The sequence below is a fragment of the Humulus lupulus genome, chromosome 1, assembly GCF_963169125.1.
Source record: "Humulus lupulus chromosome 1, drHumLupu1.1, whole genome shotgun sequence".
NCBI classification, from domain to species: Eukaryota; Viridiplantae; Streptophyta; class Magnoliopsida; order Rosales; family Cannabaceae; genus Humulus; species Humulus lupulus.
Genome location: NC_084793.1, coordinates 15331706 through 15403794, shown reverse-complemented (window position 1 = coordinate 15403794; position 72089 = coordinate 15331706). Strand labels below are relative to the sequence as shown.

General features: G+C 39.3%; 2 protein-coding genes across 2 annotated transcripts; both read right to left on the bottom strand.

The window, feature by feature from the left end:
- Positions 1-50981: 50981 nt before the first annotated feature.
- On the bottom strand, positions 50982-52375 carry LOC133786461 (probable glycosyltransferase At5g20260). The gene has a single exon (XM_062225480.1). It carries the CDS (start codon positions 52240-52242, stop codon positions 51193-51195), a length of 1050 nt encoding a protein of 349 aa, XP_062081464.1. The 5' UTR covers positions 52243-52375; the 3' UTR covers positions 50982-51192.
- Positions 52376-53770: 1395 nt separating this feature from the next.
- On the bottom strand, positions 53771-57565 carry LOC133786445 (ankyrin repeat domain-containing protein 2A). The gene is made up of 9 exons (XM_062225479.1): positions 57360-57565; positions 57148-57189; positions 56316-56467; positions 55957-56169; positions 55708-55856; positions 55438-55612; positions 54797-54889; positions 54385-54524; positions 53771-54276 (listed from the first exon to the last, which is right to left on the bottom strand). Exons 2-9 carry the CDS (start codon positions 57179-57181, stop codon positions 54177-54179), a joined length of 1056 nt encoding a protein of 351 aa, XP_062081463.1. The 5' UTR covers positions 57182-57189; positions 57360-57565; the 3' UTR covers positions 53771-54176.
- Positions 57566-72089: the final 14524 nt, after the last annotated feature.

Here is a 72089-nt window from a genome sequence, read left to right as displayed (position 1 = left end):
ATAGGAGCTTCTTCATCAACTCCTCCATCTGAGTTAGGCGCTCTAGGGTTTTGTCCTGAGATCCTGGGTTATTCCGGGGCTGTTCAACAGCTCCAGACCCGTTGTACATATTAGGCGGGTTGTTGCCCCTCCTATCTTGAGATAGGTCATTTGGGGCATTTCCATCGTTACGTACTTCGGATCGGACCCCTACTGAGCGGGCCTGGCTACCATCCCCAACTCGACCCTCTCTGTGAGAATTAAGTCGATCTCGAAGGTCGCCTCCCTGGGTAGTATGGTGACTTTGTGCTGAACTTAGTCGCTGGCGCAGATATCCTCCTGAGAGATCACTCCGTGCACTGCCGGTCCAGTGACTCCTGCTGGACAGACTCGGAGTGCGTCTTTGGCGGCCGTGACTTGATCCTTCCTCCGGCACCCTGCCGTGCCAGGAGGGTCCAGCTGACGGCGGGCCCCTCCTGCTATTCCCGTAGGTTGGGATGTCTCGGATGGGCTGAGGAGACAGATATCTGATGGGAGAAGGAGGATGCCTGACCGGAGAGGCGATCCTAGTGCCGTCCGGACGGACTAAATTTGGTGGGGGCCTCTCGGCCCTGCCAGCTTGCTGGTCCCGCGCTGGGCGAGCTGGACGAGGAACTGGATGTCCTTCGGGGACGAGCTGACGTCTCTAGCTCTCCTCGGCCCTTCTCCGGGAATTTCCTCAATCTCTTCTGGGCGCCCTCGAGGAAGGCTGAGAACTAGGGGTTGACGTCCTAACCGAGCGGCTGTACTGCTGCTGTCTGGCCCGAGGCATTTCCCTGAGGCTTGCCTCCTGATGGTGTGATGAAGGGGTGGAGTTGGCTGCAGGAAGTCTACCCGAACGGCTATGCCTGGATCGATTACTCCGGCGAGACTTAGGAGCCTCGCCTTGCCTCTCTCCAACGTTACCGTTGGTTGTGAGAGGGGGTAGTCGGCTCAGAATATCCTGGATTTGCTGACCAGCTGCTGCTAACTAGCTCCTCAGCTGAGCATTCTCCATCTCCACCGCAGTGTAATAACATGGATTCGGATTAGGCGGCCGGGGCGCTGAACTACCAGTGTCGTCTTGGCCCGCCGGCTGCTTCCCTGGCCTCTGCTGGACTTCAGGATCTTGCTCATCAGGGAGGGCAACCTGGTGGGCCTCCTGCCCATCATGCTGCTCTGTCTCGTTGCCATGCCTGGATCGAGTGGTCACCATAGTTGGATGTTTGTGGTAGTACTAATCGGACTTGCTCTCAATGAAAGCACCAAACTGTTGACGCAGTTCTTCGACAACAGATAATTAAGAGAAGAAGAGAAAGAGATTAGTACTAAAAGTAGAACCGTCACAGATATGAAATCTTTTGGAAAGAACTAGGTGACTCAAGACACGTTTTTAAGTGGTTCGAAGGTTAAAATCCCTCTACTCCACTAGTCAATATTATTGATCTTTTCTGGGTATTTGGTTTACAAAGTATATAGTTCTTCAAAGACTATTTTTTCCAACCCCTATCAACTCCCAGGGTCTCCCTATTTATAGGAGAAGGCCCCTGGAAGTTGGTAGGGAGGTCATCCCGTGACCTTACCATTTGTCATATCAAATCTATGACATTCATGATTAATTCCTAAACCTGACACACAAGTGTGGTCTAATCAGTATGGAAGGAGATAATGGGCCGCACGGCCCAACCCGTCCGTGGGTGTCTGAATACGCACGTTCCTGCTGTGTGTCCGAGAAGTCAGGGGGATATCGGACACGTGATGGCAGGAATATGCACGTTTATCTTGCGTGTTGACTTCCCATAGGGTCGGAGCTTCCTGAGAAGCTCGTGACCGGAGCAGTTCATAACCCGAGCTGCTCCGTCCGTGGCCTTCGGATGTCATTCTCAGCTCCTGGGCAACAACTGCGAGCTGGAAAAAGGACCCCCTCGAGCTGACAAGGGCCCGTCCTGGAAATAGAGCCTCCGGCCTGCGGGAGCCTCGGACTAAATCAGGTTTAGTCCGAGGCTCGCCCTGCTAAACAGCCCGTGGGAAAACCAGGGCGTACACATGCATATTCAATCATTTTAAGATCTGATCAATGTATGTCGTCTGAGACAAACGAAGAATTCCATTAGCCCTATCCTGAAGAATCTGAATCTCAAGCACATAGGAGGCCTCACCAAGATCCTCCATATCAAAGTGGCTAAACAAAAGTTATTTTGTCTCAGACAACAGGTAAGAATTATTAGATGCAAGGAAGATGATGTCAACTGTTTAACGCCCAAAATGTGACAACCACTAAGCGGTGGTTGTAGTATAATCGGGCGGTCGATCCACAAGGAGGCAACCTAAAATCAAAAGATTAGTATAAAATAACACAAAAAGTTAGTAACAAGAAATAAATAAAATTGTAAATGGAAAGAGGTTTGAGATTTTAGTATTGTATTTTTTTGATGAAATGATAAAGTGAGATAAATGTAAGATGTAATCAAGAGTTTGAGAAATGGAAAGGTTTCAAGAATCATCCATATGCTTGCTTAGTTACTTAGTTACTTGATTTACAAAAATACACAAGTAAATAGTTCACATCCCAACATTTACTTGGAAAATCTAACATTAAAGTCCATATTCTTTTCTAACAAAAGTCCATTTGAGTTATAAAGTTCTTTACTTTAAAAGCACAAAGTTAATCTTATGAAAAATCTAAAAATGACAAAATACCCAAGGGCAATAATGCAATAGAAGATTAGACATAAAATTATGTATCAATATTACTTTTACTAATTAGAAGCACATAGAAAGAGCGTGACTAATTCTATATACTATTAGCATAAGTAAATAAAGATAACAAAATAAAGATAGAGATGAAAGAACATAAATAACTCAAATATATTACATTAAGAACATAGTAAATCAAAGTAGCAAAATAACATCACTTGCATATGGAATCATCCCTAACCTTCCTAGGAAGATTAGGCCATTATGCTCATGATTCTCACAAAATTCTAAGAAGAAAATATGAGAAGAAAGTGAGTGGAAATTTTGCTATAGTTTCTCTACTCTAAAAATTACATACCAAATGTGAAGAAAGTGTCCCTATTTATAGATGGAGAGAAGGACTAAAAAGAGATTAAATAACAATTTGGGGTTTACAAAATAAATCTGAAATATTAATAATAAAATATGATTTTGAAAAATCAAATCTTATTATTAATATTAACCTAGCTATTTTGGTGTATGGTCAAAATGTTCTTTTTCAAAAACACCAAATATTATGAGCTTTGAAGCTCAAAGTGGTAATTTTGCAAGGCCCAAAGTGCTTAAAAGTTGGGCTGGGAGTACAATGGCAGCTGGGAAAAAAAATGGATCGGAGCTGGTTAAGGGAGTGAGCTGCTGCACGCGGCCCGAGGCGCACACCCACAGCTGCTGCAAGCGGCTGATAGGCGTCAGGTGGCAGGTGGCAGGCGGCAGGCGGCTAGCAGGCGCAGATGTCAGGGTGGCAGGCGGCTCGGCTGGCGGCTGGCTCGGCTTGGCTGTGGCTTGGCTGTGGGCTTGGAACCGTGGGCCTCCATTGGGCTTCAAATGAAACAAAAAAAAAGAAGTTAACTACAATAATATCATTTTTCAGCTCTCATTTTTCAAGTTTAATTCTTTTCTTTTCTTTTTTATATTTTTTTCTTTTAATTAGGCTCAAATGCATTATAATTTATATAAAATATTTTTAAATTAAATTAAAACTAATATTTTCCATTTAAAGAATATATCATAATAAATTCAAGAAAATATTATTCAAAACTTAATTTAATTTGAACTTAAACTTGATAAAATGACATCTTTTGAGCACTAATCATCAACATACAATACTAGAAAAATAAAGCTGCTCCCACTGACCTTCATATATATACATTGATCTACTACATTCTCCTTGAAGCCATTTGCAGTGACAATCATATCAAACTTGAGATACATCTGCCTTGATGCTTTTTTAAGCCCATAAATAGACTTCTTGAGCTTGCAAACCATGTGTTCTTTGCCAGACATCTCAAAACCAACAGGTTGAGTCATGTAAACATCTTCAGAAAAATCTCCATTCAAGAAGGCGGTCCTCACATCCATTTGATTGAGTTCTAGATCAAAATGAGCCACTATAGCCATAATGATTCGCAATAAATCTTTGGTAGAAATAGGTGAAAAGGTTTCTTTGAAATCAACACCTTCTCTCTGGCTATATCCTTTAGCCACAAGCCTAGCTTTATACCTTTCCACTTGTCCATTTGAGTCACGTTTTATCTTATACACCCATTTGCATCCAATAGTTCTGCAACCTTTGGGTAGTCCAACCAACTCCCAAACTTCATTTTGTGACATAGAACTCAATTATTCTTTCATTGCATCCATCCACAACACAGATTTAGGACTACTCATGGCTTCTTGATAAGTGACTGGCTCAGAAGTGTCTCCCACATCAAACTCATGTTTCTGCAAATAGATAAAGTAGTCATCAAGAATAGCAGGCCTGCGGTTTCTCTGTGATCTTATCGCCATAACTTCATCATCCCCAACATCAAGATTTTCACCTTGTTCTTGATTCTGAGGTTCATCATGAGTTTCTACTAGAATATGTTCAATCATAGGGTCATCAATAGGAGCAGAAGCGACAGGTACAGGGATAAAAATGCGTTCTTCCCTGAAAACAATTTCTCTTGACCCTTGACTTGAACCAAATTCATCTTCAAAATAGACAATTCTATCTGATTCTATAACTCTGGTGGTGTGGGATGGGCAATAAAATATAGAACCCCTTGATCCAATGGTGTAGCCTACAAAATAGCCACTAATGGTCTTCGGATCAAGTTTCTTAGATTGTGGATTGTAGGGCCTCACTTCTGCTTTGCAACCCCAAACATGAATCTGCTGCAGTCTTTATGGCATTGTAGGGCCTCAAACATGATTGTAGGGCCTCACTTGATTCAAGATATAAGTTGCAGTCTTTAATGCCTCACCCCATAAAAACTCTGGCAAACTAGAATGAATCAACATACATCTCACCATGTCAAGAAGAGTGTGATTTCTCCTTTCATCAATTCCATTATGTTGGGGTGTTCCTGGCATTTATATCTTGCATCAATGCCACATTCCTGTAAGTACCTAGCGAAAGGCCCAGGGTTCCTTCCATTTTCATCATAACGCCCATAATACTCTCCACCTCTATCGAAATTTACTGCCTTGATCTTCTTCCCCTTTTGAAGCTCAACCTTTGTCTTAAAAATCTTAAACACATCCAAAGATTCAGATTTTTCACAAATAAGCTCTACATGGCCATACCAGGAAAAATCATCAATAAAAGTGATGAAGTATCTATAACCATCCATGGCAGGTGGAATAAATGGTCCACATATATCAGTGTGAATCAACTCCAACAATCCAGTGCACCTGTCTGTTTTACTCTTTCTAACCTTAGCAGTTAACTTTCCTTTAATACAATCAACATAGGTAGTGAAATCTAAAAAATCCAGATCTTAAAGTACCCCATCTTTGACCAACCTTTCCATTATGTCTCTAGAGATATGGCATAAATGTTTGTGTCACAACATAGAAGATTTCAAATCTAATCTTGCACATTTAGAACCAACAACAGTATTAAGACAAGAAGTATAAGAAACAGAAGCAACATCATGCAAATCAAGTTTATATTAAAAACTCAGAGGAAAAAATATGATGATTATTTTGATAGAATTAGAGCCTTTAAATAGGCAAATACATGGTATATGACTGTTGATGACACAAACTCACCAACGAAATATGGATGGAAGACTCAAAGACTTAATCAATGACTTATGAACTCAGAAGAACTTGTAGAAATTTGAAGGGAAATTGCAAGTGAACAATAGAAGAAAACTTGTATATTGCTCTTAGAATAGTCTGGTGTTACATCCGTTCCCACCCCCCCCCCCCCCCTTAGCTTGAGGGGTGGAGGTCTATTTATAGCCTGGCTCTAATGGCCTCTAATACAAGGTGGTCCCAGGGGACAAGAAGGTACTTGGGTACACTGTTAGGGTAGTAGCACAGGTGGTAGTGAAGTTGGAAGAGTGGTGGTCAGCTCTAGTACGTGTCAGGGGTCTTCAAAAGTACTCCTGCCTTGGTACCATATTATGCCTCCACTACTTGTCGGGTACGAACCTCATAGGCGTGCTAGGGGAGTACTTGCTATGAACCATTCTTGTACTGCCACTACTTGTCTGGCGTGGACATCGTGTCCGTACTCTATCTCCTCTTGGTTTGCAGGTGCATTTCATACTTGTACGAGCTCCTCGAGCCATAGGTTTTCACCCTCGCAAGGTACCTTATTCCCAAGGTCTTCAAGTGTTGAAATCCTTATATGTTATTCCAAGATGCTTGGCAATCAAGGACTTTGCGAGATGGCCCTATGAAAATGAATCGAGAGGTGTCTCATGAGGCCTTCATCGTGACACCCCCAACGCCCCTTATGATGGGTGACTTTGCGACATCCTCGGCGCGAGACCCTCAGGACACTCCTGGTGCGACACCCTCGGATGGGATGCTCACGATGCCCTCGGTGCCCCTTGTGATGGGTGGGCGTGCGAGACGCTGGCGTAGGCAAGGTGAGGCATGCCTCACTGTGCGAGGTGCTGGTGCGCGAGTCCATGGTGCGGTGTGCCTTGCTGCGCGAAACGCTGGCGTGAGGCTGGGTCGCGAAACGCAGGCGCGGGCGAGGCGAGGTGCGCCTCGCTGTGCGAGGCGCTGGTGCGCGAGACCGTGGTTTGGCATGCCTTGCTACGCGAGACACTGGTACGAGGCGCTGGTGTGCGGGACCGTGGTGCGGCGTGCCTTGCTGCGCGAGACGCTGTGGCTGGGCGCGAGACACAGGCATGGGTGAGGCGAGGCGCTGGTGCATGAGATTGTGGTGCGACATGTCTTGCTACGCGAGACGCTAGCGTGAGGCTAGGTCGTGAGATGCAGATGTGGGCGAGGCGAGGTGTGCCTCGTTGTGCGGGGTGCTGGTGTGCTAGACCGTGGTGCGGCGTGCCTTGCCTCGCGAGATGCTCTGGTGTTCAGCGGGGAATAAGGGTGTGTGGCACCTGGGCGCTAAGCGATTTGGTCTTCACGAGGCGGAGGCCTCGTGAGCCGCATGGGAGCAAGACTCCTAAGAGCTTGGCACTCAGGTCTTCAACCAGGCAAGGGTCTCGCGAGGCACATGGACGCCCGACACACGGGCGCGAGGCGGAGGCCTCGCAAGGCCTAGGGGCGCGAGACACACAAGGATGTCGTGAACCTTCGAATCTTCAGAGACCTGTAGGGCACTTAGGGATGTTGTCTAGAACGTGGTTTTGTGAGACCTTTGGGCCTGAGCCCGATAGCAGGACTAAGTGATCCTTAACAACGTATTTCAACCACGGACCAGGGACTTTTTCCTTGGTGGATTTTTGGCATCCACACTTGCCCCCCAGTCTATAAGGAGGTCTATAGGCGTCCTTGTAGACTCGTTATAATGCTACACTTACTATGCTCTGGTGGTACTGCTGTGTGATTTCTTGTAAACCAGGTTGTTGACAGTGCGAATTCGTCAACGAAGTTTGTGATGCTAGTGACAATGGTGGCACATTCTGGGTTGTCAGGGACTTTTTCCTTGGTGGATTTTTGGCATCCACAATGACATCTATCAATATTCTAGACTATTCTAATCCCTAAGAATGAGGAACAAAATTATCTAAACTAGGAAACAAATATATTTGCTGATAATTACAAATAATAAAGAAAATATATTACAAATAATTTATATAATTCCAAATCTTTGCTCATTTGGTTATGATTTTCAACACTCTCCCTCAAGCTGGATAGAAAATATATTTCTTGGACAACTTGCCAATTAAGTATTCGAACTGCTTGGTTGGTAACCCTTTAGTGAGAATGTCTGCAATCTGATCTGTAGTGGGAACATAAGGCATACAAATGAGTCTGTTCTCTAATTCTCTTTTATAAAATGTTTGTCAATTTCCACATGTTTAGTTCGATCATGAAGAACTGGATTGTGAGCTATTAAGATAGTTGATTTGTTATCACAGTAAACCTTCATTGGTGATTGAATTCCCATCTTTAGTTCTTCAAGAAGTTTTTTAATCCATAATATCTTACAAATGTACTCTAAATTCAGCTTCAGCGCTACTTCGTGGCACCACGCTTTGTTTCTTACTACACCAAGTAACTAAGTTTCCTCCCACAAAGGTGCAGTAGCCCAAGGTTGATCTTTTGTCAGTGACGCTTCCTGCCCAATCAGCATTTGTGTAAACTTCTACTCCAAGAGTATCATTCTTTCTAAACAAAAACCTTTTTCCTGGAGTGCCTTTTAAGTGCCTTAGTACCCTCTTGATTGCATCAAAATGTTCTACTCCAGGAGAATGCATGAGTTGACGTACAACACTTACTGCAAAGGCAATATTTGGTCAGGTGTGAGACAAGTATATGAGTTTTCCCACTAATCGTTGATACTGCTCTTTATCCACATGTGCATCTGAACTTTTAGGGTGAAGCTTTATATTGTATTCCATAGGTGTTTCAGCAAGTTTACATCCAAGTAGACTTGTTTCTTTTAACATATCCAGAACATACTTGCGTTGTGAGAAAACAACCCCTTCTTTAGACCTTGCAAACTCCATACCAAGAAAATATTTTAGGTTTCCAAGATCTTTGACTTCAAAATCTTTTGACAACAATTTTTTAATCTCTGCAAGTTCTGTGTAGTCATCCCCTGTCAAAACGATATCATCAACATAGACGATAAGCACCGCTATTTTTCCACTTCTCGAGTGTTTGTAGAACATGCTGTCATTAGCCTGACTTTGGTTATAGCCATGCCTTTTTACAGCCTTCCCAAAACGTTCAAACCAAGCCCGCGGTGACTGCTTAAGGCCATACAAAGATTTTTTTAGTTTACATACCTTTCCATTTTCAAAATTTCCTTCAAATCCTGGAGGTAACTCCATGAACACCTCCTCCTCTAGTTCACCATTTAGAAATGCATTTTTAATGTCTAGTTGAAATAAGGGCCAGTTATGATGAACTGCTAGAGAAAGTAAGATGCGGACTGAGTTTAACTTAGCAACAGGAGAAAAGGTGTAATGCCCTGAATTCTCTGATGTGGTTTAATGGCGGGATTAGTAGGCCGGGAGGGCCATACTTGCTTAATTATGCCATTAATTGATAGAATGCATGTATATGTGAATTATATTATAATATGATGTTAAATGCATGCATGTGGTCCACATTTTAATTACAGGGGTGTGATGGTAATTTAGCCCGTTGAGGGTATAATTGTATATTTGTATGCATGTCGGTGACATATTGTTGAGACCGCATTATAATGTGGGTTAGTTCGAGCTATTCAGCATGAGACGATCTTGGAATATTGATTAGCGGTCTAGTCATAATAAGTTTAAGTTCGGGGCTCGGGATGAGTCTCGGGGCGATTTTAATGATTAGAGCTGTTATACCCAAAAAATGGAGATCAAGGACGTGGCAATAAATGTGACAAATGGCAGTGCATGGTCAGTAAAAGACACGTTAATAGTCAATAAATACATTGACTCCTCAGAGTTGTGAGAAAGTGACCCGGTAGACTGACGAAGAATTTGGACTGCTTGAAAGATGTCATAGCCAAGCTAAGTGCACCTTGATCCTAGGAGGCTAAAGTGGATGCATTCTAGGAAAGCTAAGGGGAGTGCATCCTAGGAGAGCTAAGGGGGGTGTATCGAGGAGAACTCAAGAAAGTGGTCTTAGGAGACCCCAAGGAGAAAGTGGTCCTAGGAGACCCCAAGGAGGATGTGGTCCTAGGAGACCCCAAGGGTGTGTCCGAGGTAAGCCTCTCAAGGTTTCCTAAGTGTTGGCTCGAACATGTCCAAGGTAAGTAGCTAAGGAGAAGGAGTCCCATGCAAACCAAGAATTGAGACTTAGATTTTGACAAGGGGAGTGCCTCGGGCTTGTACAAGGTGAGATGCCAAGAAGGATGCCTCGGACCACCTTGGTTCGAGGAGAAGGCAAGAGAAGGTGCCTCGGATCACCTTGGTTCGAGGAGAAGGCCATCATGTCCGATCAGACATGTCATGGAGGAGGTTGCCTCAAAGTTGCCCGAGGTGAGGTGCCAAGGGAGTTGGCTCGGACCACCTTGGTCCGAGGAGAGAAAAGCTTGTATCACCTTGGTCCAAGGAAAGCTTTAAGGAGTAATCAACATGCATGTAAGACTACGTCAAAATCCCCGGAACGACTTCAGCAAGAGTTGGTCTAAGCATCCGGGAATCTCTCATTCCTCACTCAAATTGAGGAATCAGTTGTATTTTAAATATTTCTTGTAATATAAATATAAGATGAATAATAAAATATCCCTATCTAAAGGGGATATCAGTTGAGTATCCCAGGCCTATAAATAGAGGGCTTATGGATGAGAGAGGGGGGCTTCTTCTGCTTCTTCTTTCTAGAGAGAGAAATTTGGGTCTGAGTATTCTAGAGAGAGAAAGTGCTGAAATAAGAGAGAATTCTTGTATTTTTGCAATTTGTACTGAAGAAACTCAGTTGGCTTAGTCCATCTGATCTTGAGTACGGATCTATAAATCACAACTCTAAGTGGATTAGGCTATTACCGACAATCGGGGCCGAACCACTATAAAAATCTCCTGTGTTATTTACCTTTCTTGTTTAAACCGTCTGTGTCGTTTTTATTTCTCTTGAAGGCTTGTCGTATTTGACGTTCTCACGTCGTTGGCTAAAAACGCAGTCAACAAGAGTGTTACCGGGAATTAAAGGGTAACGTGATATGAATTATTGGTGTTTGTGAAATTTGAGAATAGCGGGAATTGGAGAGTGTTAATTATGATTAACGAGATAGGTGGAAAATACCAATTTTGCCCTTGGGAGCCTTTAGAAACCTTAAATTGACCTAGGGGTATAATGGTCATTTCACCCCTAGGATAGATATAACCATTTTTGGCTGTGAAAGAAGAGAGAAAAACAGAGTAGGTTCTTGAAGCTTTCCCGTATCTTCTTTCTTCAGTTTTTCTTTGGGATTTTTGAACCATTCTTGAGGATTCAAGCTTGGGAAGTAAGCCTTGGGAGTTTGGGAGTGTGTTTCTCCATTGAAGAGCATCATAAGCTAAGCTTTGGGTATGTTTCTAACCATTGAAATCCCTGGTTTGCCCTGTTTTAGTTCTGTTTTTCAGTTATGATTTCTAGGTTGAATACTTGGTTTTGTTGGGAGTTTTGGCTAGGGTTCTTATGGTTGTGATGTTTGGGGTATGTTAGGATGGTTTTTGGGTTCATTTGGCATAAAAAAATGGGATTTGGAAGCCTTGGAATCAGGTTAGAATCGAATGAGATGAAGAAGGAGGTTTCAGGGGGTTTCTGGTCTGGAGGTAGCGCTATAGCGCCCACCTTAGGGCGCTACAGCGCTACTCAGGGGGCATTTGGGCTTGTTGGGGGTTCTGAGAATAGCGCTGGGGCGCTAGGGGTCAGCGCTGTAGCGCTCCTCTGTTCCTTCAAAGTCCCGTTTTGAGTATCTTTAAGGGTTTTTGACTTTGGGTTTTAATCCTTAAGGCCCGAGATCGAATCTACTCACCGTGTGGGCATGTTTCGAGGTCCCGAGAGTGGTGCTTAGGGTAAGACCCTATCCATGTTGATTTTCATTAATGGAGGTTATAATTGGTTGTGATTAGGTAACCGCTAAGGAATCAAAGGTCCATCGTTCTCAGGAGTCGTTCTTATTATTATTTCTCGCTCGAACCAGAGGTAAGAAAACTGCACCCCATATGTGACATGCATGGTTATTCTTGAGGCATGTTGATTGTGTAAATGTGGGCATGGATTGATTATTGACTGCTTAGCAAATCTTGCTCACTTGTGCATGGTATTGACTCATTAGTCAGATTTGGCAAAGGTGTCAGTATCAACTATGAAGCTGTGACTCATTAGTCAGGTTCGGCAGTGGTACTGGGCACTGGTCACATAGAGCTGACTCATTAGTCAGGACAGCTTTAGAATGTTCAATGCAAGACAATAAAGATTAGATCTAATCGACATCTGCATTGGATGACTCAAAGAACATTAATGCCGGACTGACCTCAAGTTCGATGAAATAAGCGCTTGTGTGGCTTACCCATCAGTCACTCATCTGTTAAGTTAGAGACTTATCTATCAGTCTCTCATCTATTTAAGGGTAGTGGCTTACCTAGCAACCACTCTTCTATTGAAATTAGTGACTTGCTTGTCAATCACTCAGTATGGTTTTCTAGAACCTCAAGTGATATTCACTCATCTGATTAAGAGCTATAAGCTCTTTGTGATTATAATGATAATCATTTGATAATGTTTATATACAATACTGTGTTTTCTTGCTGGGCTTTGGCTCATGGGTGCTATGTGGTCCAGGTAAAGGGAAAGAAAAGCTCACCCAGCCTTGAGTGGAGAGCTTAGGTGGTGATGTGTACATATGCGGCCGCTTGACCACCACGGCCAAGGAGTTCTCAGAGGAACTAGGGGGTTTACCCTATTATTGCCGCTTAGGTTGGCGGGTTTGTAATTTTGAAACAGTAATGACCCTTTTGAGTTGTAAATAACTTATAAATGTTCTTGTGGGCCCATGACCAGTTTTATGTATTAAATAAAGCATATCCTTTCTTTTTGTTGGTTTTTCACCTTAGCATGTTAATAGCACTTAAAACACGTTTTTAACCAAAGGACTCGGGTAGCGGGTCAAATTTTCGGTTCACCGATCACCGTAATGGTTCTGGGGTAACCAGGGCGTTACAACTTGGTATCAGAGCCAGGTTAAGGTTAAGGTTCCTGTAGACTGGCTGGGCATGTACACACATCACTGAAGCCAAGCTCGACTCATGGTTTGGTAACTATTTATGTAGTTATATGTATAATTGCTTAAATATAGTACATGTGCTTTACCTGTATGCATGAGACACCTTGTTAAACCTGTGCCCTGAAATATTATATCCTTAGCAACTGTGTGCTAATTAGTACTGAAATTACTGGAACATACTCATCAGTATTGTTGATTATGAATTATTATGTGATACATGTTGAGTGCTAAATGCTATAAACATGTATCTGCCTGTATGATTGTATGACTGTGGAATGTGATAATTGTCTGCTTGTTCTTAGACCGTAAGGCGGCAAGAGGTTTAGTTATTACTACCTAACTGGCCGTATTGACCATTATTTCAGCAAGGTTCAGATAAGAATGAATCCAGGGCAGACAGATACTTCAGCTGGCCAAAGTGATCAGGGCCAGAATAATAATAACAGTCAGGGTCAAGAAAATGACTAATCTCATATTCCACAGCCAGCTCCTACAAACTGACAGATTCCACTGCCAGCTCCTGAAAATATCCAAATATGCAACATATTTGGTGTTACAAATTCAATCACAAATTTGTAACTTCCAAATATTACCCATTATTGTGTAGATTTGGTGTTACACTATTGAGAAGAATTTCTTAAAGCCATGTGTGAAATGGCTGATATAGATGTGATTTTAACTCCTATAATGTGTATGAAAGTTACAAAATCAAGTGGGAATGAATTTGGAACATTTTGGCAAATTTGGAAAATTGGTTGCTGAAAAAACATCTTGGACCGCGGCCTGAGTTTTTCAGGCTATGGCCCAAGAGGCAAAAAAACACATCGTGGGCCACGACCCATGTTTTTCAGGCCGCGGCCCAAGTGGCTGACAACATTTTCCAAACTTCGGTTTTATCCAATTTTGAATGTTTCCAACAGCCAAATAACTCCCAAATCTCTATTTTAATTCCATAAATATCCAATTAATCATTGGTAACAGCCATGGGGGTTGGTAGAATTTGAAATTCAAAGGGTGTCTCAAAACTCTATAAATAGGAGCCTATTGCTCACTTGAAAGACACAACTTTTCTATCCACTAGAGCACTTGGCTAGAAACACCTTGAGGCTTGATTATTCCAGAAAGCATTTCCAAAATCTGTAAGAGATCCCTTAGTGCTTGAGTTAGGGGGAAATAAGCTTTTGGACAAAGGTTTCAAACCTTGTTTAAGTTGGTGATCCCCAACACTCTTCACTTTCGTTGTGTGAGTGAGAGTTTATTGTTTTTGTTCTTATTTTCTACTATTTCTTTTCTTCATTTTCTTCTTGTTCTATTTACTTGTACTTTTTTTTAAGAGTTTTAATCATTTTATTTCCTTTGTTCAAACACTTCTAGTTTATTTGTATCTTTTTGTAATAGTTGTACTTTCTATTTCTATCATCTTCCATCTCATTCTCTTATTTATTTGTATTTTCAGTTATAGAGTTGTAACACTTTATTTAATCAATCCTTGTCTATTGTATTTTTGCATAGAGTTGTAAATTTCTTACCATTTCCATTGAGGCAAATATATATTTTCCTAACAAGCCTCTCCTGACCTGCGTGTTGACCCGCATCCGCACCCGACGACCCACGCCTCTCCCAACCTTCCCAGCAGGCCCAACTCCCCAGCAGCCCAACACAGACCCAACCTTCCCAGTAGGCCCAACACCCCAGCAGCCTTATCCGACCCTTCTCATCTCCCAGCCAGCGCCTACATGGCGCCTCCCCATTGGCTGGGAATGGGTCAAAACCCACTTCTGCCACCAACCACCTTCAACCCATGTTTTGTGGGTATTGGGCCTTGCAAATTGCTATTTTGAGCTTTAAAGTTCATACTTTGTCGTATTTTAGAAAAAGAGCATATTGACCATATACCAAAATAACTAGGTTAATATTTATAATAAGATTGGATTTTTCAAAATCATATTTTATTATTAATATTTCAAATTTATTTTGTAAACCCCATTTTGTTGTTTAATTTCTTTTTAGTCCATTTCTCCCTCTATAAATAGGGACTCTCATTTCACATTTTGAATGTAATTTTTAGGTAGCAAAACTCTACTAAATTTTAGTCTCATTTCTCATATTTTCTCTCTAGAATTGCATGAGAATGTCTAGCATAATAGGCTAACCTTCTTAGGAAGGTTAGGATGATCCTATATGCACTATGACTTTGTTTGGTATTTTTGATTCACCATGTGCTTAAAGTTTATATATTTGAGTGATTTATTTTCTTTCATCTCTATTTCTTCATCTTGTTATCTATATTTATGTTTACTAATAGTATATAAATTTTGTCAAGCACTTTCTATGTATTATCAAATTAGTGAAAATAATATAGATAATATCTTTATCATTTTCTCCATCTCATTCATATATATTTACTTTTGCTAAAATCTATATAGAATTAGTCATGCTCTTTCTATGTATTTTATAAATAGTAAAAGTAATATTTGTGTTAGGTTTTAATGCCCAATCTTTTATTGCATTATTGCCAATGGTATAATGTCATTTTTAGATTTCTCATAAGATTTATCTCATCTTTCCATGGTAAAGAATAATAATCACTTGAATACATTTTTGTAAAACATATTTTTGATTCAATGTTAAATCTTCCAAATGAATAGTTGGGATGTGAACTTCTCATTTGTGTAATTTTTATGAATCAAAGATCCAAATAAATAAGTATGCATATTGGTGACTCTTGATCCTTCCTACTTGCTACCATTGTTACATCACACTTTAGTCTATCTTTATTTCTAATCTATAAATCTCAAAAACAACAAAAATATCACTTGTTCTATTTTCCTCATATTATTTATCTCTTAACTTTATTTCTTTGCCTCCTTGTGGAATCAACCGCCCGATCTATACTACAACCACCGCTTAATGGATGCACATTTTGGGCGTTAAACAAGTATGATCACCAATGAAAGTGACAAACCATTTTTTTCTAGACATAGTTGTAACCTTTGAAGGTCCCCAAACATCAATGTGAATTAGATAAAAAAGACGAGACATGCGATATCCAATAGGTTTATAAGAATTACGATGACTTTTAGGTAAATAGCAATGTTCACAATAAATAGACTTTAAATCCACACCTTTAAACAAACTAGGAAATAGATGTTTCAAATAGAGAAAACTAGGGTGCCCTAACCGTTGATGCCAAAGCATTATTGTTTCATAAGTAGAACTAGTACTACCACTTAGACCTTGAACTTGTCCTGTAACACCCTGGATAACCAAGGCCGTTACACTGTGTGATTATAAATGTGCAAGACTTGCTAATCAAGTCAGATAGTTGAAAATGTGATTCTACAGTCATAATTAGGTTAGGTTTAAAATATTTTGGTCTTAAACGGGAAATTTCTCATTTAAATAAACTTTTAATACATGGGATCTCAAAAACAGGGTTTTAAAGGATAGTTTACAAAATTACAAAAGTTATGTACAACCACAAGCCACTCTAATGGCAAAATAAGCTTTTTAGGTTTTCTTGTCCCTGTACCACCCCTCGGATGTGGTGGACGAGCAGCTGAATATGTACATTCTGCCCCAGAGCTCTCCAACCCAAGATTAGTCCACCTTGCCCTTGCCTTTACCTGCACCATGTAGCACCCGTGAGCCAAGGCCCAGCAAGAAAACCAAAATGCAGATTATAAACAATACAGTTAACAAACAATCCATAAAGTTGTGAACCAAGTATTTAACATGCCATAATAGTCACCTAATCAGAGAGGTCAATTCACTATTCATAAGTCATTCATCTCAGTATTAGACAGATTATAAACAACAATGATAACATTTTAATAATCATCATACAATACTCAAGGTCGACGCCCTTAGGCCGCACCCTCTATTTAACCCACTGTCTCCGGCTCACTTAGGTCGAGCACAATGTTTAACCCATTGACTCCGGCCCGCTTAAGTCGAGCTCAGTGATTATTTAGCTATCCTCAGCTACCATTGACTGAGCCATGTCCTGTGCGCAAATATCAGTTCCGGCACTCTTAGGCCGTTTATTTCATGCTCACATGGCATACTATGATCACACAACATATGCATTAAATTACAGGGAATCTCAGTCCCACACAATCACATAAGGGTGTAGTTTTCTTACCTTTGATTCCGAGTGCTTTGGTTAATAAGACGACCCCCAAGCACGATCCTGTTCCGAGTCCTAGCGTACACCTAGTCACAATCCTTAAAATGGTACTTCGATAAGTTTGAATTCCAAAGGTCAACCCCGGGACCAAACTCACGCTCTCGGGACCTCTAATTCCACGAAACGAGGTGGTGAAACCGTCCCCCGAGCCCTCAAGCAAAACCCTAAAAAGTACACAAAAAACCAAGTGTTGGAGGCAAGGTAGCGCTACAGCGCTACCATAGAGGCACTACAACACCATAGTCAGAAACCCAGCCCCCCCAAGAACACAGCCCAGCGCTGTAGCGCTCCCAACCTAGCGCTACAACGCTGCAACCCGAACATGCAATTCTCTGGGTTTCTTCATTGCCTCCCCTGAGCCAAAACTCCAAACATCTTCCCCAAACCTCAACCAAACTCAAAATTAAACCTATAACTCACTATATCTCATCCAAAACCACCTAACAACATCAAAAACTTAGTTAAAAGCATCATCAAACACAGAAACCAAACTTGAGCTCTGAAGCTCAAGAACACCATCTAAAATCAGAAAATCCAAACAATTATGGTCAGAAATTATTACCTCAGATGGTTGAATCCGACCCTAGGTTGCTTCAATGTCATTCCAAGCTTTAATTCTCATATTCTCAAGCTTAGGTTCCTCACAACTTCATCCCAAACCCAGATTTCAAAAATCAAAATCCAAACTCTCAAGAACATCAAGCAATATTCAAAACCAAAAATTGAAGTTCTTACCTTTTCTTGATTTCAAAATTCCTAAGGATTGATAGCTGTAAATCCTCCTCCAAAGTTTAATTCTACTCCTAATTCCTCAAGAAATTCAGCTACTTAACTTCAGCTCCTCTTTTCCCTTTGAAACCTTGAACCAAATGACCAAAAATCCTTTAGAAAAGCCTAAAACGTAAAGGCTAATTTCAGCAGTGTTTTACCTCATATAATGCCTAAATGACCCTTCTACCCCTCCTTCTAACACCCTTCCTTTCTAAACCTCAAGGGCAATCTAGTCCTTTCACTTTTTGTGAAAATACCACTTTTACTTATTATTTCAGTAACAACACTAATTCTCAGGTTACTAATAGTTACCAACTTCACAACTAAATACCAATTTGGAAACCCCTTGCTAACACCACAAAACATGATCTCCTCATGCCAGAAGCACCGCACATAACTCAAAATTTTACCCTCAACGGGTTCAAATTACAAATATGCCCTTCTAAACTAATCAGGGCCCACATGCATATTCAATATTTATTAACATGCATTTAATCATTTATGCACATATAATCATGCATTTAATCATTTAAATCACACATAAACCAATTATGCCCTCCCAGCACGCTAATCAAGGTCTTTAAGCCTTATTAGTGATTTTTGGGTTGTTACATGTCCGCACTCACTACAATCATCAAAATAATAGAGGCCATTGATCATTTTAGCACTGCCAATCGTCTTCTCTGAAATCTGGTCCTGAAACTCACAGTAAGAATCAGAGAACACAACACGACAGTTAGAGTCTTTTGATAGCTGGCTAACAAAAAGAAGGTTGCAAGACAATTTAGGGACATGAAGAACAGATTTTAATTCAATATTATTGGATATTTTAACAGATCCTTTTTCCTGGGATTGGTGAAAAACTACTGTTTACCCAAAAAAGATTCACTTGATGATGTGGCAAGATTAGTACGCACGTGAGATGCGCGTGACTATTTAAGTGGTTATGTTCTGGTCAACCATTGACCAGATGAGAATTCACACGACATAGAGGATATTTCATAGGCGACCAGGGCTGGTCGCAGTATGTCATATGTTTTCTTGATTATATTTGATCTTGTATTTATGTAAAAAGTGTAATTTCCATTATTATTCAGATATGTTTGTATTAAATGTAATTGTTGACGTGGTTCTTCGCCAACAGGTAATTAAGAAAATAAGAGGAAGGGATTAGTACTTATGTTGAACCGAAATAGATGAATGATCTATTTTATGGAATGGTGACACAAATACGTTTTTTAGGTGGTTCAAAGGTTAAAATCCTTCTACTCCACCAGTCAATATTATTGCTATATGCTGGGTATTCTTTTACAGGGTATTTTTTACATAATCGAATCCAACCCCTTGTAACTCCCAGGGTCTCCATATTTATAAGAGAAGGCACCTGGGAGTTGGTAAGAAGGTCATCCCGTGACCTTCTTACCCATCATGTCAACTCTGTGACATTCATGATTAATTCATAAACCTGACACATAAGTGTGGTCAAATCAATAGGTAAGGGGATAATGGGCCGCACGGCCCAACCCAGTCGTGGGTGTCTGAATACGCACGTTCATGCTGCATGTCCGAGAAGTCAGGGATATATCAGACACGTGATGTCTGATATATGCACGTTTACCTTGCGTGGTTGACTTTATAAAGGGTCATAGCCTCCAACTCTAGCTCGTACCACGAGTTGGATGCTTCCCTCGACCTGTGGTCTTCAGAGTCCAAACTCAGTATTCTTGGCGAACCCTTAGGTTATCTCGAGCTGAGGAGGTAGGGCCTTTCTATGGCAGCTCCGGTCTTGGGAATGTCCACGTGGTAGACATGATTAGACCGAATCTCATGATTAGGCCGTGTCTCAGCTTGCTAACAGCCCGTGGGAAAACCAGGGCGTGCAGTAATCAAGGCCCATCAGCCCATAGGTAGATCCTTGAGCCTATAAATAAGACTTAAAAGGCTCAAATGAGAGGGTTTTTTTTTAGGGGGGGAAGAGAGAGGAAATAATTTTTCTTACACAATTCTTTGCATCTATTGTTGAGCTTGTGAAACTTGGTAAGCCCTTGTTTACTGATCGTAGGTTCCCTTTACATTAATAAGAACGCTAAGTGGACGTAGGTCATTACCATCACTTGGGGTCGAACCACTATAAATCCTTGTGTCATTTATCTTCTTGACTTGAATTCATCTAATTTCTATCGTTTTATTTAACTCCATGTCATTGACCAAATCAAGGGTCAACATTTTGGTGCTTTCATTGAGAGCTAAACTCAAGACCTCGAAGAAGATCAAATGACGAAAACAACTAGGAAAACTGGGCAAACCTCAGGGAGTGTGCCAAATCAACCTCCTCCACAAGGTGTAGCTGAGGATGAGCCACAGGTGGAATTGGAAGAGGAGGAGATGGATTATGAGACTTTGCGGACGACATTGGTTGTGTTGCAAGAGGAATTAGCTAATTAGAGAGCTAATCAAGAAAATGTGGCTGAAACAATGGCACTGCAGCAAAGGGAGATTGACAGGCAATGCCAAGAACTGAATGAGAGCCAAGCTAACGTCGACCGCCGACAAAGGGATGCCACTACATCCTTGGAGGCAGCCATTCAATTGGCACAAGGATAGCCCGCACCTTCCTCCCAACCGGACTAGCCACCTAGTACTCACCTGCAACAAAATCCACATTCAGAACATCCTCAGCATTACCACAATCTGCCTCAACCAATGCATCCTCATAGGCCAGAGAAATCCCCTGCTGCTCAACAAGATAGGCCTTTCTAGGATCCTGAGTAAAAACCACTCTCTCGCGCTGGTTGAGAAAACACCTAGTAGCCAAGGCAGAATAAGGTCGGACAAAATCCTAGAAGCCCTAGACGCTAGACGACTGAGGAACAAAACCCCCTGAGTAGAGGACAACATCCTTCGAGGGGTAGAAGGCAGGTGGAGTAAGGCTCTGCGGTCAGGGGTCCCCCACGACATAATAATGCTAGGGGACATACCGACCAACGCAAGCCTCCACCTATCTATCGGGACGTTCCAGCAGGGAGAGAGGGGAATAGTGCGAACAACAAGTCGCATTGTCATAGATCACAATTTAGAGATGCCCATGATTATAATGAGATGGATTCTGGCAAGAGGAATGCTAGTCGATGACAAGAGGAGAGGGGTGAAGGACAGAACCCCCCGCCAATGGAGAACTGACCAATAAGCCAGAATGCTGGGGGGCAACCTAAACAACCCAATGTCTTTGACCGACTAGGTGTGAGCGAGCAAAGGCGTTGTCATGAAAATCAGAGGGATGTTCTCAATGATCAAAGGGAAAGGCACGACGAGTATTTCCCCCCAGCACCGGTCGCTCCAGTAGTACTAGATGATGTATAGGCCCAGTTAGATGCCTTAAATCAGGTCGTCCAGTAGCTGGTTGGGAACCGGACATCCCATATAGAATTTGACCAGAGAAAGGGCACCCCATTTGTGCATAGAATCACTGTGGCGGAGACTCCAAGCAAATTTAAAATGTTGGTCTTTCCCAACTTCATGGGATTGGAGGATCCTGTATCTCACATTAACAAATTCGAGATATAGATGGGCATCCAAAAGGTGTCAGACGATGCTCGGTGCAGAATTTTTTCGGCCACCTTATCCGAAACTGCCCAGGAGTGGTATTTCAAATTCCCTCCAGCTAGTATAGTTTCTTGGGAAATGTTCGTAAATGAGTTTTATGGATAGTTCTATGTTGGTCGAGTACATCCGACCGAGGCCAACCAGCTGGTCGAAATATGCCAGAAGGAAGGAGAGACCCTGAAGGGGTATATTCAATGATTCATGCGAGCAGCTGCTGGGGTCAAGAAGGTTGGGGATGAGGGAAAGATGATGGCTCTCACTACTAGGGTACGACGCCACTCATCCCTCTGGAGTAGTTTACAAAAGAATGGGGTCAAGAGCACTCAGGAATTTCTAGATTGAGTAGACAGGTATATCAAGCTCGAGGAGGCCATCGCAAATGAAGGAAAGTCTCCCACAAACGACCAGGGCCAGAAAGAAGATCCCACCAAAGCCGCCAATGGATCAGGGAAAACCAATGGCAACAACAAAAATAATGGGAAGAATGGGGGAAAAATGGCAAACCACGAGCCGACAACATCTGATAACAAGTGCTTGAAACAGAATAGATACTAGTTGAGGTTCACCAATTACACAGTCCTAGTCGATAGCAGAGCAAAGGTGTACCAGGCCAGTCACACTACTGTTTCTTTAGGCCCCGATTAGGAAAGATATATCCAAGAGAGACACTACCAAGTTTTGTCGTTCTCATAACGACTATGGCCACGACACCAACGAGTGCAACCAGCTCAAGGATGAGATTGAGTTCCTTATCAGACAAGGACATCTGAGGAGGTATGTGCGAGTGACTGGAGGTTCTCAGCAAGGGGCTCAAGGAGGCAACGAGCAGGCACCTGTACGCCAACGCTCGCCTCCTTTACATCCAACTCTAGTTGCTGGCACATTATTGACCATCTGCGGAGGACCACACATAGCAGATGACAATGGGAAGGCAATAGAAAGGTATGACAGAACCTTACGTCATGATCAGGATATTGAAATGCTGAACGTCGAGGAGCGAACTCCCAGAAAAGCTCGAATAAAGGAAGAATCAATAACTTTCTCCGAGCTAGATGCTCAACATGTTTGATTTCCCCATTCAGATCCTTTGGTTGTGGATGTTCAGATCGCCAACACGATGGTCAAGCGAGTGTTTGTGGATACAGGAAGCTCGGTCAACATTTTGTATAAATCTTCACTGGAAAGGATTAAATTATCAGTGCAAGATTTTGAACCATGCAACCAAACCAATTATGGTTTTTTCGGTGAAGGACTTGCACTAACTGGGTCAATCAGGCTTCCAGTCACACCCGGGGCTGCACCTATGAATAAGACATTACTCTCTACTTTCATAGTAGTTGATTGTCCTTTCGCATATAATGCTGTGATTGGAAGACCCATTCTCGTTGATCTGCGGGCAGTGACCTCAGTATGGCATCTGCCCATGAAGTTTCTGACCGACGCGGGAATTAGATGCGTGTTAGGAAACCAACGAGAAGCACAGGAATATTATAACTCCTCGATCACAAAAGCAAAAAGAGGTGGATTGGGAGAAAAATCCAAGAAAAGGTTGCTAGTGACAAATGAAATACAAGCCCAATCAGGTGAACAAGTCACCAAATAGGGTGTTTCCCAAAGTGAGGATAGGGATTTAGATCCTCACTTTGGGGATTTTGAAGAGAACATTGGACCCGTGGAAGACCTCGAGGAGGTCCAATTAGAAGAGGCAGATCCGACTAGGGTTGTGAAAGTCGGTAAAAACTTAGAGACAACAACAAAAAACAAACTGGTGGAATTTTTGAAAGAGCACCGGGAGGTGTTTTCCTGGTCGCATAAAGATATGATTGGGATAGACCCAGCGGTGATCAGCCATGTCTTCAATATAGACAAAAACTTTCCACCTGTGCAACAAAAAAGAAGGCTGCTCGACAAAGACAGATCGAAAACCCCAAAAGAAGAAGTCGAGAAGCTGAAAGAGAATGGATTCATCAGGGTAGTGTTTTATCCATCTTGGGTCTCTAATCCTGTACTAGTTCCCAAGCCGAATGACAAGTGGAGGCCGTGCGTGGATTTCATAGACCTTAATAAAACCTGCCCAAAGGATTGTTTCCCACTTCCAAGAATTGACCAGTTGGTCAATGCTACATTAGGGCATGAAATTTTATCGTTTATGGATGCATACTCTAGATACAATCAAATTAGTATGTATCCACTTTAGAAGATCACACTAGCTTTCGAAAAGATACGGGACTTTACTGTTATAAAGTAATGCCCTTCGGTTTGAAAAATGCTGGTGCGACTGGTCAACCATATGTTCAAAGAGTTGATCGGTGTTAACATGGAAGTATATGTCGATGACTGGTTGATTAAGTCAAAGAAGGCTGAAGAACACATCAAGGACCTGCATGAATTCTTAAACATCTTAAACAAATATCAGATGAAGCTGAACCCTCTCAAGTGTTCCTTTGGTGTTGGATCAGGAAATTTTTTAGGATTCATAGTAAATTCACGAGGAATCAAAGCTAATCTCGAAAAAATTCAAGCACTAGTCGAGATGCACTCTCCTGCCAAGATTAAAGATGTTCAAAGCCTAACTGGAAGAATTTCCACCCTGAGTAGATTCATATCCAAATCAACAGACAAGTGTGTTCCATTTTTTAATCTACTCAGGGGCAACAAAAAGTTTGAATGGACAGAAAAATGCGAGCAGGCCTTCCAAGCGCTAAAATCCCACATATCGCAACCACCAATTTTGTCCAAATCGATCGAAGAAGAAACTTTGTTCATCTACTTGGAAATCACAGAGTATGTTGCTAGTGTTGTTTAAATTAGAGAAGAAGACAACATTAAGAAAGAGGTATACTATGTAAGCAAAAGGCTAGTGGGGGCAGAATTACGGTATCCACCCATAGAAAAGTTGATCTATTGCTTGATTCTGGCCTATAGAAAGCTGCGACCCTACTTTCAAGCTCACCCCATCGTGGTACTCACTAACCACCCATTACGGAAGGTCTTGCAAAAACCAGAAGCCGCTGGTCGGTTATTAAAATAGGCAGTTGAACTAGGGCACTTCAAAATTTCTTATTCTCCACGAGCAGCTGTGAAAGGACAAGCTCTAGCAGATTTCGTCGCAGAATTCACCGGAATCCCTATTAGCGAACCGATAGTAAAAACAAAAAGTCAAAATCAATCTCCTGCCTGGAAGTTGTTTGTAGACGACTCTTCATTTTAGCACAATGTAGGAGCAGGTTTGATTTTGATCACGCCCAAAGGACATCGGTTCCATTGTGCCATTAGATTTAACTTCACAGCGTCCAACAATGAAGTTGAGTATGAAGCTCTGCTCGCAAGATTAAGACTAGCTAAGGATATGAGTATAAAATCACTAGAAATATATAGCGATTCCCAGCTAGTAGTTAATCAAATTATGGGAGAGTACCAAGCTAAGGGTGTCAGGATGGTTGCTTATTTGAATAAAGCGAGGGACTTGTTGGCACAATTTGAAAAGTATACTCTCCAACAAGTGCCTCGCAATCAGAATTCAAATGCTGATGCCTTGGCCAAGTTAGCAAGTGAAAAAGGTGCTGACGCCTTGAGCATAGTACCAGTTGAACATTTGTTGGCACCAAGCATTCAAATACAAGAATCCTCACTAGTGATTCAAGCGACAGACACTTGGATGATGCCCATCATTGAATATCTCGAACAGGGATTGCTGCCAGCAGAAAGGAACAAAGCAAGGATGCTTCAAAGACAATTGGCTCGATTTATTATGGTCGATGAAATTTTGTATAGAATAGGATACTCAATGCATTTGTTACGGTGTGTTTCTAAGGAGAAAGCCAAAGGACTGATCCAAGAGGTCCACGAAGGTTTCTGTGGAGATCACGTTGGGGGGCAGAGTTTGTCGAAAAAGATTCTAAGGCAAGGGTATTTATGGCCTACCATGAATGAGGACTCAATGGATTTCGTTAGAAAATGTGACAAGTGCCAGAGATTCTCCAATATACTGTGAGCAGCCCCAAATGAGCTCAAATAGATGCAAAGCCCGTGGCCATTCGCGGTATGGGGAATTGATCTAATCGGGTCTTTACCTGCAGGAAAAGGGAATGTCAAGTATGCAATAGTTATTGTTAACTACTTTACATAGTGGGCCGAAGTTGAGCCACTAGCAACAATAACGACCAAGAAAGTGTTGGACTTTGTTGTCAAGAACATCATATGTCGGTATGGGTTGCTAAGGAAAATTGTCTCAGATAATAGCACACAATTTGATAGTGATCTTTTCACTGATTTATGCGAAAGGCATGGAATTATAAAAAAAAATTCATCAGTAGCTCATCCATAGGCAAATGGACAAGTCAAGGCTGTGAACAAGACTCTGAAGGACACAATGAAGAAAAGGCTCGAAGAAGCAAAAGGGGCGTGGACAGAACAATTACCAAAAGTACTCTGGTCGTATAGAACATCCCATCGGACAACAACAGGCCATACACCATTTTCCTTGGCCCAGGGGTATGAAACCATGTTGCCTGTTGAGCTAAATCCACCATCACATAGAAGGCTAACATACGACCAGAGCACTAATGACCAATTATTGATGGAGTCTTTGGACCTAGTCGATGAAAGGCGCGAGCAAGCTCACCTTGAGTAGCAGCTTACCAACAAAAGGTTGCTCGATATTTTAACTCTAAAGTACATGAAAGAAAGTTTAACGTAGGAGATTTGGTACTTAGAAGAGTTTTTCTCAACACTCGCGATTAGGTTGCCGAAGTGCTCGGACCAAGCTAGGAAGGTCTGTATCAGATTGAAGAAATCCTTCAATCAGGCACATATAAATTTGCTCGCTTAAATGGAGATCTCATTCCTCGCTATTGGAATGGAGAACACATGCGCAAGTATTATCAATGAACAATTATTTTTAAAGAATTGGCTTGTATTAATTTTACTTTTTACAAGTTTATGAATAAGGGTTAGTCAATTATATGACTGTTTGCTTACAAGTGTAAAATCAATCTTTGATCACTCGTAAAGACACGATTTTTTTCCATTTATTACGAGAAATAAAAGGAATTGTGCGCAACCAGTTATTCTTGTCAATTATTGTATTTATTACAAGTATCTGCTCATTACGTGTGTTGTTTTGCTATATTATCGTTTTAATTATAAGTACGCGAGCAGTAATGTTCGAACAGGACTAGGTCATGGCAAGTGACCGAGGACCTTAAGCTCCTCGATCACTTGGGGGGCATATAAGATACTAAGCAAGCAAAGCATATCAACAAGCATATGTAAACACACGAGCAAAATAAGGGAAAGCATACTACGACACTTAGAGTATTTTTTAAAAAAAATTGGTTTAATTTTGTAAAATAAAAATAAAGTGCTATGATAAGTTCAGTCATATGCATAGATGTTATAATAATAGATATATTATGATATCATAATGAATTGTCTTTACACTGCGAGTGTACGCCCTGATTTTCCAATGGGCTATTAGCGAGCAGAGATATGGCCTAATTATATCAGCCACGTGGATACCCCATGACCAGAGCTGCCGTCGTCAGGTCCTACCTCTTTAGCTCGAGGTAACCAAAGGTTCATCAAGATTACTCAAGGGCCGAGTCAGGACTATGAAGGCCGCAGGTCGAGAAGGCATCCAGCTCGGGGTACGAACTGGAGTTGGAAGCCATGACCTTATATAAAGTCAACCACGCAATGTAAACGTGCATATATCAGACATCACGTGTCTGATATATCCCTGAATTCTCGGACACGCAGCATGAACGTGCATATTCAGGCACCCACGACTGGGTTGGGCCGTGTGGCCCATTATCCCCCTTACCTGTTGATTAGACCACACTTCATTTGTCAGGGTTTAGGAATTAATCGTGAATGTCACAGAAGTGACATGATGGGTAAGAAGGTCACGGGATGACCCCCCTTACCAACTTCCAGGTGCCCTCTCCTATAAATATGGAGACCCTGGGAGTTGCAAAGGGTTGGATTCTATTATATAACAAAGTATCATGTAAAGAATACCATAAATATAGCAATAATATTGGCTGGTGGAGTAGAAGGATTTTAACCTTTGAACCACCTAAAAACGTAGTTGTGTCATCAGTCCATTAAAAGATCATTTATCTATTTCGGTTCATTATTAAGCACTAATCTCTTTCTCTTATTTTCTTAATTACCTGTTGGCGATGAACCGCGTAAACAGCGACCAATTGCTGCTCGGATGAAATTAAAAATTAAAAGAAAAGTTGCCTTACGCAGCAAAATTGTCTCAACATTACGAACCATTGTTCGTATATTTTAGTTACAAATTAAAAAAAATTATAAATCATTGTGTAGCTGGAGGAGAATTTGGCTGAGATTGCTGGTCGACTGTTGTCCTCGCATCTTCTTCGGCATCATCAATGTCTGTCGCCAAGGAAATTTCAAGAGATTCCTTCATCCTAAACCCTCCAAAAACATACCTAAACACTTCCAAATCATAAAATCAAAGTTCCCAAGCTTCCCAATTATCCAAAACCATCAAATCCCAAGGCTCGAACGAACCAAAAACTCAATGATTCACAAAAGCCAATTCTAAGCTTAGAAACTCTAAAAACCCAAAACTTAAAACTTAGATTACCTTTGATTGGGTTGTTTCTCGTCAAATCCTTCGGTCAAGAAGCTTCTAATCTTTCCTAGGATTGCTATGCCTCGATCCTCGCTTGATTCCGACTCCTAGAACTTGAGATTTCTTCAAAAATGCCTCGAACGGTAAAATGAACTAACGGGAAGAGAAAGAGAGATTTTCTAACGTACGGTTCTATCTGACAAGCTACTTCAAGCTTAGGTAACCTCAAATAAAACCTAATATTGAAATTAATGAATTCAAGCATGCACCATTCAAATAGTGTGTCAATTAATTCCAAACTTTTCAGATTTGAACATTAACCCAACTTCTTACTAAAGGTGATCAATCATTAGCAAGTATTAATCATGTAAATATTTGAATGAATAAACCTAAGTTGCATTAGCATCAAACTCAAAATATCACAAGTCACATATTAGGGTTCAAATTATCCTAGCTATTTAGAGTTTATCTCATGAATACAATCTCAAAAATACCCATGTTGACTGCGTTTTTAGCCAACGTCGTGAGAACGTCAATAACGACAAGCCTTCAAGAGAAATAAAAACGACAACAGACGGTATAAACAAAGAAAATAAAGAACACAGGAGATTTTTATAGTGGTTCATCCCCGATTGTCGGTAATAGCCTAATCCACTTAGAGTTGTGATTTATAAATCTATACTCAAGATCAGATGGACTGTGCCAACTGAGTTTCTTCGGTACAGATTGTGAAAATACAAGAATTCTCTCTAATTTCAGCACTTTCTCTCTCTAGAATAGACAGTCCCAACTTTCTCTCTCTAGAAAGAAGAAGTCGAAGAAGAAGAATCCCTTCTCTCATCCCACAAGCTCTCTATTTATAGGCCTGGGATCCTCCACTGATATCCCCTTATAATAGGGATATTTTATTATATTTATTACATTTATATTACAAATAAACATTCAAATTTCAAAATGTAACAAACTCCCCATTTGTGGGAAGAATGAGAGATTCCCGCGTATGTTGTTGAAGTTGTGTCTGACTTAGTCTCCTCTAGCTAGTTGGTCCACCTCCTACTCACTACCCATGCAAGTGCTGGTTGAACATGCATGGTGGTAGGATATGCATGGTGGTAGGACATGTTTTTGGTGGGTTGAACGTGCATGGTGGTAGGAGATGCACTTCTCTCCTCTAACATGCACTCTCCTCTAGCATGCCATGTTCCTCCTTGAACCAATCTCCTTGGCTTCTCCTCGGACCAAGGTGGTCCGAGGCAACCTCCTTGGCACCTCACCTTGGACAACATTGAGGCAACCTCACCTTGAACAACATTGAGGCAACCTCACCTTGGACAACATTGAGGCAACCTCACCTTGGACAACATTGAGGCAACCTCACCTTGGACAACATTGAGGCAACCTCACCATGATATTCAACACTCACCTTGGACAAGATTGAGGCAACCTCCTTTAGCATCCCCAATCATGTCCGATCGAACATTGTTTAGGCTCTCCTTATCAAAATCTAAGTCTCATTCCTCTTGCATGAGACTCCTCCTCCTTAGCTACTTACCTTGGACACGTTCGAGCCAACACTTAAGAAACTTTGGGAGGCTTGCCTCCTACACACCTTTGGGGTCTCTTAGGACCACATCCTCCTTGGGGTCTCCTAAGACCATTTTCTCCTTGGGGTCTCCTAAGACCACTCCCTTGGGGTCTCCTAGGACCACATCCTCCTTGAGGTCTCCTAGGACCACTCCCCTTAACTCTCCTAGAATGCATTCTCCTTAGCCTCCTAGGATGCATTCTCCAATTTTTGGGTATAACAACCCAAATAATAACAATTTATTATCAGAAATTTAAAAGATAAATTAAAGAAAAACTAAGAGTAGAGTAAGAATGGCAAACCAATTGGATGTCTCCAAGTTGTCTTTTTCTTCTAGCTTTTTCTCTTTACTTTTCTTCTTCTCCTTCGCGTTTCAAAGCTCTTCCCCATATATATGTATATGTTATCCCCAAAATTTGAAAACGATGACGTGGCAATAGAAGTGACAAATGGCAAGGAATGGCTGGGTAATCTGGCTTAGGAGTGACCTGGTAGACCAGTCAATGCCCTTGGTCGACCAATCATGTCCTTGGCCGGCCGGACAGGTGAATGTCTGCCCAGTCATGACCTTGGCCGACCAGTCATGTCCTTGGACGACCGGACAGGTGCATGTCCGCCCAGTCAGGTGCATGTCCGCCTAGTCAGATGCTTGTCCGCCCAGTCAGGTGCTTGTTCGCCTAGTGAGGAATTTTGGCCCTTCAGTTCTCCTCCTGAGTGTGATGTGGACCGACTAAACAGAGCAGGGCTACGCAAAAGATCCCAGTAATGGCTTCAACAAGAATCGGCCATACCTGCGCGGGAATCTCTCAGATTATCCCACAAAAATAGTGTTTTGTTGTATTTTGAATATTATTATTAATTGAATAAAGTGAGAATAACAAAATATCCCGATTATGGGGGACATCATCTGTACGATCCTGAGCCTATAAATACAAAGGCTCATGGCATCATAAAGGGGGTCAGATTTCAATTTTCCAGAGAGAGAGTAATTGTATCTTGAGAGAACTCTTGTATTCTTTTAATCTGCACTGAAGAAACTCAGTTGACTCAGGTTCATCTGATCTTGAGTGTAGATCTATAATCATAACTCTAAGTGGATTAGGCTATTACCAACACATTGGGACTGAACCACTATAAAAATTGTCTATGTCGTATATTTCTCTTGAAGGTTTTTGTCGTTTTGACGTCTACACATCGTTGGCCGAAAACGCGGTCAACATTTTGGTGCTTTCATTGAGAACCTAAAGAGAAAAACAGACAATCCTTGTAGCATTATGGTGCCTAAGAACACCAATGCGGCTTCCAAGAAGCCAGGTTCCTCTAGAGAGCCTGCTAGATCAGAAGGTCCTGGTCCTCAAGACCATGAGACTGAGCCTAGAGTCATGCTCGAGGACGTGACTCTAGAAGTTGAACAACTCCAGGAAGCCATGGGGGCTTTCCAGGAGGAAATGGCACAATTCAATGCCAGACAAGAAGCGTTCGCTGAAGAAATGGCTAGGCAAAAGGCTGCATTTGAGCAGCAAAGAAGGGAGATGGACACTAGGAGCGAGGAGATCCGGCGACAACAGGAGGAGGCTGATAGGCGACATCGCGAGGCTGCACTCGCTCTGGAGGCAGCTACGCAGCTGGCCCAAGCCAATGCCCAAGCTGCAGCACGAGGAGCAGCCAACCCAGGAGTAAGGACCACAGAGGCTGGTCGTAAAAACACTAACAGACCCAATTCTCGAGGGCCAAACAGGAGTGGTAGCAACCCACCTGGTCGGGAAGAAGATAGGGTTCGATCGGGCACTGCCTCAACCCAAAGGGGGAACTCCATAACCCCTTCAAGGAGCCACCGATCAGAGACTTCCAGGTCCGGAAGTCACAAGTCAGGCAGTAAGAAAAGTCCACCTCAGCATGAGCAAAATAAGGCTCCTCGAGGGAAAGAAACTTCACACTTCAAAGACGGGCATGGTCATGATGAAGCTGATAGTCATCACACTAATCAGTCGAAGGAGAAGAATGACAACAACCATCAAGGAAGAAAAGGCCGCCCGGTGCAGATAGGAAGGCCACCACAGCATCCCAACCAGCAGCACAATGGCAAGGAGCATGTCCCGCACGGCAAGCCTTCCGAAAAACTCGGAGTACGGTGTTCGACCGGTTAGGGAGGCATACCTCTCAGAAGGATCTAAGAGATGTCATTGCTAACAGGAGAAGGACCGTCTCGGTCGAAGGGCGAGATCCGAACTGACCTACCAGTCAAGTAGAAATACTTGATGATGGTGTGCCGGATAGGAGCACCCGACTAGGCGGTCCTAGGCAGTGGCCCCAGGCATCCAAGCCCATCTTTATGCTTTGCCAGCAGCAATTCAGGGTCTGTCGAAACGACCCTCTGCAATCGATCCAGTAGACCACAGGAGTGGCAGCCCGTTCTGTGCTCGAATTAGAGCAGCCCAGCCATCATCGAAGTACAAAGCACCGGTAATGCCAGTTTATACATAAAAGGCAGATCCGATAAGGCATGTGGGGAAATTCGAAGACCAAATGGAGCTGCTCGGAGTAAGTGATGACTATCGGTGCAGAGTTTTCCCCACTACATTGTCCGACACTGCCCAGGAGTGGTATTGGAAATTTAAGGCAAATTCCATCACTTCTTGGGAAAGTTTCAGGAAAGAGTTTTGAAGGCAGTTCAGTGCTGCTCGGACCCCTCCGGTTTATGCCAATCACTTGGTGGATATTAAACAAAGGAAGGAAGAATCTCTCAAGAACTACATACAAAGGTTCATGAGAGAAGCTAACCGAGCTACCGCGGTTGGAGATGAGGGGAAGATGGTGGCCATTTCTTTTGGCATAATCTATCGGAGTCCTTTATGGGACAGTATTCATCGCAACCCAATTTCAACGTTGCAAAAATTTCTTGACTGGGCAGACAAGTATATGAAATTGGATGACGCGATTGAGAAGGGAGAGAAGGGCCTGAACAATCTGAGCGAATCGACTGATCCTCTCAAGAATGATGGAAATGATCAAAGTGGTGGTAAGAAATGTGGGAATAATGGGTCTGACCGCCACAATGAAAAGAAGGCTAAGTCGGGATCAAACGACAAGCCAACTAAGTATGAACTGTTAGGAAAAATAATATTGCCTCAATGGAAATGGTAAGATAATATTACAACTCTAGACAATATATTATAAATAAATATTTATTGATTAAAAAGTGTTACAACTCTATGACAAAAGATACATGTAAATATAAAGAAAGAGGTAGAAGATGATAGAAATAGAAAATACAACTCTAAGACAAAATATACAAATAAACTAGAAGTAGTATAATGAAATGATATAGATGAGATTACAACTCTAAAACAAAAGATACTTGTAAAAGAGTGAATAATAGAAGAAAAGAAAAGCAATAGAATAAAAGAACAAGAATAAGAACAATGAACAAAGAACTCTCACTCACACAACCAAAGTGAAGAGTATTGGGGATCACCAACTTGAACAAGGTTTGAAACCTTTGTCCAAAAGCTTATTTCCCCCTAACTCAAGCACTAAGGGATCTCTCACAGATTTTGGAAATGCTTTCTGGAATAATCAAGCCTCAAGGTGTTTCTAGCCAAGTGCTCTAGTGGATAGAAAATGGTGTGTCTTACAAGTGAGCATTAGGCTCCTATTTATAGAGTTTAGAGACACCCTTTGAATTTAAAATTCCACCAACCCCCATGCCTGTTACCAATGATTAATTAGGTGTTTTATGGAATTAAAATAGAGATTTGGGAGTTACTTGGCTGTTGGAATCGTTCAAAATTGGATAAAAACCGAAATTGTATGAAGGTGTCAGCCACTAGGGCCGCGGCCCTTGGTCATTTCCAGCAACCAATTTTTAAAGTTTTTTCCAAAACATTCCAATTTATTCCCACTTGATTTTGTAACTTCCACACACAATATGGGAGTTAAAATCACATCTCTATCAGCCATTTCTCAAATGCTTTAAGAAATTCATCTCAATATTGTGTAACAACAAATCTACACAATAATGGGTGATATTTAGGAGTTACAAATTTATGATGAATTTGTAATACCAAATATGTTACATGTTTGGATATTTCACATATATCCAAATAATGTAACTCTCTATTATATGTTACAATATGTGACACTCTATGTCACATTTATTTAATCTAAAACATTATATTATAAAATAATATAACATGAACCTCGGTTCACCAATTACACCACTCTTTCGGCCAGCCGAGTGGAGATATATCTCGCAAGTCATCAAGAGATCCCCTACCAGAAACCCCCACCCATCAAGAAGGAGATGAGTATGAGAGATTTGAATAAGTTCTTTCGTTTCCATGGAGACTATGGTCACGACACGAATGAATGCAATCATCTCAAGGACGAGATAGAGTTTCTCCTCCGGTCGGGGAAACTGAAAAAATATCGAGCAGAAAAGACCCAAGGAGAGGGAAGTAACAACAATCTTGGGTTTAAGCGGCAGCGATCCCCACCTTTGCAACCCGAGCCTGTGGACTTCACTCTAGACACCATATGTGGAGGTCCACATCTGGCTGGGGATAGCAACAAGGCAAGGGAGAGGTATGCTCGAACACTCCGACATGAGTTGGACGCAGCATCAACATCCGAGGTCATGACTGTGGAGGAGCCGCCTCCGAAGAACCCACGGTACAAAAGTGAGTCCCTCACTTTCACTGAAGATGATGCACGACATGTGAGATATCCTCATCATGACAGTCCAAATAGCGAATATGAAAGTGAAGAGATGCCTAGTCGACACAGGGAGTTCTGTGAACATTATCTACAAATCATCCTTTGAAAGGATGAAACTATCTATCAACGACTTGAAGCCATGCTCTCAAGTCATCTATGGATTTACTGGAGAAGGGTTGTCACCAGTTGGAACGATCAAGTTACCAGTCACAACGGGGGATGCTCCCAAGCATGAGACAGTTATGACAGAGTTTTTGATAGTCGACTGCCCGTCCGCCTATAATGCGGTTATTGGTCGATCACTACTCACAACTTTGCATGCGGAAATCTCTATATGGCACCTTTCTATGAAGTTCCCGACCAGTGCAGGCATAGGTTGCATCCGAGGAGACCAGAGAGAGGCAAGGGAGTGTTATAATGCCTCGGTAGCTAAAGCAAGAAAGGGGGCCAAAGAAAACAACATGATTGTATGTGCCGAGAGAGAGGAGGTAGACGAGATGGATGTCGACCAAAGCTTTACAGTCGTAGCCGATCAGGAAGGAATGTTTGACCAAGGAAACACTCTTGGTATAGGTGAACAACAAGCCCCATCCGGTGATGAAGTCACCAAATAGGGCGTTGCCCAAAGCGAGGGAATGGACTTTGATCCTCGCTTTGGGGATTATGAAAGTGAAGTGGGACCATCCAAGGAGTTAGAGGAGGTTCCAATAGATGAGAATGACCCGACCAGAGGGGAAGGTTGGAAAAAAGTCGAAGTCAGAAGTAAAAGCGCAACTGGTAGATTTTTTGTGGAGGAATCAAGATGTCTTCGCCTGGTCTCACAAGGATATGGTGGGTATCTCACCAACTGTGATCATCCACGTGCTCAACATGGATGAAAGCTATCCAGCAGTGCAGCAGAAGAGGAGATTGCTCGACAAGGATCGAGCAAAGGCTCTCAAGGACGAGGTGGAGTGGCTAAAGGAAAACGGGTTTATAAGGGAGGCATATTACCCTGCCTGGGTTTCAAACCCAGTGTTAGTGCCCAAGTCCAATGGAAAGTGGAGGACTTGTGTGGATTTTACCAACCTGAACAAAGCATGTTCAAAGGACTGTTTTCCTTGCCAAGAATAGACCAGTTGGTGGACGCGACCTCTGGTCATGAAACATTGTCCTTCATGGATGCTTACTCGGGGTATAACCAGATTAGTATGCATCCTCCCGATGAAGAGCATACCAGTTTCCGAACAGACATAGGGCTATACTGTTATAAGGTCATGCCATTCGGCTTGAAGAACGCGGGAGCCACCTACCAGCATTTGGTGAATGGCATGTTCCGTGACTTAATTGGCAAGAACATGGAGGTGTACGTAGACGACATGCTGGTGAAGTCGAAGGAAGCTGAAGGACATGTACGAGATTTGGAGGAATGCTTTGCAGTACTGAGAAAGTACAGCATGAAGTTGAATCCCCTCAAATGCTCATTTGGAGTAAGTTCTGGAAAATTTCTTGGGTTTATTGTGAACTCCCGAGGAATAGAGGAAAATCCAAAAAAGATAAAGGCGCTCGCAGAAATGAAGTCTCCGGCCAGAATTAAGGATGTGCAAAGCTTGACTGGGCGGATTGCTGCTCTAATCAGGTTCATCTCTAAATCTACGGACAAGTGTGTCCCGTTTTTTAACCTGCTTAGAGGAAGCAAGAAGTTTGAATGGACGGAAGAATGTGAGCAAGCTTTTCAAGCCATAAAGGAGCACTTGGCTCAACCTCCGTTTCTTTTGAAGCCTGTTGATGGAGAAGACCTCTTTATTTACCTAGCAGTCACAGAGCACGCTGTTAGTGCTACTCTAGTACGAGAGGAAGAGAAAGTACAGCATATGGTGTACTACGCTAGCAAGCGACTGATAGGAGCAGAGTCCAGGTACCCCGTGATTGAGAAGTTGGCCTATTGCTTGGTACTTGTGATAACTCTACAAAATAGAGTTATTTTACCATATTTTATATGCTAATTATGGCTTAGTTCTTGAGTTTTTAATTAACTTATTAAGTTTTTAAGTAATTTTAAATTTATTAGTCTTATTTTGATTTTATATAATTTTGTGTGTTTTTATAGCTATTTTGTTGTAAAATATTGTAATTAATTATTTGAATTAATGTGGTTTAGTTTGAGGTATAAAAAATGTTGTTTTAGTGAAACTAAATGTTCAATTAAATTAAGTTTTAATTAATATTTTCAATGAACTAATATGATTTATTTTATAATTGAAAATATTTGAATTTGATTTAATTTATGTTTCTTTTGTTAGGGATTATGGTATATTTTTGCTCTTAAAAAGCAAGCAAAATGAAGATAAAGAGTGGCATTTTTGCTGAAAAAGAGATGGAAAATGGCATTTTTGAAATATGCCATAGCCAGCCCAACTCCAGGCCCACGCTAGAGCCCAGCAGCCTTCATCTCCTTCAGCCCCACAGATTGGGCCTCACAACCAGGCCCACGCCTGGCCCAACTCCCTCTGCCTTCAGCAGCTCCCCAAGGCGCCATCTGTCCACCTCAGCCTTTCTCTCAGCATTTCTCCTCCCAGCCATGAAGCTCACGCCTGCACCAAACTGCCAGCAACAACAATGCATTTAGGCAGTCGGCTCAGCCTTTCAACGCCACCTGTCGCAGCCTCTTGATGAAGCAATCAGCTTCATTCCTTCGGCAAGCTACAAGCCACCTTGGGCCTTGCCTTCAACCCAGCCCAAAACCGTGGGCTTGCCTCCTTCACCATTCAGCCATGCACCACTTCAGCCCATTCGGCCCAAGCCATCTTCCAGGCCCATGCCACCCATTTCCTGCTCAGCCGCCTGGTGTACCGTACACCATTCCCTTGAGCCCATCAACTTGCTCTTGTGTCCCCTATGACAAAAATGCCACCTTTTTACCCACTTTTCTACACATTTTTCACCCAAAATCATCATCACTCCTATAATTTACCCCTATTTACCATATTATTATTAATTTAATCAATTTACTTAATTTAAATTGATTATTTTAATAACCTCTTTTTGGCTATAAATAAGGGTTTTGAAGACCATTTTTGGGGTGCTTAATGTTTTTGGTTACCATCTTTTTCTCTCATTTTCTCTCTACCATTCTCTCTTCCATTTGGGTTTTTCAAGAGCATTTTGTAAGTATGTATGTCTTTTATTTTGTAATTTCTACTCTAGTTATGTGCTTCTAATCTTTTTCATAAGATTATTAAGATCATGATGAAGCAACTTGTAACTAGGTAATATTTATGTTGTATGTTGATTTCCCTTGTAATGCAACAAAGTCTGTGGATTTTTCTTCTTCATATATTTCTTTCATCTTAAATATCTTGTATTTTAGATTGTTAGAACATATTTACACTTTGTTCTTCATTAGTGCATAAACATAATATTCTTTGTGTAAGATGTGTCATTAAATTGTACACATCCATGCCTAGAACAAAAATATTATGTTTTGCCTTATAAATAATGTTCATTGATTTATTTGTTATTTCATTAGATTGATTTACACTAAATGCTTTGAAATTATAATTTTGAAAAGTGAAGAAAAATCCTATCTTTTTATAGAAATTTGTGTTTAAAATTATAAATCTTTTTAGAAAATAATAGTTTAAATTATTTTAACTATCACTAAAAACTTGGAATCAATATACTAATAAATATTATTAAACTTACATTTTGTGGATTCTAGTATCTTAATAATCTTTTCTTTTAACACTTATTTTCAACTCATTATTGCTTTATTTTCATTCTCTTAAATAGCTTTATTTTTCAATCTTTTATTTTATGTTCATAATATTAAAACTCATCAATCTTTAGAACTAGGTTAGAATTTATTACTTTTGATTTAAAATAGTTTTCTTTTTTATTTTAGACAACTCCTTTGGGTTCGACCTCGTGCTTACACGAAAACTATTCTATAAATACGATTCGTGCGCTTGCGAGTATAAATATTTAAACATACCCGTTTTGGGTTCATCAACTTGCATCCCGCAAATTGCGACCGTACTTCCAGGCACACCCCATTAAAGTCCTTACCGACCAGCCCCTACGTCAAGTCTTGCAGAAGCTGGAGTCATCTGGTCGGCTACTTAAATGGGCGGTTGGAGTGGGCCAATTCAAAATCAAGTATCAACCGAGATCTGTTATTAAGGGTCAGGCTTTGGCAGATTTCATTGCTGAATGTACTGGGATTGCTGATATTCCCGACCAGCAATAGCGTGTAACTGGACAGAGAGAAGATCTTCCTGCTTGGCAACTTTTTGTTGATGGGTCGTCAAACGAACATCATTCGGGAGCTGTAATTATATTATTCACGCCGGAGAAGCACCGAATACATTGCGCATTAAGATTCGAATTTAACGTTTCTAATAATGAGGCAGAGTATGAAGCCCTCTTAGCAGGCTTGCGCTTGACTAGAGATGTTCGTGCCCGGTCGGTTGAAGTAAATAGTGATTCCCAATTGGTGGTCTATCAAGTCTTAGGGGAATATCAAGCAAGGGGCCTACGCATGATGGCATACTTAAATAAGACCAAGGATCTGCTAGCACAATTCGAGGAGTATACTATTAAGCTGGTACCGTGGGAGCAGAACTCTAACGCAGATGCTCTAACAAAATTAGCTAGTGCAAAAGAGGCAGAAACTTTGAATATAGTATCGGTGGGATACTTAGCAGAGCCAAGCATTAATGAACAAGAAGCCATGCTCATCACAATATCTAACACTTGGATGACACCCATCATTGCTTACCTTGAGCAAGAAATCCTCCCAGATGATCGTAATGAAGCAAAGAAGATTATGAGGCAAGCTGCTAGGTACATTATGATGGATGGGGTGCTGTATAGAAGAGGGTACTCTTTGCCTTTACTCAGGTGCATAGTGTAACATGCCGGCCTTGATGGCATGTTACAAGCTAGGATGGCGCTCGGTCAGATGCGCACGTGAGGGTGCAGGCTGGTGAGCATGCTGATGCCTAGTTTGTACGGCAGTGGCATTTTCGTAAATATCTTCAATATTGCCCGGAAATGGACGATACTTGGTAGGTTCCATATTGAAGGGTCAATGAACGCAATGGTATGATCGGATTTGGAAGATTCGGAGAATTGGCGAGCTGGAAGCCAAATATGTCTCCCAAGCGAAAATCATATATGTTCCTGGTATAAGGCTAAAAGCTCAGAAGGCTCTTTGTAGGGGGAGCACTTGGTGTCAGCTCTCCACCACCCCCTGGCGCAGGTGCGTCAAGTGAGCTACTACTAGTTGGGAGGACTAGTAGGGCGGGCATATGAGGACCACGAGGGGACTCATATGTCTCCATGAGTAGGAGTACTCATGGACATTACCGGGCCGCCCCGGTAGTGCGTCGAAGTTTGCTGCCAGAGGTTTAAGGGTACGGTTCCCTTGGCTTGCCGGGATGCCGCTTGCATGGAACGTGGCCCAAACCTTCGAGAGATGTCATGGTGCTCCATGGCCACGAATCTCGACACGAGATGGCACGTGAAGTCATTCGTGGGACTTGTTAGCATGCAAGCATTGGAGGGTGCACTATGCTTGAGTAGGACAGAGGTCCAGTGTATGCTACTAGTTTGGCAGCCAGTCTCGAGGGCCTGCCAACATGCATGATGGTATGGTGCCTTGAGGATTGGACCATGGACATATGGGAGTCCTTGGTCTGTGACGTGAGCTAATCGGATAGTATCGAATGGGGCATGATGAGAGGTGTTGGCACGTCAGCTTGGTGTTGGCTCTTGGCCACACATGCTACCTTGACTTGCGAATGTCTGGGTGAGCATCGGTGTTGGGATTTGCCTTGCCATAGTGAGAACCTATGGACAGTGTGAGTGTCTTGGCTAGATAGCCTTGATGCATGATTGCACTCATAGATGCTTGAGAGCATGACTCAGCGAGAGTTGTTCAAGAGACGGAAGTGTGCAGAGGCACACGGTCGCGCGAAAAATGTGCCCATTGTTATTCGAATGGCTGGAAGGCTGACCTTGGCTCAGAGGAGTCAAGGTGCCGCACGGGCATTTCCGCTGTCAAAATGTCAGCCCGTGACACATAGCACCCGACCAGTCAAAAAACTTATTGGCTGAAGTGCACGAAGGGTTTTGTGGAGATCATGCTGGGGGGCAGAGTCTATCTAAAAATATTTTGCGGCAAGGATTTTTCTGGCCTACAATGAATGAAGATTCCATGGAGTACGTGAAGAAGTGTGATAAATGCCAGAGATTTTCTAAAGTACCCAGGGCGCCTCCGAATGTCTTGAAGCAAATGCAGAGCCCGTGGCCTTTTGTAGTATGGGGCATTGTTCTGATCGGGAAACTACCCAGAGGGAAAGGAGGAGTATAGTTTGCAGTAGTTTTTGTGGATTATTTCACCAAGTGGACTGAAGTCGAACCACTAGCAACGATCACCTCGAAGAAAGTGGTAGATTTTGTGGTTAAGAATATAATATGTCGCTATGGTCTGCCCAAAAAGATAGTCTCTGATAACGGCACTCAGTTCGATAGTGACTTATTTATTGATTTCTGCACTAGACATGGCATCACGAAAAGTTTCTCCTCGGTAGCTCATCCGCAAGCCAATGGGCAAGTTGAGGCCGTAAATAAAACTTTGAAGGATACTCTAAAAAAAGCATCTAGAGCAAGCTAAGGGTGCTTGGGCAGAAGAATTACCAGAAGTCCTTTGGTCATACAGGACTACTTCCCAGACAGCAACTGGTCATACTGTAATGACCCAACTACTCTAGACTTTTGGACCATTAACGAAAACTATACATAAACACTAATTCTTAATAACACTTACAAGTGATAAGATCATAACTTTATTAAAACTTGAAAAAACAAAGGTTAAACTTACATAAAATTTAAGTTAGGATATGGGATCCCATTGTTTTAAAATCAAAACATGACATAATGATAATTAAAAAGAGATTACATAATAAAATGCGGAAAAATACATATAAAAACCATAAGAAACAAAAAATTACATCCTCGGATCGAAACTCTCGGCTCTTTGAATCCATTTCGCCTCAATACACATTCTTCAAGCTTCCAAGAACCTTTCCCGCCACTAAAACTATTTTCCTGCACATATAAACAAAAAGGAGTGAGCCTAATGCCCAGCAAGGAAAATCTAACACATACTCCATATACAAAAATTTCATAAGAAACATAAAACATATCATAACACTTACGTCACATACATACTATAATGGCCATTATTACTTGAGGTCCCATAAACTAAGCAAGTCATATGCCCATTAGATTAGTGGGGTCTTGCTAGCTAAGCAATTCATATGCCCATAATCTATTTGGGGCTTGTTAGTCATATAGGTCATATGCCCAAGTCTACAATCATACTTATCATAACATATTACATAACATAAAATCATAAGATAACATATAAAAGCATATAACCATAAATCATATCCTATTTTCCTTACCAAAATTACCGGGATATGAGGACAGAGTTGGGACTTTGGAACACTCCTAAAATCCATTTATAACAGGGTGAGTATATTAAAGAAATGGGATGAAAAGAATGGAAGAACTATACCATTGAGAATATACTTACCAAAAACTTATGTGCAAGTTCTTAGATTTCCTAACCAAGAATAAATAATAAGGTTAGAATGCTGAGTAGAAGACTATGAGAACTTAAATAAAATAATACCAATTGAACTAGAGTATGGAAATACCTTGAAGACTTATATGACCAATCTAAACCTTGAACCGAAATGTGAATAAACCTTACTTCCCCAAGTGTTTGATAAGCTTATAATTCCCAACCCAAGTGTTTATACTCTCACACTCACCTAGCAACTTGCAGCCTCTGAACTTAGAGTAATAGATGAATAAATGGCTGGGTACTAGGTCCTATTTATAGAGTTAAGGAATGAAAAGATCTTCATTTAACTTGAATAAAAATAATGGCTTTTTAAGTGAAAATAATTTGAATTATCGTTCAGCTGAGGCTGAAGACTCGTTCAAAAAGATGCTGGACTTATCAAGAGGTTGAAGGTTTGAATGGAGAACGTTTTTGAAAACTTTCAAAATATGCTGAGAGAGGTGATATATCGCCCCTGTAGACGATATATCGCCTGGGCCAGTATGCCCGAGGCAATCATGCAACGTTTCGTGTTTTTCGTATCTTCATGCTGCGATATATCGCCCCCTATAGCTGCGATATATCGGCATACACTGATTATTTAAACACGAAATTACACATTTTTAGCTTAATTTGAATTGAGTAAACAGCCTTGACTAAGCCCTCTAACGTTTTCAAAGCTGCTGATTGACCTTAGGGTATTCAAATTTTAACCTTAATAAATTTAATCCTCAAAATACTTAATCATTAATAAACCTATGCATGACATGTGCTATTATCTTATTGGTTCTTATCTAAACCTTATAGTATATTAAATAGTATCCTCAATATCAGTCATATTAATCAAACCTTAGGTTAAAATTAATATTCCTAAACTATAGGTTAAACTTAGAAAATCTACAAGTACTACTATGAGTGTCCAAAAAAATCCCGGTCTGAACCAAAAATCCACAGTCATAAAGATAATACTATTATTACTATAATACTACTATCTATCTAGCTAAGTAAAGTTCTTGGACTCTACACATACCCCATTTTCCTTGGCATATGGGTATGAAGCCATGTTACCTGTGGAAGTAGACCCACCATCTCATCGAAAAACCATGTACGACCAGGAGGAGAATCACCAATTGCTAGCTGAATCTTTAGATTTCCTTGAGAAGAGACGAGAAAAAGCAAACTTGAGAGTTGCTGCCCATCAGCAAAAGGTGGTCCGCTATTTTAATTCCAAAGTCAGAGATCAAAAGTTCCAGGTCGGAGATTTGGTCCTCAAAAAGGTGTTCATCAGAGACCCGGCGGCTGGAGTACTAGGACCAAACTGGGAGAGACCGTATCAAATTGAGCAAGTTTTGCCACCCGGCACATACAAACTTGCTCGATTAAATGGAGAGCTGATCAGGAACTATTGGAATGGCGAGCACTTGAGGAAATATTATCAATAAATACTGCTTACAGAGTAGTAGCTTTGTCTTAAGTGTTTAACTTGTTATTTAAGTTTTTTGTGAACTGGTTATTTGCTAACCAGTCATGTTATTTTGAACAATTTTATTTTGTTTGAGACTCGTAATTAGACACGATTTGTCCTTTTTTTTTACGAGTAATAAAAGAGATCACGCGCAGCGCGGTCGAATCTTGCTACAAATTTTGCATATGTGCTGATTATTCTTACTTTGGCAGTGTTCAACTGGTCGGTATCCATTAGATGAATGACCAACGTTTAAATAGTTTCATGTTTTTGCAGTGTTAACTGCTGAAATATCCTTTGTATATTCAATGTGTTTCACGAGTAATAACTGCTCGAACAAATTCGGTCAAGTAGCAAGTGATCAAGGATTTTTCAACCCTCAATCACTTGGGGGGCACATAGGGTATACTGGTATACACTTCAACACAAGCAATAAGAGCACGAGCAAATATATTTGTTTTCAGGCTGATTTGTAAGTCTTTGAAGTCAAAAGGGTCGTTAAGCTAACTTGTTTTACAAAGCTTAATTAACTTGGAATTTTTTCAAAATTTTAAGTTAAGAACAACTATTCGTGTGTAAATAAAATGTTATGCTCATAAAATGTTAGAGCAATAAGAATGTGAGAAAGCATGCTTAGTAGTAACTTATGAAATGTTTAGAATTTCTAAGTTAGAAAACTAAGTACTCTTATGAAAATATAAGGCATCTATGTAATAAAACTTTTAAATGATTAAGTTTAAAAAAGTAAAGTGTTCATAGCTCGGCCATACAAGCAAGAGTACATAGCAAAATACAAAATAAAGGTCTACTAGTCAGCTGGTCGGATGAAGGCTCTCTGGTCGGATGGAAGCTCACTGGTCGGCTATGGCAGGTTGATCAACACCTTCCGGTCGGAATGACAGCTATGGAAGCTCACTCAGCATCAGTTGCTTCTTCCGATCGGAATGACAGTGTGGGGGAAAAAGGTGTGGTGCCAGCAGGATTAGTTGCCTCCTCTGCAGCCTTTGCCTCACATTTTGCAAGCTCTTCTGCCTTGGCCTCCTCTGTGAGAAAGTCGAGGTTGAGAGACTTGTTCAGCTTCTACACCTGGTAAAAGCAGTTGAAACAAATTTCCTCAAAGCGAGCGAGATCGGCTTCTTTCTCTCGCTTTAGCTCCTCGTTCTCACGAGTTAGTTTCTCCAGCTGATCAGTCAACAACTTGTTGATTTGAATTTGTTTTTGATTCTCGTCAGACAGCCCCCTAAGAGACTCATTCTGCTCAGCTACGGTCTTCTCTGCCTGCTCCACCTTGGATTTGAGATCCTTCTCCAAAGAAGTTAAAGTCTCTACTTTAGCTTGAGCATCCACTAATTGATCATTTAAGACCTTGATCAATTCCTTATAGTCTACTGCTCAATGCTGAGCGTGACTGATGGTGATGAGCGACTGCATGGAAAACAGGAGGTTACTACAAGTAAAAATATTAATAACAAATTGTCTTGTGATAAAATACTTACATTCATCAGTTGAGCGAGCCCTCTTTGTAAGACGACTTCAACACTAAGTCGAGGTAAGGATTCAAAGCTTTGAATCGTTGAAGCATCATGGAGAGTCTGGTCAAGCAGTTCCTTCCCAATATTACCAGCAGTGCGAAGGGCCTCACTCAAGCCAGTCAAGCGAGTAGGGGTTAGGCTCGCAAAGGGAGGAATCGATGAAGGGGTCAGCTGCGGGATTGTAATCGACTCCTCGGGTTGTCTCCCTTGGCTGGTCGGAGTTGTCCTTGGAACTTTGCTTGGGGGGGTGGAGCCACTTCCTTCCCCAGATTTTCTCTTTTGGGCAAGAGAGGTGTTGAATTGCCTGAACATCTCTGAATCTGCAAAAGAATAAACACAAGATTTGTTAGTAAAAAATAAAGCAATATGTGGGTAAATACTTTACAACTACCAGACAGCTCTATAAATCCCATATAACCAAGTTATTTAAAATCAAACATCTCACTATGACTACTAGACCTGAGTTTAGGATTTGGTCAAGGAATTCATCCTCTTCATCATATGATGAGCTTAAGTCTCTATGAAGCTGGATGGTCTTTCCTTTCCCAGGCTATGTGGGAATAACACGTTTGCGTTGATCCTCTGGCTGGGGTTCCCTAATGATAAGGCCGCCTGGTCTGTGAGAGTAGGGAGATGGTCCAGGAGAGAACTGATCGGTCACTACCTTAGTATCCGCGTTGGACTGGTCGGTTGCGTTCGCCTCCTCAGTAGTACTCTTTACTATGATGTTCTGGTTACTTGGTAACAGGACCACCATTTGAAGATTATCCACAGTAACCAAATCCTTCACATTCTTCTCCTCGGTGCACATATTAGCCAACTTTTCTGCTCGGGAACACATTTCTTTGGTAGGCAAGGGCTGGTGAAATGGACCCGCGTGTGTAAAGGCCAAGTTTTTGGCTTTGATATCTAAAGTGAGAAAATAATCTGTGTAGTATTTTCCAGGATTCGACTTATGAGCGATACCATGGAGGTATTTAATCCCTTTATGCCTATGGAAGAGGTGGAAAAAACCTGTATTCTTGTGGCTCGGGTTGGTTCTGAAGTCGAAAAGATAGTGTATTTCGTGAGGAGTGGGTGGATCCCAGCCTTGCAAGAAGTAAAGGATGTATAGAGCGGACAACACCTGAATCTCATTGGGAATAATCTGGAAGGGAGAGACGGTTAAGTAGTCCGCTACTGACCGAAAAAAAGAATGCAGCGGGATGGTAGCTCCTGCGTATACGTGGTGCCTAGACCAGGCACAGTACGGTTCGCTAGGCTTGTTGGCTCTCTGATGAGGGCGCGGACATATCACATTAACCCCTCTTAGGCCCAAGGCTTGAATGTGTTTGTCGAACATGCCAGGGTTAAGTTTAGAGGGCTTGGCTGTAAACCAAGAAGGTGTTTCTTCTCCTTCTTTTCTTGGTTTTTGAACGGCTAATCGCTGGATCTCGGTAGTAAATTTCTGAGTAATTTTTCTTCGAGGCTTGCTTGCTTTTTGCGTTTGGCGGGGTGGTCTTGAAGAAGCCGCAGTTCGGACCTCACTGCGTTCCACTACTTTCTGTACCGCTCTGCGAACTACCTGAGGGTCTTGGTCCTGGGGGAGTCTATTAGATTTCTTTACCCTCATTTCTGACTGCTCAGCCTGTTGATTGAGAAACTGTTCTTCATGGAGGAGATATAAGCCTGATCGAGGAAGGATTTTTTTTAGACGGCGAAGGTGATCCTCGGGGGTGCAACTGCTAGGAGACTTCGACGAAGAGTCGCTGCTTTGAGGAGTATCGCTCGATTGCGGAATGGAAGTGTCGGAATTTGTATGGTTGTCACCTCCCCTATAGTCGAAGCGATTTATCTACAAAAAATAAATAAGGGGAGGTGAGTAACCAAACAAATATAAGTCAATTGATTCAGAAAAAATATTTATTTACTACTCAGGAAATATTTTATTGGGTAGGGTAGTAAAAATATTTTTTACTCCCTAGAATGAACGTGTGTGAAGGAAAAAATAATGTATGAATTATTTTTTAAAACCCTAAGGCTTGGGAGCGTGTAAGACCGATCGGGTGAGGCTACTCCCGAGCGGATGCTGGGGCATGTCCGAGTGGCCCGCGTGATGTCCAAGAGGGTGGCTTGTGGTGTCCGAGCGGATGCGGGGGCGTGTCCGAGTGGCCCGCGTGATGTATGTGCTGATCGGATGCGCGTGTCTGGACAGTTGCGTGTCATCCGAGCCAATGTATGAAGTCGTCCGAGCAGACTGTACCTATCCGAGGAGCTGATGCGCGTGTCCGAGGGATGTGCCGAGGCATCCGAGCAGGTGTCGAAGGGCTATGTAGGGGTTTTGAGGGGCAGTCACGGGTTGGTCCGAGGAGCAGCAGTTGGCATCCAATCGGATGGAGAGTTGGTCCGAGGGGCTCCTGCTTGGTGACCGATCGGTGGGCATAAAAATCAAGGCAAATATCTTTGTGTCCGAACAACCATAGACATTCCCGAGATTTCAAGCAAGAAAAAAAAGCTATGGCCAATCGGCCATGAATGCACAACCCTAAACCCATTTCGAAAAACAAAAGCCCTAAATTCCATAGGACACAAACACAATTCCTCATCCAAAATACACAACAACAAGATCAAAATGGGTGATTTGAAAGGTTTCAAATGTTCTAGAAACCCTATATATCATCCATTGCCCATAAACCCATATATGCAATTTATGTTGAAAAATCCATCTTTCTTCAAATTTCTATGAAATTGAAGATAAAATTGAGTTACCCATAGCCTAAACAACATCAAAACACCCACAAAACACATTGTATTTCAAAGATTCATACACAAATTCAAGGGGAAAGTTTCCTATGGGGGTTTCGGCCTACACCTATTTTTTCTTAAAGCTTAGAAAAAAAAAAGCACATAGGTGGAGATAAGGAAGAAGACTTACCCAAATGTGTAGATTTCTTGAAGAGCCCTTGTGATTGCTTGAAAAAAAAAATGGGAGCTTTCCCAGGAATTTTGGAGACTTTCGGCCAAGAAGAAGGCTTGGGATATTCGGCCAAGTGGGGAAAGATGAGGGGAATTTTTTGCTCTCCTTTTGCTTATGAGAGTATGAGCACTTATGGGTCTATTTAAAGGGAAAAAAAAGTGGAATTGCCACTTATTCTTAGACCCTTGGAATTCCTTGAGTATTTTTTCTCCCCACGATTGTGAGCAGTTAATTCCAATAATCGTGGTCTGTTGCATGGGCGGGAAAATGAACAGTTGGATTTTTTATTGTGCCGTCAGCAGTGGAGAAAAAAGTTTATTATGTGAGAATATCATATAATAAACTTGGGGGGAAAATGTTATCCCCAAAATTGGAAAATGATGACGTGGCAATAGAAGTGACAAATGGCAAGGAATGGCTGGGTAATCTGGCTTAGGAGTGACCCGGTAGACCAGTCAATGCCCTTGGCCGACCAGTCATGTCCTTGGTCGGCCAGACAGGTGCATGTCCGCCTAGTCATGACCTTGGCCGACCAGTCATGTCCTTGGTCGATCAAACAGGTGCATGTCCACCCAGTCAGGTGCTTGTTCGCCCAGTGAGGAATTTTGGCCCTTCAGTTCTCCTCCTGAGTGTGATGTGGACCGACTAAACAGAGCAGGGCTACGCAAAAGATCCCAGTAACGGCTTCAACAAGAATCGGTCATTCATGCGCGGGAATCTCTCAGATTATCCCACAAAAATAGTATTTTGTTTTATTTTGAATATTATTATTAATTGAATATAGTGAGAATAACTAAATATCCCGATTATGGGGGACATCATCTGTACGATCTTGAGCCTATAAATACAAGGCTCATGGCATCATAAAGGGGGTCGGATTTCAATTTTCCAGAGAGAGAGTAATTGTATCTTGAGAGAACTCTTGTATTCTTTTAATCTGCACTGAAGAAACTCAGTTGACTCAGGTTCATTTGATCTTGAGTGTAGATCTATAATCATAACTCTAAGTGGATTAGGCTATTACCAACACATTGGGACTGATTTACTATAAAAATTGTCTGTGTCGTATATTTCTCTTGAAGGTTTTTGTCGTTTTGACGTCTACACATCGTTGGCCAAAAACGCGGTCAACAGTATATATTTCTCCAAATATATCAGGCGGCTGCTCCTCTTTTTTTTCTCTGGTTGTAGACCTTTCCAATTGGGGAAAAAGATGATGATAATAGGTTTTATCCCTAGGTCCTTTTTTCCCCACGTGGGCTTTTTGCTTTATTCTCTTTTTTTCTTCTTTTTTTCTTCTTTCTTTTTTTTAAAGCCCAATGGGTCCACATAATTTTAATGGCCCAAAACCCTTTTAATTATTGCTCAGCCCAAATTACATAAATAAATAAAAAACTGAGTTGGCCAATTACTCTTCCACGTGGGCCCTTGAAGCAGCTGACTGGGCAGACGTGATGCTGCTACAATGCTGCAGCATTCCCTCTTGCTGAGACCATTTAAAGCTTCAATTTCTTTCCAAAAGTCCAAAATTCTTCCAACCACCTGCCAAGCAAAAATTTCACAATTTAGGGTATATTTTTCCAGCATTATACTAATATCTAATATTATCTTATTATATTTAATATTTAACAAAACTAAAATAAAGACACTACAAAACACCCTAAACCACTCTTGATAAAAATATAAGTTTAAAAGTACAAAAATAACTCTAATTCCTATAGTTATCAATAAACATATACAAAAGGTAGGGTATGGAAAGAGGAGTGAAATGGTAAAAAATTGGTCCAAAAAGAACCACTCACGCGCCCAAAACTGTGTCTGTTTTTTTTTTAATATGTTCATACGACATGTCGTTTGATAGCAAAAACGACACCCTTTGCCCATCAAAAATGACACGTCGTTTTGCCTGACAGAGGCAAAAACGACGTGTCATTTTTCGTCGTCTCTAACCTCCTGATTTGGGCGTACGGGTCGTGTTCGACCCGGTTCGTCTCGCTGGTCCGACCCGACTTGAACCGGCGTTTCCGGCCACCTTTCAAGCCACTGTCGACTGGGTTTTCATCCCCTCTCCATGGCCATTCGATCCATGACCTCCATTTCACCCAAAATACTCAATGACACTATGGAACTCGAAAATGGGTTTTCACTATTGTTATGCTCCAATAAAGCTTGGTATTTCAGCAACCAAACACAAAGGAAAAACCCAAAACCAAGTTGAAACTCATTAAGCATTATCAAACCCAATTTCTAACATCATCACAACATTATTTCGATTTTTTTTTTTTTTGCAAAAAATCAGATTTAAAAAAAATAGGTTTTTGTCAAAATTAAGTCCTAAAATCAATGACCTTGGCTCTAGATACCAATTGTTAAAATTACATTACTATGGGCATATGAACAATACATCATTAACATATTCAATTCTTATCTTATCATCCAAGATCAAAACGTTTATTTAGAGCATTAATTACACAATGAAGAACATACCTCCCAAGTTGTGCATTCCATCTCCTTGAGTCATGATGACCTCTTCAAATATGTAGAATACACCCAAACAGCCCACAAAGATAACAAATGCAATAGAGAAAGCTTATGGAGAGCAACTCTAACCAAAATACTACCACACACCTTAATGCAACTATATGTCCTCTTATTTATTATGCCCTCTTACCCTAAGGGGTATTAGTGGGTTAATTGGGCTCATTATGACAGTGATGGTGGACTATAGTTTAATGGGTCAACATATAGTCATTAGGGTGTCACCGTGTGCCTATAATGTAATTAGTAAGTATGAATCATCCCATTATGGTTATTGGTAATTATATTAGTCCATAACAATAATTTTAACAGTAATATAATAAAACTAAAAGATAAGAGGAAAAAGAAATGCAAGGATCTGGAGTAAAATACAATGTTGAACAAAAATGAGAGCCAAATAATAGCTAAATAATATTCTCGTTCAAAATAACATATCTACATGCTTTAGAATTAAATGTTAATATTTAGAAGGTTAAGACTATGTTACATATAATCAACCAGTGACAAAGTAAATGAAAGTGGTATTTTAAAAATAATAATCGAATAACATAATATAATAATAAACCATTCACCATTCATTCACAGCACCATATTTTTATTCATAATCTTTGATCTAATGCGTGGCCTTGTGGAGAAATTTCTTTTCCGTAACTAATCTTTAAGTAATATATTTTTCTAATTAATATTAATGGTTGGTTAGTTATATTTAAAAGTAAATAATATTTTGCTAATTTAACGTTTTATCTTAGTATATTATTATTTATTTTAGTCTCTAAGCACGTATCTGATCGTGTGTCGCCTGAGCCACAGTTGATAAATCAGAGTATTAAAACAATCGTACGGCTCAGGTGACACGTGCCACACGAAATGCTTGCTCACACTCACACCCATTCCTCTCATACGTGCGTACAGTTCGCCACTCGTGCGACCCAACACGTGCTTCAGCTCATCCACACCTCTGCCAATCGCGACGAACATAGCTATCTCCTGCCACCTCACTACGTCCGTGAACGGAAGATCCTTAATCGGACGATCAGTCATGACCACCGGCACACACCCCAATCCCAAAGCCTCGCCGATCCTTGACATGTCGGAGCCGTACTCGAACAAGCAGAACTTACTGGTGGACGCTCTCTCTGTGAAACTAATCTCATTCGACGGTTCAAAATCGACCAGAAAGTCAGGATCATCGGCCATCTGCTTCGCCAAAGCAGACTGTGAAACTTCCTCGCCTCCTCCGTCGTATCTAAAATAACCAAGAAAGCTCTGAGTCGCGTTCGACGACCGGCCGATGGTCATGCCTTCGCCGACAGATAGAGGAGGGAGAGTAATGTCCTTGTGAGGAATGAATTTACCAGAAGAAGTGGGGAAGCATGAGATCTGAATCGAATTCTTTCTCAATTCGAGGATGTTACGATCCGAATCGGTAGTAGTCTTGTCGTCGCACGAGACGTAAACGTGATCAGCACCGAGAGTGCGGTTCCAGTAGGGGAAGCTCTTCCGTAGACCTCTGACGACTCGAGAGAGATCGGAGGGGAAAGGGATAAAGAAGAGGTGAGCTTGTTCGGCGTTTTGGGTGGCGAAGGGACTGTTTCGAAGGGAAGCGTGGAAGAGTGATTGGGTGGGAGAATCGTAAGCGAAGGTCGTGTTTGGTTCGTAGATGAAAATTTTGAAAGTGTTAAGCATGTTTTGGTAGTTTGGGAAAAATGTTACGGGTGAGAGATATGGAGTTGGGTGGTCGGGGAGAGCATTGGAGAAGGTATCGGACAAAGTACTAAGATAGAGTGAGAACAATGTAAAAGTAGTTATAGACATTTTTTGCACAGGCAAACGCGGTCCTCTTCTCTTCTGGTTTTCTCTTCCATAGGTGGATAAATACAAGAATACTCTGTCTAAACAATGTGGGATTTAAATGAAATGCATACAATGCAAAAGCCCTTCCATTTCTTTCTGCCTTCGTATTAATGTCATTTTGTAAAAATAAAAAATGTGTAAAAAATCCTACTTCAAATTTGAAACTAAAAATTGTTTCTTTAGTAAATCGTCTAGATGCAATTTGACCAAAATGTCAGTTTTCACATCTTTGCAAGTTGCACATTTTCCAAAGCGAAAGAAACGAATTTGATTGGGCAACATGTTTCTTACAATAGATAATGTAAAATTATTAGTAAAGTAACTTAGAAGTAACCTCCTATTATAAGAGGTTGTATAATATTAGAAGTGACATCCAAATATATCTTTCTTCCATTTATTTGAACTAAAAGAATGTAGCCATTTGACTCATCAGGTAACCACGAGTTACTTTATTTTGCTGAGGTTTGTCTTTGATGTGTAAATGATTATTTGGTACCGGATATTTTATCCAAATATAAACTTAGTATTATCTGTTTTTATAATTATCAATCAATATATTTTGTTTGCAAAAATAATATAATTCAGTATCGTGTTTAAATTTGTAATATTTCTAGATTACTTCTCATTTTAGTAATTTATTTAATTTTTAATTATTTTATTATTCTTAAATAATTTAAATATATTTTAAGAATTCATAAAAAAAAAAAAATATTTAATTAAAACTTTAAAATAATTTTAAATTTTAAAATATATTTAATTAATTAAAAATTTTGGAATATTTTTTTAAAATAATTGAAATTTTATTAATTAATTTTAAATAAACCTAAATTTTAATTTTATTAATTAAAAAAAAACTTATATTTCGCCCAATCTCATCATCAACATCTCAGTTCCCTACCCTCCCAATCTCACCTTCATTTTAGTGATTTATTTGATTTTCATTTGCTTTATTATTTTTAAATAATTTAAATATTTTTTCAAAACTCATAAAATAAAATAACTGCATAATTAAACCTTTAAAATAATTTTAATAAATAAATTTAATTAATTAATTAAAAACAAACAAAAATTGGAATTAAAATATTAAAAAACTAATTAAAATTTTATTAATTAACTTTAAATAAACTTAAATTTTAATTTAATTAATGAAAAAAAAAACTCTTATTTCACAAAATCTCACCCTCAACATCTCAGTTCCTTTCCCAATCTCACTCACATTTTTTACTTCAAAGTTTGATTGATTTGTTAATTAAATTAAAATTATAATTTATTTAAAATTAAATAATAAAATTTTACTTAGTTTTTTAATTTTCTAATTCTATTTTTTTAATGAATTAAATTTATTTTTATTATAATTTTGTTTATTAAAATTATTTTAAAATTTTAATTAAATATTTATTTAATGAATTCTAAAAATATATTTAAATTATTTAAAAATAATAAAATAATTGAAACTCAAATAAATCATTAAAATAAGGGAAACTGGGGATATTAAAAATACATTAGATAGTATTGATTGATAATTATAAAAAAGAGAGGGTACCAAATTACAGGAAATTAAATGAGTATTTACCTGTCTTTGAATTCACATTTCATCTTCATTTGTTCAGAGATATAAGTGAATTGAACACGAAATAATAAATTAACTAACTGTGATAATGGCACACATTACACTTCACATCGTGTCCCATAAAATAAAATTAGAAGAAAAAAAACGTCTGACTATGCTGCTATCAAATTCATGCAACGTATCAATCAGAGAGCAGATAGATATCAGAGGGAAAAACATCAAGGGCCACTACAATTTCAAACTGATCAACGAAAATTGGTCTGACACAATGAAAATGCCTCTAAGAACCCAAAGGCATAAACATGCCACCTCTCATCTCCAAAGTCTACAGGAAGGCATCCTTCTCGAGCAACTTTAGAACATCGTGCTGATTGTTGAGCTTCGCAACGTCGATGGGAGTCTTCCCATCTAAGTTTTGAAGAGTGCTGTGGTCACAAGCCAAAAGGGGGGAAGAAATTAATAAATGGTCTTATAAATGTAAATTTGTATATCTCAAATGGTGCAGCTCAACAACAAAAATTAGATTGACTTACACTGCAGCACCATTCTCTAGTAGGAGTGCCACACACTCCTTCCTTCCATAACCAGCCGCATAATGCAGTGCAGTGTTTTTGTTCTTATCCAAAGCATCCACTTTCGCCCCAGCCTCGAGAAGAACTTGAGCACACTTGACCTGATATTAAAACACATTCAATACATAAAAATTATGATATTCCCTCGAGAATAAATCATGAAAGTCTGTTGCTGCCATTCCTCACAAAGCAAAAAGAGCATCGTGAACTTCTAAATGGCCAAAGATTTATTGCATCAGAGCCCACAAGTACATTTACACCGCATTGCATGCAGCCAAACCCATAACATACAAATAACAACCACGAACCAACAATACAAGCATGCCTTCAGACAAAAGGGGTACTTAGTATGTAGTAATAGTTGATATCATACCTCACCATATCCACATGCAAAATGCAATGCTGTTCGTCCCTCTGAGTCTTCCTCATCCTTATCAGCACCAGATGCTAGGGCATTTTTCAGACCCTGCGAAAAAAAATTTGTAACTCGGGTTTTTCTTAGATAGTGGTCTAAACGTGTACAGAACAAATTAATTATGGTAATCAAACCATTCATGCGAAGGCTACTTACTACCCAACAACTAATACTCAATTGATAAAAAGAAATACTTTTTCAAATTTTTTTTGCAATTACTGAAGAGATAAAATGTTGTGAAAACTTAAGAGACCACATCAAATCCATAAACACGGGAAACCATGGCAAACCACTACATATCACAATGCAAATATGATATAATAGGTGAAATACCAAGTCCATATTAAAGCTTAATATCACGGCTAGCCTACAAAAAGCTAAGTGAAGAGATAAAATGTAAATGAATTTTTCAATAATCAAGAAGGATCTTGAAATTTTTCTCCAGATAACTCCTCTATTTTACTCTACTACTTAAAAGTTTTTATCTTGCAGACAAATTTCACCCAGAAATAAAACATTCTGATCACAATTTCCAGTTGATGCAACTTTTGATTTTCTTCTCCTTTTCCAATCATCAAAATAAACCAAACTTAATATACCTCAAAATCACCAACACTAGCAGTGTGATGAACAATTGATTCATCATCATTTCCCGCATCTTCGGCTTCTTCAGTTCCAGCATTATCTGCGGAAGTGGCTGCATCTCCTGAAACAGCAAGACCCATACCCATAGCTTCACCCAACTTCTTCAGAACATCCTGATCATTCCAATACCTGCTCAAATAAATATTTCTTCAGCAAATCTAAAGTTTTATAATGAAACAAATCTCTGTATCTTAGTTCAAGCATGTAACAATATAGCACATGACCTCATCATGGCAGCTGGACCGCCACTCTCTATCTCTTCTAAGATAGGCTTCAAAGATGGATCCTCCTTAATGCGTGCCATTCGTTCATCAAGCTGATCCTTGTTTGCTGGATTTTGCAAGCTCTCAAGCATGGTAGACATGGATGGATCCTGAGCAAAAATAAATATAACCATAAATGACTTCCAAGTATTATCCAAACAAAGACCGACAACACAAGCAGAGTTTGCAACAGAAGAAAGATCAGCATACCTGCATCAATGCATTACCAAGGCGCTCAGCCATGGTCATAAACTGGGGATTCTGCATAACCTGTTGCATGGTGGAATAATACTGCTGAGAATCAAACTGAGGAATTTCTTCTTCAACTTGCACGCCTTGAAAAGTCTTCTGGAGCTGCTCTGCCATCTGGTTAAAAGCAGGATCTTTTGCAATCTGTTCAGCTAGCTCCTTGATGCTTGGATCCTAAAGATATAACATATGAGAAACATGTGAGAAGACACAGGAAAATTCTTTTTAACTTCAGAGTTAAGCTCCACCAGGCATTAAGCTAAAATTTGACTACACAAATAAAGAAAATTGAGAGAGGGTAGAATAGAAATAAGTAATACATTAAGCAGGCCGGTCATGGCAGAGAAATCAAAAGGATTAGGAGGAAACTCAGTTCCTGAAATAGGGATGGGTCTACTTTCTCCTGTCTGTGACTCTGCAGATGATGTTTCGGATTTGGGTGCTGAGTTCTGGGGTGAAACTGGCTTTTCATCTGAAGAACATATGATATACATGAGATTTCACAAATAAAATCATCTTAGAATCAGAAAAAAGTAGTCCGGAATCACAATTTGAAGTAAGAGAAAGAGTCTATGATGCACATACGAAACACCAATGCAAAGTATATTAAAACTAAAGCTAATACATAAATATACATATTAAATTAGTGAATCAAGATGTAAGGTGCTAACAGTAACTAGACTTCCATAATCTTCTCTCCTAAGCTACTGAGTATCATTTCTTATCGGAGTATATCCCCCAACATAGGAGTTTCCGCTACTAATGTCGGAAATTCAAAGATATGCCAACCTCTAGATTCAGCCACCGAAAGAATGACATTTCCATTTCCATTCCCATTACACCCATTACGGATTTTAAACGCAATCTCTACTAATTTAATCTTACTAGCCAACTTTTTGAAGGAAATGAACTACTCCACAAAAAGAAAATTATCTTTCACAATCACCAAACATCCAAAAGGAGTTTCCATTTTCAATTATCACCCCCCATGTGAATCCATGAACCCTATCCCTGTCTACATCAATCAATTATATAATCCATCCAAAGCTAATAAAATCAATATCTAACAACGATACCGTCAATTACACAATCAATACACAACATCCAAATAGAGAAAGGAAAAAAAAAAGATTGTTCTTCTCTCTCACTCACCAGCAGGTGAATCCTTCTGCGAATTTGACGCCATGATAATATCTGAATCAAACCCAAAAAACGAAATAAAAACTTGTTACGAGAACCCAAATTATGATATGGAATCAAAGATCTATAGTTGTAAAGCGAAACAATTCAAGCATTTGAGCGATAAAAACAATAAAAACGATATATATATATATGTATTGAAAAGAGAAAAGAGAAATAGGAACCTGATCCTTGGTGATGGGCAATGAAACACGCAAAGGGAAGATTCAGATTCAGAACCCTATTGGAGTAATGGAGAAGAGTAGTGGAAGAAGAAGAAGAAGAAGAAGAAGAAGAAGTAGGCTTTTAGGCTTAAGCCCTCTCCGGATATGGTGTGTGGGTTTGGTTTGTTTATTATCGATCCACTCACTCTGACTTCACCTCACCACCACCGATTGTATCCATGTACACGGTACGACTTACTATACAACCATTGCACAACACACCGCTCTTGTGGGCCCACCTCAATCCTAATCCTCCCCATTCTATCGCTTCTACTCGCACGCAATTACCCTTTTGCTCTTGGGCCCTGGCCTTGCTTCGGCTCATTACCTCCTATTGGCACAAACCTATAATAATAATAATAATAAGAGGAAATTATATGAAATATGGGATTTTTTTTAAAACTTTCATAAATATGGCATTTTTTTTCCTAAAAAGTTTTGTATGTCATAATTTATTTATTTACATTTTTATGGGATTCTTTTCCCATATTTTTGTAATTTTATTAAAATATACCATATAATTTTAATATTGATTTTTTTTAATTACGAGATATTTTTATTACTATATATTTTTTAATCATACTTAAGTTAATAATATATATATACATATATATAATTAATCGTATACATTAAATCATATAATTTTTTCATTATATATACATATATTATTGCTATTATTATTTTTATATGTATATACATATATATATATAAGATTATAAAATAGTACACATTTATATATATGAATGTATTATTATTGTTATTATATTAATTTTCTATATACATTCAAATATGAGGTGATGAGAATGACTTTCACTAATTGTGGTGATGATGATGTCTGGGTTATGTCATTATACATATGTATGTTTTGGATTATTGTTGGAGATGTATATATGTCATTTAATTTCAGTTTAAATAATAATTGATTACCACTATAAAAATAAATTTAGATTTTTTAGTAATGTGGCAGTAACCGGTTACTACTATCAATTTTAAGTGTCATGGCAAGTACTCGAGTAAATTGTAACTGGTTACTGACAGATTTGGAAGAAAAAAAAACAGATCAGAATACATCCAGTAAAGAAGAAGAAGGTAACCGGTCACCCCTATTAAAATAACTGATTGATAACTAGTTACTGAGCCAAACCTAGAAAAAAAAACTCAGAAAATAAAAAATTAATCTGAGAAGTAGTAGTAGAAGAAGGTGGTAACTGGTTACCCCTATCAAAATAACAATTAATTAGTAACTAGTTACTTAGCCAAATCTTTAAAACAAAAAAAACTACATCTGAAAAACAAAATCAGATATGAAAATAACCAAGAAGAAGAAGATCGAAGAAGGTAATTGGTTACTTAGGTAGTTTTATAAAGAAAACCAAATCTGAAAAATAAAATCAAATTTAAAAATAACACATGAAGAAGGAGATTAAATAAGGTAAAGGTTACAACTAGGTCCACAAAAAAACTCAGATCTGAAAAATAAAATAAAATCGTGACAGTAACTGGTTACTTAAACCAGATCTAAAAAACAAAATCAGATTTAAAAACAACCATGAGGAGGGAAATTAAATAAGGTAACTAGTTACAGCTAAGTCTACAAAAAACTCAGATCTGAAAAACAAAACAGAATCATGACAGTAACGGGTTACTTAGACAGATTTAGAAAAAAAACCAGATTTGTAAAAGAAAACCATATATGAAAAGAAAATAAAAAACGGATCTGAAACAACAAAGAAGGCGCAGAAGAACGTAAAGAAGAAGAAGAAGAACGCGAAAACGAAGAAGAATGCGAAGAGGAATACGAATTGGAGATGGCGTCGGCAGTGACCGAAGATACGTCGTCCATTTGCCGGTGTGAGAGAGCTCCTATTGTTGTGAGAGAAAATGGTTGGCTACCATGGTTGGCTGCCATTGTTGTGAGAAAAATGGAGAGAGTAAGTGAAGAATGCGTGAGGGATGGAGAGAAAGATGAGAGATGGAGAGAAAGAGGAAAGTAAGAGAGAGAGTGTGTATTTTTTTATTATTTTGTTCATAGTATTTTGTGGGTTTCCCATATTTTAAACTTTTTTTTTGTTGGAATTACCATATTTTGTGGCATAACTTTAATGCCCATAAATATAGAAAGTAATTTATTTGTTCTCATATTTTTGTAAAGTTCTCTAATAATAATAGAGAAAATTATATTTTATATGTATTTTTTAAGAGATTTTTACATAAAATACTAATTTTTACTAATTTTTTTTTTTTATGGTTGAACATTTTTTTTTAATTTTACTGTTTAATTTTTTTTTTTTACATTTTTATGGTTTTCTTTTTTTTGTGTTGTTTTCAGATTGTTTTTAAGTTTTTTTGTTGTTGATGTTTAGTTGTTATGATATATATATATTATTTTTGTTATTTTTTAGTTTTTTTTTGTTGGTCCAGTGAGTTGCTTTCAAGTTGTTTTTAAAATGTTTTTCCTAAAAACTTTATTTTCGTAATTATGAAACTTTGAAAATCGTATTTTTGAAATTTTGAGTGCGTATTTTTGATGAGAAAAAATAAGAATGGTAAAAAAGTTCAAAAAATAAAAAAAATGTGTATTTAAGAAAAAATCTATTTTTTAATAAAGTTTACAAAAATATGGTTTTAAAAAAAAAAAAAAAGTTATTCTATGGTTTTTTTTTTAAGAATTTTCACTTTTATGAGTTTAGTTTCCCATATTTTTGTATAAAAGTTGATTTATGTCATAGTTTTACTCATAATCAAGTTTTATTAACTTGGAATAGTACTTTTGTAATTTGATTATTATTATTTTAGCTTAACTGATTTTTTTATATTAATTTTATATAACTATTTTTATATTAAATTTTTCTTTGGTTGTTTTTGCAAATATTTTTTTGAATATGAATTATGTTTATTATTTTTTTTATTTATTATAAACATTATTTTCCTTTTTTTTAGATTGTACGTTTTTTTTAAAGCCTGAATAAGGTAATTAGTTACTTGATTAATCTTTCACAAATAAAAAAACCTAGATCTATGTTAGATAACATGTATCAGGAGGGATAACCAGTTACCTTGAGAGGACTAACCTTCTGCCATAAGAGGGGTAACTAGTTACCAAAAGAAAGGTAACGGGTTACTCATATGAAATATGAAAATAAACATCAAATTTGAAGGAAACAGATAAAGAACACTTCATTAAAAAAGAAATAAGTAACTATAATTTTAGTAACATATGTAACCAATTATCATAAATAACCCAGAATTACTCACATATCAGAACGTGAATGTAACTAATTACCATAAAGAATCCAGAAATATACATACAAAGAACGTGAAGGTAACTAATTACCTCCATAAATATACACACAAAGAACGTGTAGGTAACCAAATATTTTGTTGTAATAACACAAGATATTTTTTGAAAAATAGTTAAGATATTGATTTTAAAATTTAAAATTGGTTAAATTTTGAAAAATATCTTTTTTTCAACCAATTATCAAAATAATTTTTTAATGGGATTTAAATTAACTTTGGTTAATTGTTGATAAATTCTATTTTAATTAAATTAATATTTTTTTTCAAATTAACTTAAACCAAGTTGATTGTTGATAATGAAATTTAAATTAACTATTGTTAGTTGTTGATAAATTTAATTTAAATTGACTTATTTTTTGTAAAAAATTTAATTACTTCGAATTTTTTGATAAATTCTAGAAAATTAGTTGTGATATTTTTGCAAATGAAATAAATTGTGGTATTTTTGCATAAATTCATAGATTTGCTCATATAGTAACATGATTAGGCTCATCCAATTATAACATGTATGTTTGCACTATATGTGATATTTTTGCAATTAGCCTTAGATGCATATAGTGGCCCATATGTTTGTTAGATATATGGATTTTGCCAAATAAAATATTCATACACTACTAGAAATATAGGCTTCTACTCCGTTTTTTACACAAACAATAATTAAAAACCAAAGTAAAAGCTTCTAAATAAGTTTTTACTTCGCTTATGGAAATGGCGCTTGACAAAAATAAGCTATTACTTCGCTTTTATAAATAAATGAAGTAAAAAGAGCAATAAGACAAGGGCTGTGTTTGGTTGGCACACCATGGGAGGGTTTCCACTTCGGTTTTTATGAAAGAACTGAAGTAGAAAAGTGGACTTTCCACTTCGCTTTTTATATATAAATCGAAGTAAAAGGGTTTTATAACCCTAATCCCTTTCACTTTGACATCATTTCCCTCTTCTCTCTCTGAAGAAGAAACCCAGAAGCAAAAAACATTGTTTCTGGTTGTACAACTGACGAGGGTTTGGTTGTCTAACATTTTTTTTTTCTCACCATTCTTGACTAGTTTTCTTGCTAAAAAACTTAAGTAATGGCTAACAATTGATTTATTTTCATTTTTTAGGAAAAAAGAAAGGCTTTGGCAATGGGTCTATTTGGAGTTCGAAAATAGGGTTTCCTACACGATTTTGATTGGATTTTTAGGGTTCAAATATGTTATTGAGCTTCAAAATAGATATGGATTGTTCAATCTTTGGTTGTATGGTTTTGTTTTTAATTTTCTATATTATTATCAGACTTTTTGTTTTTATATATAATATATTTTTCTGTATCTTTTTATTTATAATGTGATGAATGAGTTGTTTGTATTATTATTTTTATATTATTTTGATTTTAATTAGGTAGTGTTGTTGCTAATGTTAGAACTTAGAGAACATAAAATGCTTACGTTATTAGTGACTTATTTTTGTTTTCTTTAACTAGTTTGACATGTTGTTTGATAATTATGAATTATTATTATTTTTTTAATCTTTTTAATAGTCTTGTTGATTTAGTGGTGAGCTTGGTGTTGAAGGATATGATTGTTTTAAGAAAGAGGTGTTTAATTTGAAGACCTATGACTTTTTATTTCAATCTTTAAATATAGCTTCAATAGGTAGTGTTGTTGCCAATGTTATAACTTAGAATGTTTGGATTATTAGTGACATTTGAACTTATTTTCTATAACTAGCTAGCTTGATATGTTGTTTGATGATTATGTAACTAGTTTGATTAAATATGTAACTAATTTTTATTTGTTTTTGTTTAAGCTTTTTAGTAGGGTTGTTGATTTAGTGACCAATTTGGTGTTGATTTCGGGTGACTTCAAGAGTAATATTGGAGGTGAGTAATATTTAAATTTTATTTATTACTATTGCAACATTTATTTATAAAATTAGAGTTAAATCATGCATATTGAATTTAGTAAAGTAGGTTCTGGGAAATTTGCGTGTTGGCGGTGATATAAGGATAAAATTATGTGTGTTGATTTTTGTGTTTGTTTGTATTGAATTTATAGGTAATTATGAAATTGGGATATGTTATAAAAACAATGGAAACTATGCCTTTTTTTGGATTTTATGAATTGTTTTCATTTTTAGATTTGCTCATCCTGTTGGGATATTCTATGTGTTATTTATAGGTTTTGAAATTTTGGGATATGTTAAAAGCAATTGTTATGCTGCTGAAGTTTTTTTAAGACTTAGGAAAATTTAATAATTAAACTTCTATTATATTGGATGTCTTAGAAAAAGAATTAGGAGTAGAAAAAATTGTAAGTGTTTTAAATTAAAGCAAGTGTTGTTATAAGTTACTAATTAAATCAATCATTGGTTTGTTTTGCAGAATAAACTAAAAGACAAAGTTAGTAATAGCCAAATCGTCGTTAACGGTTGAGATGATATCTTGTCAAAGTTAGTAGTAAGCCTATCTTGTTTATAAGTTCATTTAGTTCTAAGTTTAGCTTTATGTCAATGTATTAATACTTAGACTATCTTACTTAAGTACTTATATCAATGTATAAATGTCTATTGTACATAAATACTTATAACATTGTATAAATGCTAGAGTTTTTTGTTTTCATGTCTCTTTTTAACTTGTGTTCATCCTTATGGATGACATTTCTAATGAATGAAAGTTAATTTAATTTCATTAAAAAAATAGAATTAATTCTAATTGCAAATATATATAAATTTAAAATTAGGCTATTAAAAAAATCATAATTAATATCCAATTTTATTAAATTTGGTTATAAAAAGAAGAAGGAGACTTTCTACTTTGGTTTTTATGTATAAACTGAAGTAGAAAGTAGGGAATCTACTTCAGTTTATACATAAAAAGTGAAATAGAAAGGTTTATATAGGTCACACACTTAATTGTTCAAACCTTTCTACTTCTCTTTTTATGTATAAACCGAAGTAGAAACCCTACTTTCTACTTCGGTTTATACATAAAAACCGAAGTAAAAACCCTACATTCTACTTCAGTTTATACATAAAAACCGAAGTAGAAAGTCAATTTTCCACTTCGGTTTTTCACCACCTTTTACTTCGCCCCAAACTACTTCAGTTGTGAATAAACCGAAGTAGTTCCACCTTAAAAACCGAAGTCGTAGCCTATTTTTCTTGCAGTGATAAAATGATAGGATTTATTTGGGCCCATTAAAAAATGTAAAGTTTAAATTCCTCTCTTGTGAGTGGTTCCACTCGTGGAGGCCTATTTCTTTACATGACTATAGTGGGCCTAATCAATTAATAACAATTAATAAAATGAAGGTTTAAATTCCTGTCTTTTGGACCTTGTATGGAAGTATGGGGGCCTTTGTAGTGGGAACGACATACTGCACCCAGCTCTCCCAGCTCTCCTCCATACAAGCCCAATTGTTAATGCTCATTTACCTGAGCTGGATTTAATTGTATAGGTTCATTATATTAGTTAAACATAAATATTGATTAACAATAAATTAACTCTAAATTAATTGAATTTGTTTCAATGTGACACTTTAGAATTAATAGGAAATTGTAGGATTTTGGTTTTAAAAATTTAATCTTTTCAATTTTTTGGTAAATTATAGTCATTAATTTTCTAAAAATAAATAATAAAAATACTATTTTTAATTTTATAATGAGCTTATTTTAGGAATTATATTTGATCTCCACCGTTGGTTTAACAAAGTCAATAGCTTAATGGGGCCTCGAGACGTTTTGATTCATCCCCCTGCGGAAGGTGTTCATTAGTTACTTTGACAAGGTTAAATTTTGAAAAATAGATAATTATAGGTCAAATTCTACTAGACTCACCCCTACGATGATTATTATGACTAAATCTATTGATTATCGAAACCGTGGGTCTAGCTCATAAAATAAGACATTTTGTTTCCTTATTTTGATAGAATAGTAGGTTGTTAATAACGGTGCCCATTATTAAATAAGTTTACAACGTGGTATATTTGACTCTCGCCAACTGGGACAAGGATATCATAGATTAATTAAAAACCTAAAGAAATAAAGATATGATTATTTTGATATTTTTTTTCTCATATCTTACATATTTTTGGTATATGTTGTGTTATTTCTTGAATTTTGTGTGAATAGAAGTTTTATTGAGCAAAAGTGATTGATTTCTATTTTATTGATAATTTGTAGTTTTAAGTATAGTTGTGTCTACTCCCATCTTTTCTCAACTTTCAATGGAGAAACTCACTGGAAAAAACTTCCTTAAGTGGAAGCAAAACATCAACATTGTGTTGATTGGTGACAACTCCAAGTTCATCATGATTGAAGAATCCCCGAACATTCCAGCTGAAGGAGCTACCAAGTCTGTGAGGGATAAGTATGAGCGTTGGCAAGCGGCTAACAACAAGGCGCGGTACTACATGTTGACTAGTATGGTCGACACTCTCAAGACAAAGATGAAGAATGTTGAGACGGCCTACGAAATCATGGATTAGCTCCAAGACATGTTTGGTGCCAAGTCAGCGCAGACTCGTTTGGAAGCCACCAAGAAATATGCCAATGCTCAGATGACACCTTCTCAACATGTCTGTGATCATCTGATCAAAATGACAAACTACTTTCAAGAAGCTGAACTGCATGGAGCAACAATAGACGAGGAAACTTAAGTCGGCTTACTCCTCAACAGTCTCTCTCCATTTTTCTTGTCATTCACCACCAACTATGTGTTGAATAAACTCAACTATGGTCTGACGCAGCTCATGAACGAGCTTCAGACTTTTGAGTCTGTCATGGGTGGACCAAGTAAGGGAGGAGAAAAGAAAACAACTACTACTTCTGCTGCTGATCCAGCTAAGGCTGAAGCTAACCAAGCTTCTTCTTCAAAAGCTGGAAACAAAAGGAAAGGTGGACAAAACAACAACCCCAAGGCTGCAAAGATACATGTGTTTTAGAGAATGATAAATCCATTTGGATTGTTGATTCTGGATCTACCAACCATGTTTGTAACTCTTTACAGCTTCTTGAATCGTGGGAGGAAGTGGACGAAGGCGGCTTAAAGCTTAAAGTTGGGAACGGAGCGTTAGTTGCGGTCCAAGCTAGAAGAAATGCTCGTCTGAAGTTCGAAAATAAATTTTAATTCTAAAATGATGTAATTTTTATTCTGGATTTTAGTATAAATTTAATTTCAGTTTCCATGTTGTAATTAGAACAATTTGTTATGACTTTCACAAGTTCTAATATATCTATTTCTTTCAATGGATCACAATTGTGTATTGCATGTTTCAAAAACGGGCTTTATATTCTGCGACCTAACGAACCCCTCGCTCTTAACAATGATTTATTCAAAGTAGCTAAACCTAGGACCAATAAACGTGAAAAGACCGATGACGATAATATGACGTATTTATGGCACTTGAGACTAGGTCACATTGGCTATGATAAGATTTAAAGACTTACAAAGGATGGGCCTTTGAGGGAACTCACCTTACGTGAATTACCTGTCTGTGAATCTTGTCTAGAAGGCAAACTGACCAAACGTCCATTCTCTGCAAAGGGTGATAGGGCCAAAGAACCACTTGGACTTGTGTATTAAGATGTTTGTGGACCTTTGAATGTACAAGCCAAGGGTGGCTTTGAGTATTTTGTCACTTTCATTGATGATTACTCTAGATACTCATGTCTTTACCAAATGCATAGGAAATCATAAACATTTTCAAAGTTTCAGGAATTTTGTAACACCCTGGTTACCCCAAGATCGTTACGGTGAACGTTGAACCATGAGTTTAACTCGCTAATCGAGTTCTTTGGTTAAAAACGTGATTCTAGGTATTTTTAATAGGTTAAGGTGGAAAACCAATCAAAAGGAAATGATATATTTTATTTAAAACATAAAACTGTTCATGGGCCCATAAAAACGTTTACAAGTTATTTACAATGCAAAATGGTCACTACATTATAAAATTTACAACCCGCCGATATAAGAGGCAAAAATAGGGTAAACCCCCTAGTTCCCCTGAGAACTCCTTGGCCGTGGTGGTCAAGCGACCGCATATGTACGCATCACCACCTAAGCTCTCCACTTAAGGCTGGGTGAGCTTTTCTTTCCCTTTACCTGAACCACATAGCACCCATGAGCCAAAGCCCAGCAAGAAAACTCAATACTGCATGAATATAATATCAACAATGATCATAATAATCATTCTGGACTTTCAGTCCAAAATAGAGGAGTGACAGTTGTAAAAGTCACTAAGGTGGGTTCCGTTCCCATTAGCTATGTCACGATAGGGTCACCTGGGCTTTACAGATAAGTGATCATTTCACTAGCTTATCAAGATAGGTATTTGATGAAGTAGCCTCCATCATAACCTACCGAGTGACCATAGAGTCACAACGATGGGATTCCGCTCCCTAGCCATGTGAAAAAACAGTCATCTAGGCCTTTGGCCCTGACCCTGAGTAACTAGTCTTAGACTAGTCAAGCGCTTATAATTTTCATCGACCTTAGGGTCGGTCCAGCATTAATGCTCCTAGAGTCATTCAATGCTGATATTGATTAGATCTAATCTTTTACCGGCTCTGCGTTCATGATGCTTATGCCATTCATGACTCTTAGGTCAGTAATATGCGACCAGTGCCGATTCTGAATAGTCAGTGCCATACACAAGTAAGCAAGATTTGCTAAACATTTAATATGCAATCAATGTCCTCATTTTACAACCAACATACCTCAATAATAACCCCGCATGTCACATATCGGGTGCAGTTTTCTTACCTCTTGTTCGAGCGAGAATTAGTATAAGAACGACCCTTGAGAACGATCAACCTTTTAGTTCCTTGACAGTTACCTGGTCATAACCTGTAATGCCCCAAATTTCCTAATAAGGTTTAGGACCTTGATTAGGAGGCCGGGAGGGCCATAATTGATTTAATATGTTATAAAATGAATATATGCATGTTAATGTGAACTATATTATTATATGATGATAAATGCATGCGTATGGGAGTATTTAAAATGATAAGGGCATTTTGGTAATTTGGCCTATTGGGTGCGTATTGTAATATGTGAATGAGATTTCATTATTATGGAGATATATTCGAGCTATGCGGCATGAGACGGGGTCAATTTTGGGGTAATAGAAATGTTATTTGGTGATAGATTGGGAATATTTGAGATCAGGGTGAAATTCTGGAAGTTTTGACTATAGTGTCCCCGGGGGTGTTTTCGGGACCCCGAGCACTAGGTTTTATTTAAGGTTACTTAAGCTTGAAGTAGCTTGACAGATAAGAACATACGTTAGAAACTTCTCGTTCTCTCTCAAAACAGTCCGTTTTACCGTTTGAGCCTTTTTGAGGAAATCTTGAGTTCTAGGAGTCGGAATCAAGCGAGGGTCGAGGCATAGCGATCCTAGGAAAGATTAGAAGCTTCTTAACCGAAGGATTTGACGAGAAACAACCCAATCGAAGGTAATCTAAGTTTGAAGTTTTAAGTTTTTAAAGTTTTTAAGCTTAGAATTGGACTTTGTTAATTGTTGAGTTTTTGGTCGGTTTGAGCTTTGGGTTTTGAAGGTTTTGGAGTATTGGGAAGCTTGGGAACTTTGATTTGATGATTGGGGAATGTTTGGGTATGTTTTTGGAGGATTTGGAGTGTTTAAAACGCGTTTGGGAATGGCCCAGGGTTGGGGGCCGCGGCCCAGTTCGAAGAAGCAGGTGTCAGGAAGTGAGCCTTTCTGGGCGCCGCGGCCCTAGATGGAGGGCGCCGCGGCCCTTGCCTCAGAGAACCCTGGGGGCCGCGGCCCAAGGTGCTAGGGCCGTAGCCCTTGCCCTGTTTTCGCCCCGTTTGCTCGTTTTGACCCCGGGAACTTAGTTATGGGCCTCGGGAGTGTCCCTACTACTTGGATTAGTTTGGATTGATCTCTTGGGGGCTAGATATTGGTGTGGAACCTTTGATTATCATGTTATTAATGGTGTTCTATATATGGTTATGATTAGGTGACCGCTAAGGACTTAAAGGTTGATCGTTCTCAAGGATCGTTCTTATATTGGTACTAGCTCAAATCTGAGGTAAGAAAACTGCACCCTGTGTATATGTGACATGCATGGCTATTATGGATGCATGTTGGTTGATTATTGAGCATGACATGCATGGCTATTATGATGCATGTTGATTGGCTATTGAGTATGACATGCATGGCTATGATTGATGCATGTTGGACGTTTAAATGTAAACATTGTTAGCATAATGAATGCTTGGCAAATCTTGCCCATTTGCATATGACTGTTGTTGAGGCATGCTAGATAATTAAGTGTGATGCATGTAATGCACGTGAAACATGTGATAGGGCATGCCATGAACGATGAATATGAGATTGGTCAGAGCTTGAGTCTCTGAGTTTATGCATGATCATGACTGTGCTAGAAACTGTTTAGTAAGCATGCTGAATGCCCTATTCTTGGATAATTGGCATATGATACATATTGATAGCATTGCTTACTTGTGTATGGACTGAATACAGAATCGACAAAAGTGTTAGTATCAGCTGTGAGGCTGTGACTTATTTGTCAGGCTCGGCAGTGTTACTGGACACAGGTCAGGAAGCGCTGACTTACTTGTCAGAACGGCCTTAGCGTGAATCACGCAAGCCAACAGAGATTATATCTAATCGATTACTAGCATTGAATGACTCAAGGAGCATTAATGCCTGACCGACCCTGAGGGTCGATGAATAAACAAAGCCTGAAGGCTAGTGGCTTACCTATCAGCCACTCTCTTGCTAGAAAACAGAGCTTGAAGGCTAGTGGCTTACCTATCAGCCACTCTCTTGCTAGAAAACAGAGCTTGGAGGCTAGTGGCTTACCTAACAGCCACTCTCCCGCTAGAAAAGAGAGCTTGGAGGCTAGTGGCTTATGTAACAGCCACTCTCCCGCTATAATCATGTGATGTGCACCCATTGGTTTGAAAGCTTTATATTCAGTGTGATTATAATGATAATCATTTGATAATGTTTATGAAAAGTGTTATGTTTTCTTGCTGGGCTTCGGCTCACGGGTGCTATGTGGTGCAGGTAAAGGCAAGAGGAAGCTGGACCACCCTTGAGTTGGAGAGCTTAGGTGATGACGTGTACATATGCGGCTGCTCGACCGCCACGGTCGAGGTTTAAAGTGGAACTAGGGTTGAACCCTGTTTTGCCGCTTAGAACGGCCTGTTGTAAATATTTTCTGTAATAAACTCTGAATTGTATTTTCGGGATCCCAATGTATATGTTAAACGTTCTAGTGAAACGTTATATCTTAACCAAAATGTTTAATCCCTAAACCGCTAATCATACTTAGATCACGATTTTGGCCAAATGTCTCGATTAGCGAGTTTAGCACTATTTACAAGGCACACCGTAACGGTCCCAGGAGTTGGGGCGTTACATAACCAATTATGGGATTCCATCAATAAAATGAATAATAAAGGTTCCCGAACCAAAACCTAGCCTTCGGGACGTCGAATCCTACTAAACCGAGTATTAGGATTAATCTCGTGGCCTAAGGCTTGAATCCCCAAGCCAAAAACCAACTTTTGGCCAAAATGACATTAAGGGCCTCGGCCCTCCCCGACCATGCCGCGGCCCGCCCCTCTACCAGAGGTGGCCTCCCTTCAGCTCCTAGCATGGGCCACGACCCTTCATCTCCATGCCGTGGCCCTTCGGCTTCTTCCTCCCTCATTCTCAAGCTTAGGTCGCGGCGCTCTAAAACAGAGCTGCGGCCCCACCTGAAACTCAGCCAAAATCCCTGTTTTTTCTCCCTTCGAACTCATTATAAAACCTCATTAAAACTCCCCCAACATCACCAAGCAAAGCCACCAATTGATACTACAACTTACCCACCATAGAAGCATCAAAACCCAAGTGAATTTCCTCCAAAAACTTCCATTAACTCCCAACTAACCACATCAAAATCTCTTGACTAAAAACCATAAGAAAAATAAAGTATAGCTTAAATTCATGGATGAAGTCTTACCTCAAGCTGGGTTTGTGTCCTCTTCAATGGATGAACTAAGTGTATAAACTCCAATCCTTGATTTCCTAGCTTGTTTCTTCAAATTGAGGTCAAGAATTCCAAAGGAAAATGAAGGAGAAGGGATGTACAGGAGAAGGGGAGAACTTGCTCTGTTTTGGTAAGCTTCTACAGTCTACAAAGTTGATATATATATATATATATCTTAGGGGTGAAATGACTATTTTGCCCCTAGGTCATTTAAAGGTTTCTAAAGACTCCCAAGGGTAAAACCGTCCTTTCCCACCTAATCATACTTAACGTTCTCAAATTCCCGATATCCTCAAATGCCAACAATTCACAACCTGTTGCCCTTTAATTCCCGGTAATGCTCTAATCTCCAAAACACCCCGAGACTCACCTTGAGCCCCGAGCTTAAGCCTGTTATAAAAAAAACCGATAGTTTATATTCAAAGATCGTCTCATGCTAAATAGCTCGAACTAATCCACATTATAATGTGCCCTCAACAATTAATCACAAGCATGCACCAAAATGTACAAATATGCCCTAAATGGGCTAAATTACCAAAATGCCCTTACAATCAAATGTGGACCCACATGCACGCATTTAACATCATATTATAATATAATTCACATAGACATGCATATAATCATTTAATGGCACAATAAAACAATTATGGCCCTCGCGGCCTACTAATCCGACCATTAAACCACATTAGGGATTTTGGGGCATTACAAATTCTTAGCTATGGCTCAAAATCAGTTAGGTAAAATGTTAAAGATCTTGCGATCTGATAGGGGTGGATAATATTTGGATATGCAGTTCCAAGATCGTTTAACTGAACTTGAGATTTTATCACAACTTACTGCCCGGGTACTCCGCAACAAAATGGTGTAGCGGAATGCCGGAATAGAACTTTATTGGAAATGGTTAGATGCATGCTTAGTTACTTAACTCTACCAACTTTGTTATGGGGACATGCAATTGAAACGGTGAATGAAATTCTCAATGTCGTAACATCTAAATCAATCCTCAAACACCTTTAGAATTCTGGAATGGTCGTGAACCTAGTTTACGTCATTATAGAATCTGGGGGTGTTCTGCCCACGTCCTGAGGAAAAGGAAGGAAAGCTAGAACCGTGAGCTGAAGTTTGCATGTTTGTTGGCTATCCTAAAGGTACTCAGGGTGGACTTTTCTATAGTCATTCAAAGAAGAAAGTGTTTACTTCTACAAATGCTACGTTTCTTGAAAATGACTATATCCAAAACCTCAAACCACGCAACAAAGTAGTTTTTAGAGAAGATGGTTAAAGAATTGACTCCAACCAATGTTCCATCGTCATCAACACGAGTTGATGATTAAATTCCCACTCTTCATGTCCAACCAATGCAAGTCGATTTAAATGAAGAAAGTACCA

Excerpts from the sequence above, each read along its gene's own strand:
- LOC133786461 (XM_062225480.1), bottom strand. The coding sequence starts at position 52,242 with ATGTCTATAACTACTTTTACATTGTTCTCACTCTATCTTAGTACTTTG.
- LOC133786445 (XM_062225479.1), bottom strand. The coding sequence starts at position 57,181 with ATGGCGTCAAATTCGCAGAAGGATTCACCTGCTG. Across the intron at positions 56,468-57,147 it reads GCAGAAGGATTCACCTGCTG|ATGAAAAGCCAGTTTCACCC; the intron begins GTGAGTGAGAGA and ends TATGTTCTTCAG. Across the intron at positions 54,277-54,384 it reads CTAGAGAATGGTGCTGCAGT|CACTCTTCAAAACTTAGATG; the intron begins GTAAGTCAATCT and ends TTGTGACCACAG.